Source organism: Coturnix japonica, chromosome 24 (assembly GCF_001577835.2).
Source record: "Coturnix japonica isolate 7356 chromosome 24, Coturnix japonica 2.1, whole genome shotgun sequence".
NCBI lineage: Eukaryota > Metazoa > Chordata > Aves > Galliformes > Phasianidae > Coturnix > Coturnix japonica.
In genome coordinates, this window is record NC_029539.1 from 4,210,921 (window position 1) to 4,282,743 (window position 71,823).

Genomic DNA, 71,823 nt, shown 5'->3' on the forward strand with positions numbered 1-71,823 from the left:
TCAGAGTCTCTAACTGATGGAAGAAGTTTCAGTGGGACTCATGAAATGATGACAGCTGACGCCAAGCAGACCCACCAGCTCAAGCATCCTTGGGAGGGCTCAGTGGGGGCTGCAGGTATTTGGGGCTCCTTTTCCCCTTTCCACAGGACCAAGAACTACAGCCTGCAGCTGTTAAGACTCCATCCCCAATGATCTGCACGATGTAATCAACAGTGCTCATCAAAATAGCTTCTAATAAAGAGTGAGGGTGGGAAGACCTTTAAATCTCCCCTCAGTCACTCTCACTGTGAGTGATGCTCATCATTTATCCCCAGCCAGGACCGGCTGATAATGCTCAGCAACGTGCTCGCATGTATCAGAGAGAGATGATGTGGAAACAATACCTTAAGGTGCAGTTGCCCTTCCATTTTTACGGCTCCTTATGAGGCTGGGGCCATCAAATGCCAGACACAGAGACCTTCATGCAGCAAGAAGCAGAGCCGGCTGGAGCTGAGGCTGCAGCTTTATGGCATCCCAATACCAAAACAGTTGAGGATATTTTGTTTGAGTGGGGAGCGCTGGGGATGTGGTAGGCACATGGGGACCTTCACTGGAACAAGTTGTATACATGGAGTGCCACATGTGGCCAGAGCCTGGAAAACAGATGTTCCCATTATTCTTTAAGGATACCGTTAGCAGTAGAGGGGTTTTAACAGTAACAAACACTTCAATTAAAAGGTATATATTAAAAGCAGCAATCCAACCAGTAATAACCATTCAACTACTCCTTAGAAAGTCAGCGAGTCCCATTAATCATAAATAAGGCAGTTGAACATTATGAAGAAAAATACACAACCATTAATAGCCAGACACCAATACAGCATCCCATTGGGGAACATTATTTACGAGGCTATATTGTTATCAATCCTGCTGGGAAAAATTCTGTTGCACGAAATGAGATACAGGAAGACTGCAGTTTATGTGGGATGGAGTAGGGGTTCGTCAGTCAGAGCCAGCAGTGAACGTCGATGGTGATGTAGGTTGGCTGAGGATGCGGCTCTAATATTGACTCTGCGAGGCAACTGAGTAGGGTTGTTCTGCCAGATCCTGGGGTGCTTCATTTGTGCAAATTCTCAATGATTTTAATGAGATTTTGCATGAGTAATAATTCATCAGCCTTGAGTAGAGGCCAGGGAGGAATTAAGTGTGGGCATTTGCAAGGTTGCTGAGCTGGAGAGGGGGTGATATCGTGAAAGGCCATGTGCTCAAGAGCACAGAAGAGCAGAACCAGCCCGGAGCAGTGGAACAGGGAGGACTGGAGGCAAGAGTGAAAAATGGAGCCTAAATAAACATTTGTCATTTGATTTCTAATTACACAATTACGTAAATGTATGATATTAGTAGTCAAGAGCCTGGAGTTTTCCATAAAGAGTCCCTAAAGTAAATAAACGTTTTCGAGCAATTACATCCACAGGATGAGATTCTTAAAAACGAAATGTTAAGAAGAGGGCAGAAAGCAAGAAGGAAACTTGGGGGAGGCCACAAGAGAGAAGAGCTGGGTGCCAGGGCATGGTCCTGATGGTGGGGAGCTCAATGTCTGCAGGGTAATTAGTGCAGATCAGCGGTAGGAAAGGACAACGCCATCTAATTACAAGAGAGATCAGCTTGAAGGTGCCACGCAAGGGCGTCAGTCGCAATGGAAGTGAGGAATATAAAGAAATAAATGCCCGTGTAAAAACAAGCGAAAACAACAGCCAAGAACAAAACCCAGGCCTCACATTAACATTTGATAATTAAATATTTATCAGAGCTGAGGAAGTAAAATCCATTTACTGTTTTGGGTGAGCGGCAATCTTTCTTTTAAAAACCCTTTTGCCATTAGTTCCTTCCTTCCTCGGGGATGGGGCCACTGAAATAGTCTTCAAGTCTGTCTCGAACAAATTGCAGAACATTTTCCTGTCTGATTGGTATGTGCGTGCACAAGTGTTTCAAGGAACTTTCTTTCTTTAGCTCAGATCTTCACGCTGAGTGTCCTTAATGACTGGTTGCTATGGGTTCTGCAGGCTGAAGGAATCACTTCGTTAATGCTTACCATTAACCCAGGGATTATCATAAGGATGATTCCTGGCTTGTATAAGAAATAGTGTTGCCAGCAGGAGCAGGGAAGTGATCATCCCTCTGTACTCAGCTCTGGTGAGGCTGCACCTCGAATGCTGTGTTCAGCTTTGCTTCCCTCGCTGCAATAGAGACATGGAGGCTCCAGCACCTGTGTAGAGAAGGGAATGACATCCATCACATTGGGCATTGCACAGGAGCAGAGGCAATGCTGGGTGGGATGAGGGCTGCCCAGGGGTCCGTACCTCTGCAGCAATAGGGAACAAGGACGTGGGATGGCAATGCAAGGCAATGCCTGGCAAATGGCACAGCGGTGCTGGGAGAGCTGCTGCTTCCTCAATGTTGTCTAAAAGCCAGGACATGGAGCGTTGTTATGAAATTTCACATCTGAGATAATTGCATTAAGGTAATTGCCACTACAGCATTATTTTCCGTTCCTGGGAGAGAATGAGAGGAGGGTTGAGAGTATTGTGTCTGCGTTAGCAGATTAATAATTACAGCCCTTTGGAACATTGCTAGTTTGTATAGATTCACAGCTGCCGGCTCATTACGAGGCAAAGTTGAAGATACCCTATAGGAGCAATATACAGCTTTCTGCACAGTTTGTCTCTGCTGCTGCTTGGTTGTTTTCTCTATACTTCCATCAGCTTCCCAGCTTGTTAGAAACAGGAGACATTTACTACCTGAAGAAACCAAAAGTTGGAATAGCGCAGAATGGCAAAACACCATCAAGGTTTACCTGGAAAATATTCAGTCTGATACTGTCAGAGTGATGCCACCATTCAGAGGGGCTGCTTCTCATGCACAAAGTAACTAAACCTCCAATCCCTCCCATGAAGGATGAGATGTATGGGCACATTCCTGTGCTGCTGAAATGCAGCAGCTTCCACAGCCGCTGTTGAATTGCTGCAAAGAAATGGAGGAGAGGAAGCAGAAGACTCCCATAGCCCATAGGAGGAGATGAATAATTTAGGATGTAACCAGATTGGGTAAACTCATCATTGCAACAAAGATAACACAAGGACTCCGATCATCACACAGCACAAGGGAACATCAGCTTTATATCCCATCTAATGGAGTGCATCCTCAGCCACACGTAGGAGCAGCCTAGTGTGAATTCAAGGAAAACCTGGAAAAGGACATTGACTGTGTGCAGAAAGCTGCTGCTCTCTTTAGCTCTGCCGCCTGGAATTAGAGTGAATTGAAAAATAAAAGCATAAATTGTGAAAAGAAAATTAGATTGATGAATTGATTTCAATTTTCACTATCTGGGATGTAACACAGCAAAAGAATTCATTTGAAAGCTAAGAACTCTGTCTTCCCTAATGGCGTCTCTTTCACGTATTGATTAATGTCTATATAAAGCATACCATCTAATTTAGGGCACAGTAAAACAATATTCTATTTCTTCTGCATAGCACCTTAAGGGATTTAACTTAAGAGTGTTATCGTACAGCAAGAAGCTGTCACTGCTCTGTATGGCAGAGGTGGGGAGTACAGACCTGAATGTGGGTCTGCACACACACCTGCTTCTCCCTTTGGGGAAGAAAATGGGGCTGATTAGAGCATCTCCAAGGCTGGTGAGCCCCGCCAGCATCGCAGAGAGACATGGGGTCAGCTCTGAGCTCACTAAAGCCATGTCAGAGCCACAATGTGCCCACATGGTCCCGCGGCTTGACCTCCATGCATTGGAAATTACATTCCAGTCTCTGTACAACACCCAGCGGAGTATCAGTACCGAACACCTACAACCACTCAGCAAAGGAAATAGGATGACAGCTACATCTGTAATACCCAGCAGAGGAGAGGAGGCCACTTTCTCTCTCTCTCTTTCCTTTCTTTTTCTTTTTACATATGCAATTATAGTGCTGAGCATTATTTGGATTTGCCTCTACAGCTGCTGCTGTCCTGCAGTGTGCTCCAGCCAAATTACATTTCAGAAATGACATTTCTACTCACAGCAGCACAGCCTGGCTCCCCTCAGAACGGGAGGGAAGGGGACATAATGACTTCAGCATTCCTTTTTCCAGCAAGACAACCAACTTACAGGCAAAGGGCTGCGTGCACTGCCTTGCAGCTCTATAGCAGAGCGAGCTGAGGCAGATCCATCGCAGCTGGAGGGCTGCGAAGTCACCACTTAAATAGTAGTAGTTAATCTGGCTGTTTAATCTATTAATTCCCATTTATACTTCACTATCTCATTACCTATCCATCAAGGCTAATTATACCACGCTCATTATCCTAGCATCTGATGCCCTCCAACCATTTTTATACTGTCACAAGAATGCTTACAAACTTTTTATTGGTGTGGCACGCGTTCCTCGCTGAGCAGTACATGCAGCAGCAGCTTTCCATAGGACTGTACAAACATGGAATGGATTGGGTTGGAAGGGAGATCAAAGGCTGCCTGGTGCCACTCCATGCAGTGCACAGGGACACCCACAGCTCCAGCAGTGCTCAGAGCCCCGTCCAGCCTGACCTTGGCTGTGTGCAGGGATGGGGCACCACCACCTCTCTGGGCAACCTGTGCCAGTGCCTCACCACCCTTATTTCCCCCAGCCAAACCCTTGCCTGGCTTTTACCTAAGCAAAGAGCGCTCTGAAGGATCACTGGGGTGCAAAGTGTTGTCAAAGATGATTTTATACATCCTTGTCTTTAGAAGAGCTGTGCGGTATCAAGACACGTGTAGTGAGGTCTTTGCCAAGCTTACCATTAAATTACCTTTTCCTGCTGCCGCGCTAATTGCAAACCCTTGGCAGGAAGAAGGCTGCTATCGTTTTTCCAGTCATGTATACAAGAGAAGCTCCAAACAAATCCCGACTCCTGTCCTGCATTCCTGGTACTTTATTTCACTTTTCTACCGCGGTTCTCTCGAGATTTATGCTTCACAGTAGGGAGGATCCTGCAGCATTCATTTGTACCTGTTTCTCATCTGCTTAAGTGGTGAGGGTTTGTCATTGCGAGGAAGCTTCATTGATTTATGGCAAGATTGGCAATCACATTGCTGGTGTAGCATCACTGGCCGTGGTCTTATCCTTGAAAGGAGCAGACAGCAGGCTCAAACTGGAGCATCCAACTGAAAGGAAGGGGTAGAAGAGAATCAGGGTGTAGAACGCGATCCTGGGGTCATATTTTGCCCAACCCAATGCTCTCTCCTCACCCTGCTGCCCTTGGTAGAGCACTGGGACTCATCCTGCTCCATAGCCACGTTTGGTTCCCAGCAGAAGTTGGGATGCAGAGACCAACTGCGGTGCTGCAGAACAGAAGGACTTGGGGATAAGTATGTGTTTGTTTATTTTTACAGCTCATTTCAATCTTCAGGTGCACTGGCACCATTAAAAGAAGAAAGGAGCAGCATGTAAATTGCTCACAGTATTGTAGCGTAATGAAGTATTATGTTTCCCTTGTTGCTGCATTTCACTGTAAAGAATCAGGAAAGAGAATTGGCCTGACACAATCTCCCACTCTGCTCCTGATATCGGGGAAATGAGGGCAGAACCACATACCTCATTCTTTTCCAGGCTAAAGAAACTGGTAGCTTTGCACTGGGGGCATCTGGACAGGCAAAGCCCCAGGCAGAAGGGGAAGGCTGGTGCAGGATAAGTGGGGATGAAGCACATAGGGAAGCAAAGCAGAGGCTCCTTGGTGTTCCCCATTTGCACACACAGCCCCAGCTCTCCCTACAGGATGCCTCACAGCCCCCAGCTGCACTGGGGCCAGCTATAATCTGCCTTAGAAATGCTGCTCACTGCACGACGAGCAAGAGCCCTGTTGCCAAGAGGACTGCAGCCGGTTTTTCCGTGCCGATCAGGCTGTCAGCAGCTTGCTCCTTTGTTCTCTGTCTGGTAGCACGAGCAAAATAGTTAAAAAGACATGAAGAATAAAGCCCTCTAATTTAGCTTTCCTTTCAACTTGCAGGAAGCCTTGTGGTAAAACCATCCCCCGCTGCAATCCCTCCGCACGCTCACCCCAGGGCCGCGTTCACCTCCTGCCCCATTTCCAACACTGAGCTCATCCTGCACCAGCTCTGCCACGAAGGTCATGAGCACATCTATCCCACATGGAAAGCTGGCCCTAACCCACACAGACCTCTGCAGAACAGAACATGCATGTAGCAGCACAACTGCTTCAAGCTCAGAGAGAAAAGCATAAGATACTTCCAGAACTGGGGGGTCCCACTACTGCTCCCATCCCTGCAGCATGCACAGAAATGGATTAGAGAAATAAGAGCAGAACACTGCCCTCAGCTCTCAGAGAGCCTGAAAAGGGGGAAGAAGAGTAATCAGAGGTTCTCTCCCGCAAGAATTTAAGTGGCAACTTGATCCTCTTTCTGTCAAACTTACTGAGAAGACTCCTCTCCGGTTCGACAGGAGATAGATAAAACGTATTATTGTTATCATTACATATGAACACCAGCCAATCTGGCAAAATTCATCTGCGTTCAGCCCCGTCTGTGCGTATGGAATGAATCAGGTTGGCAGCCACAGCCCTGGGCTTCCAGCAATCCCCACTTTGATAATATAAACAGAAAATTGGAAAGGAAATGTCATCGCGGCGAGTTCATTCTTGAATCACGTTTGATGAAATACTCTTTATAAAACCCTGAAACAGCCTAAAGCTGTGAAGAATAGAAAAAAAACAACCCCACACACGTAACTTTGCTCCTAGGAAAAAAACAATTAGCGGTACAATTAGTTCTCTAAGAGGCAGCAAGAAATAATTGAACTATTTCTTTCATGGGAAGGGACGGTGATGACAGCTCTCAATTCTGGTATCGACAGCAGAGGAAGCAGCCCATGAAAGTGGTCGTTTACAGGGAATTTTGGTCTTGGCTGTGAGAAAGTCTTTGGGTTCCAAAGCCTGTGGGCCCACATGTGTGATGCTGCCTGCATGCAGACACTGAGCTGAACGGCAGCCCATGTGCATGGGACTGCCCAGCTCAGAGCCCACAGGCTGCAGATTGAGGCTGCCTCCAGCACTGCCTTATTGCAGGGGTGTGCTCACAGCCTCCAAGAAAAGCTATTAGAAATTGTGCTGGCTGAGGTTTTTTCCAGAGAAGGGGAGCTATAGATTTGTCTCTGCCATTGAGAAATGGACTGGTACTAGCAACACAATTTTAACTTATGAATTTCTGATCAATAACCTGTTTTCATTGATTCTCTCACTTGCTGTAATGAACTGATTAAGAGAAACACAGCTGCAAAACCAAGTGCAAATCGGCCCGGCTCTATCCAGAGGGCAGAAAGGCAGCATGGATCCCTTGGGGAGTGGTGCACAAGAGTGCTGGGGTGGTGTGAGCTCCCAGGGCACCCCAAGGAGCCCTGTGGCCACAGAGCAGGTTTCCCATGGCTTTCAAGGGGATTCTTGCATCTCCCCACCACCAAGCATACATTTCTTCTTGGCACAAGGTCCCTATCCCATGGCCAAACACAAGCTGCTGTTTTCAGACTTTACAAAGAAATTCAACTGATGAAGGAGAAAAGCAAATGTTTTCAAAACCCATTAAGACACCGCATTTGTACTGGCAGCTTGGGACTTTCCCATTCTGTTCGAGCCAGTCCATTTATATCTGCTCTTTCAACTTACTATTTCCTCTTGGTTTTTTTTTCTTACCGTTAGCTTCCATTGTTCCCTACCATTTCCAACATGTAAGAGTGAAGAAGAAAAAAATAATACATATTTTCCTCCCTTAACTACTTTCATCTGAAATTAGAGCTCACATTGGCTGACCCTGCTGTGGCTGAATCTCAGCATTTTCTGTATTGAGCCCTTCCTGTAAAATTTATTAGATGGTGCAGTGCAACCCTCATAAAAATACAATAAATGGCCCTGTTTGCATTATGTGCCATAATGACTCTAACCCAGTGGCATTCTTAGAAAGACCTCTTTAGAAATAAAGGGGCAGGGGAAAAAAAAGTCTAACAGAAATCTTTTGGGTAATTAGATTGCCGGAGTGCAGAAACCTTTAAAATCATTTTAAATCAGAGGAAACCCAGACTTTAAATCAGAGGTTAACAGCACTTGGTATAGCTGCAAAACTTGACAGTATTGCGACTTTGCAAGTTCTTCCTTGTGCTGTGTGTGCTTAGAATCACCACTGGATGACCTTTATGCCTTTACCTTGGTAATATGGCTCCTGAGAAGACTCTGCCCTCTCCTCACCCCATCACTGTGACCTGGGGTATGCTAAGGATCATTTGGAGTTGGAAAGGACCCTTATAGGTTGCTTAGTCCTGCTGGCATGCCATGTGCTTGAAATGGAGGGATGCTCTGTAGGTGAGAGCAAGGTTCACAAATACTCTTGGTAGCATACAGAGTGCTAAGGTGTTGGGCATGGGGCTGGGCACACGAGTGGGTGCTGGCTATGGGGCTACCCCACAGAGGAAGGGCAGCACTGGTATCAAGCTGTCCACCTGTTCCAGGGGAGGTGTGTGCAGTTATTCAGCTGCTACAGAATTTATCCGCCTCATTTCTCATGGCTGAGCTGGAGTTTGCCCAGCGCCTTCTGAAATTTAGCTCCAAGAAAGGACAGTATATTTCCTCACGCCTGTATTACGTATGCTATAAAATGCTTGTCACGCTGATTTAAAAAGAGATGTTGCATTACTTAGAAAATATTTAGCCCCATATGAAACCAGTCATTCGAAATCAATGATGTACTTTAATATATTCTGTCGGATACAGACCAGCTCCCAATCAATTAAACCCTTTCTCAGAGCAGATTCTGACACTCTGTTCATTTTTGCATCCTTAACACCACAAACTGCACTTCAGACCTTGCACTGCAGATGCACTGCAGGCACAGGGGCATGCGACACGGACAGAGCTGGAGGGGGCTGGCAGGCATTGAGAGCTGCTGGTTAGAAGTGGCACAATGAGGGAGGGAAAGGGGAAAGGAAAAAGCCTCCTTGATCACGGGGGAATTAATTACTGCACGATGACCAGGAGAGCTCTCTAAACATTCCGAGCTTATCTATCCCTCCCTCAGGCCCTGTGCCTTCCCCCTGTGCTTTCTAGAGGTGCTGCCCCGACCTCAGCAGCACGGTTGGAGGGCTGTAAGCTACCAACGTAACCACAGCGCACATTCCTGCAGCTGGTGATTATTACCAGCGTGTTTTTCAAAGCGTGGTGTTTCAGAGCACAAAGCCCATTTTCAGACATGGTTTTCCCCATCCTTAATCCCCGAGGAAACCCAACCCTGTGGGTAAACACTCTCAGGCTCTGAGGTTCTGCATTGGGGTGCTGCGCTGAGACAAATTAATTTCATAGCTCCACTAAAGCAGCGTGAAGGTTTTGCCTATGGGTTACTCCATAGTGCTCCAAGTGAGTTATTAACGAGGATACCTACTCCTCAGGGAGAGGGTTAAGTAGGAGAAACACTAAGGCAAAGTGATGGGCAGGGAATGAACAGATGTGCCACCCATGGGGGCACTGCAGCAGCCATGCCCTGTGCCTTCTTGCCAGCACCCATCACTGCATCACCCTCTTGCTGCTCCATCAACCCCTACGCATCACCAGCCCTGCACCCCAGAGACCTTCACTCCCCCCTGTTCACTGCTGGCTTTCTGGTGACAGCCTGAGTAATGCAATAATGCTCAGGAGCACATCTTCCACGCACAATAAAGGGCTTTCAGCTTTGCTAAACACTTCGCTTTTGCTCCAGTGTTTACCTGACCTGGCAGCCATTTATTGCTCTTTCAACTGCTCGCTTCTAAACATTATGGCTTAATTATATTTTAGGGAAGCAGCACTTCAGAAATATGGAGCTTGCTGTTTCGCTCAGGATGTGCATTTACTCGGCCCTCATTTCTTTACTGGATAAAGCAATTTTATCTGTACTCGACTTCATGGAGTTAAGTTATAAAGCGAAGACATAAAGCAAAGGAGAGGTAGAGCAGGACTGGAATAAAGAAGAGGAGAAGGCCCTGACCTGGAGTTGCCTGTAGTGCCCAACTTCCAAGCATGGTGTAGCTCTCAGCCTCCCAGGCCACCAAGGAGAGGAGTACAGGGTGACACATGGGACAGGACGTTTCTCCATTCTCTGCTTTTGTGCTTGGTATGAAATGGGTTTGGACAAACACAGATCCTATAAGCCAGCGACCGCCTGAGAACAGCCAAATCCAAATATAGTTGGGTAACTCGATTTCTCCCCTCGTTCCCCAGGGCAGGGCTCCTGTCCTGTAATTTACTCGGATAGTACGTGGAAATGAAAACAAAGAGAGCATGAAAACAAAAAGCTCGCTGCTCCGCACAGCCAGTAATCGAAAACTCCTGACACTAAACAGAAATGAAAATGTTAATGGCAAACACCCAAAGCAAATGTATTCCATATGCAAAGGATAGCCATAGGCTGACAAATACAAATGTTGCCTTAGCTACAGAGGGAGGAAATAAAGAAATGCTACGGCAGAGAAGAAAGTAGATTTGCTTCCTGCTGAGTGCAGCACAGCTCCCTGCAACCTGTGGCTCCCTTTGGCCTGCAAGAGAGATCTCTGCAGCGCTGGGATGCAGGGCTGTGCCATGTGCACTGGGGAACCTGTCCCTCCTGGCTGTCCCAAAAGCACACAGCATCCATGGGCATAAGGGACATGCACATCTCCCTAACCAGCCTCTCACTAATGCCCGCCAGAAAGCATGAGAGAAAACACAGATTGAAGCAACACCCATTGGGCAGCCAGCACTGCCAGGAGCTGCTGCATTGCTACGGAAGGCATGCCATACATTTCTCCCGCAGAGGTTCTTGAGACAGAATATCAGGCTGCTATTAATGGCTTAAAAATAATACACAGAGGTATAGCAAGAATACGGAATGTCTCATCTGCAAGCCCCAGGGAAATTAGGCTAATACCTGGCAAATGTTGGACAGTAAGGGGATCACTCTGTTCCCAAAGCCCCAGTAGCTGCTGCTGGGATGCTTTATAGTACTTTGTCTTTTACAACTGGAGATCTTTATGGCTCTGGTGTTTTTAATAGCAATAGCAATTCCTTCTTGCATACAGCCTTGCTGTCATGGACAAGGAGACCTGGTGATTAGGGTTCTAACCTGAAGCCTCAAAAACAGGCCTTGGTTCAAGCCTTGCTCCTCCATAGCTCCCCTCTGAGATCACATCTGTATCTCCTGGCCAGGCACCAGTTCAATGAGGAGCAATAGCACTGCCAGCAAGTCCCACCTGACCTTTGCTCTCACCCCAGTCCTGAGATGCAAGCGATGCTCAACCAAACTCCTGAAGGTTTCCCCCCCATCTTTTTACAGACCCGCTGTGTGCCTCCAGAAGTGGGCAAATTTCACACTTCCTGGGTTTCACCGCAAGCATTTATTACAGCTCCATCTGCGAGTCTTAATTAGAGGATTTACTGACAGAAACTTCATTAATGCAGCAGTGGGGTTTGCTGGCAGTGTCCCACGCCCTCCTAGAGCTACTGAAGGGCTGCAGACAGCATGCCTGGGGTGACATCGCTCCTGCCCATGGCAGCAAGGAGCAGACGGCAGCAGCAGCTCCCACTCCTGTCCCAATGGAAGCTAAAGGGTTGGGTGAGCACTTGCCTATCTGGGGCATTTTGGAGAGCTGGGATATGGGACACACTGCTCGACACACCCCATTTCAAACAGCATCCCTTAAATCAGACACCCATCTGCACACCACCAAAGCCAGAGCTCCTCTCCTGCAGGACATGCCCCCCAAAAGCACACAGCAAAAGCACAAAGCAGGGTTACTGCTGGATCTCTTTCCTCCTATTTCATTTCCTTCTTTCTTTCCAACCAAAACAACGACGACAAAAAAAAAACAACAACCCAGAAATAAAAGTTAAATGTGAAGTCGAAACAATAAGGCACGGGAAATAGCAGAAATAACTTAATTAAGTTTTTAAAGATTTCCATGCTTGAATAAATTAGCCTTCCTGCAAATGTCACAACAGTCAGAAAAAAACTGCGTAATCAATGGAGCACAGTGTTACTTTGCTCTTTGTTTAAATGAAAGCTCTGGTGGCGTGTTGCTTCTGCCACTTCTTTGCATCTCTCTCTTCCTCCCCGCTCCCACCTTCTCTCTGCTCACATGCTGAGCTGCTCCAGGGGAAAAGCACCAGAAAGTTAAACATCAGCTTTTCTCCCCTATTGCCAACGATTGGGAGAGGTTTCATTTGCTTTCCTACCCACGACTTCACGTTCCCCTCCAGCTTGCGAGGCAAGCAGCTTTGCAAGGAAAGCGCGATAAACCATTGCCGTGTGGCTGTTGACATGAACAAAAAGGAGGGGCCACCGCTGCTTTTTCTGTCAATTAGGCGAAAAAATAGAAAGGCACAGTCAGCGTGAGTTCTGTGTGCTGCTGGCAGGGCTCAGGGTATGTGGAAACTTCCCTGTCCTGCTCCAGCTCATGGGGTGGCTGAAGGAGAGCAGAAAAGCGAGGAAAGGCCGTGGATTAGCGCTGCCTGGGTGAGAGCAGCAGCTCAGCAACCATGTCCACCACCTGCCCCGCCATCCCGGCTTTGGAAGGAGAGCATTAAGGGATTGGTGCTGCCTGCGTGCGCAGGAGAGCTTCCTGCAAGGCACACGAAGCCGTGCTTCTGTTCAAGCTCAGCTACAAACACTGTGTCCAATTTCAGGCTTCACACGTCAGGGGAGGTGTGAGCCAGCTGGAGAAGGTTCAGGGAATAGCAACAAGAGCAATCAGAGATTTTAAAACACTGATACACGATGAAAGGTGAGAAAAAATTTGGTTTGCTTATTCTGTAGAAGATGAGGGGAGACATGAAAACTTCAAACATTTAAAGGAAAGCTCTGAAAAGGAAGAGAATAAACAGTTTTTCATGTTTGCTACGAGGATGACAAGATAAACATAAACTGCAGCAAGGAGCATTCATGTTAGACATCAGAAACACACTTCTAATGGCACAGCTAGTAAAAGCTTTGAAAAGAGCAAGCACCCAGTTCACGCCTCCAGTGGCGTGGTTAGTTAAGTCTTGGGATGGATGGCCTGAGGACAGCGTGGAAAATTCCCTTTCTGGGGAACAGATTGGAGGAGCATCTGTCAGAAGGAGTTTAGGTGGGTTGGTCATGCCCTGCAGCCCAGGGGCAGATCGGATGACCCCTCGGGAAGAGCATCCAACCCTGTATTTTTGTGATGTCATTTTGGTTGCAGCTCCATCCTGAATGCAGTCAGCGTGCAGTGATGGGAGATGCATTAGCCTGGGGCACTCGGGAATGGGTTGAAAACTTGGTGTTAAAACGAGTGATTCCACTCTTGTTTCCTCCAGAATTGCTGAGAGGAGACGCATCTTCTTGCTTACAATTACTCTCATATGAGAAATAGACTCAGGGCATCCGAATATTTTGCACAGGACACCATATGGGCATTAAATAATAGATGCCCTCCGTTCCTTGAGCTGGGTCAGATCTGAACCCTGATGCTACATAGTGACAGATGCAGCACCTTCTCCCTCCCTTACTCCTTCAGGCACCAGAACAGCGGCGGGTACATGGAACATGTCTGGTTTGACACATCCTGCATCCCTCTTAACTTCTTATCCCTCCTTGGGGTCCAATTTCCAGGAAGCAGAAGGAGGAGGAGTTCCTCCAGCCCTGACTGGGCAGAGCTCAGGCTGGCTGCAGCAATGCATGTTGCCCATCTGCTTGCAATTCACCCCCAGCAACTCTAATGCTGAGTTACAAAGCAGTTCTTCACTCCTCTGGGACGCGAGTCCCACTGTCTGCAAGCTGTAGCATGACACATGCTTTCTAATAAACTGAATCAGACACATAAAGCATTGGAAATTCATCTTTCTTCTAAGTCCGTTATGATGGTCCTCAAGGAATCAGTGGCCAGCGCTGAAATCTCGAGAGGACAAAAGCAACTGCTAGATTAAAGTGAAGAGGAAGGGTTTTTCTTCTTTGAATCAGCAGCCAATTAAATTTTCAACACAACAAAAGCAAAAAGCAAACTGTTCAACTAATGGATCTTGCTGGCTGATCCCATTACTCCAACACCACGCTCCACTCCCAGCGCTGGTGCCGTGTGGTTGCCGGGGCTCCGACGGGTGAACACTACAAAACCCAAGACAATGAAGGAGCATCAGAGAGGCCTGAGAAAGTCAGGGGAATTGAGCTCAAAGTCAGCCCCAGAGCAGCACACGCGCTTGATTATTAATACTCACTCATTGAGCCCTGAATCCTCCTTTAAGTGGAGCCTGAACTTACAGCCTTTGTGTGCTTATCACTCACAGATTTCTTTAAAGTTGCTAATTCAGCATGGTTTACAGACAGCAAGCCTGTAATTCTAGCAGAGCACTGGAGAAATCTGCCAGTGGGAGAGCGGCTCAGAAAAGCACAAATCCTGTTCTGCAACATCCCATGGGCACAGGGCTCAGTCCGCTTAATTCTGACTAGGTACAGCCAAGAAGAAAGGATGAACCTGTTGGGTTTTACCAGTGGTTGCCTGAATAATTAGGGGTAGTTGACATGCTGGGGGACAGCCTTGATCAAAGTTCTGCCTATTTTTGTGCCAAAAACTCAAATAGTGTTTAATTCGACTGGAAACATTCACCAACTTGGGTGTAGAAATCTTTGTTTAAATTGCAGCAACTCACCCTTGTTCCCATTTGCCAATTTCTGATCAACAAACTCATTTTAAGTTGAAAGAAATATTCTGTCTTTGGCTGATAACACTCAATGGCACCAGGGACCCCTCAATCCTCATGGCTACCCCAAGGAGCTGCAGATCATGAAATAGAAGAGCAGCAGTGCAGCTTGGCTCCATGGGATGCAGTTACATGAACCCAAAGACCTGATGTGGGTATAAATGAGCATCCCTGATCAATGCAGTTCACTAGCAGTCCTACGGACCAAGGAGGTTTTAATTGATGGCTCTTTATTCTTTGCTGAGCTTAAAGCTTTGCAATGACAGAACATTTCTTTCCGACTCTGCCCTTCGCCCCCTTCAAGGCTACTGAAATATATATAACAGTAAAAGATGCATCTTCAGACTCCTCACATATTGTTTACCAGAAAGACAAAAGCCTGGAAAGTTACATGTGTTAATTGAAGATAAATCTTTCCTCTCCTTGCAAAATTTGGGACAATTGTTACTAATGACCTCTTTGGATCCATGCCCAGGATGCAGAGATATCATCTCTCCATCCCAGTAATGAGGTTGCAACTGATCCTGAACAAATGGCAAAGTTATTTAATAATTATTTTGTAAGGTCTGTTCTTGACCTTTCAGCTCGTCAGGATAAGTATTGCCAATTCATCACCAGCGCCATGTGAAGGGGGTTGATTATCTGAGATGTTTTTCCTGGCAGGAACTTGTTTTTCCCCATTTTCCAAGTGTTTCAAGGGATTCATCTTCTGTGGCTACAAATACAATCGCTGCCCACATGTGCTGGACTCATGCCTGCAAATGTGGGTATTTTTCTAGCCTGTCCAGACAACTGAGCAGCCTCAGCACCCACCCAGTTGCCACTGCAGGATGCACGCACTGAACCAGTCCCAGATTGGAACTGAATGGTCTTCAAGGCCCCTTCCAACTCAAGCCATTCTATGATTCAATGATCACTCCCAGCTCTCCTTTCTGTTCCCCATCCTGCCATAAGCCCTGTCCCAGCACCCACTTGTAACCTCCTACCCACTTCTCCCCCAAGCAAGCCAAGCCTCTGGCTTCCCCTTTCCCAGGGAAAGCAACCCAAAGCCTCTTACAAAACTGACTTCTAAGCGCCCCTCAGCTGTCCTGTTTGTATAACCATTCACAGACAGCCTTGCCTTTCATTTCCTTAATCTTAAATTGCATCAAAAAGGCAGAGATTAGAGGTAAAACCTCAATAAAAGACTGAACAAAAGCCTTTGCCCACATTGGATTCTCATACCTAGCTTTGCCTTATTTTTTTCCTCCTCTTGTCTGACAGGCTGAGTATCTGAACCTTAAAAAACTGGAAAAAAAAATCACCCTGAGATTAAAACACTATTTAGAAAAGGCCGTTCCAGTTTGAAATCACCTGTGGTTCATACATTAAACATCAAATGTACATTAACTCTGAATTATGGTCATGAAAAGCAAATCCTTTAATACCATTTTCTGTGTTCCACAGGCTGAAGCTTAGCATTAATAGTCCTGGGTTTTTATGCAACCCAGTCAATGGAGTACGACTTCCCTGCCTTTCATTATTCCTCTGCATTTGGAGATGTTCAAATGTTCCCGCTCTGGGAGGAAATACACACATGCAGAAAGAACAAACAGCGATGTTGGCTGGGCACCTGTTTGCCACTGCCAGATCTCCCAAACACTTCCAAATGGCGGTGGCAGCTGTCAGTGTTTTGCTGGTTGTTTGAGTGCATCACTCAGTGCCAATGGTGCCACCTTCTTTGCCTATGAGCAAGCAGAAGGGCTCCAGGAGGAGGACAGAGAGACCGGGGAGCCATGCACCCTATAGGTACCAACCAGCTGGAAATCCCCACGCTGGGGTTTGCCCACCTGATGCAGATTTCATCATCAAAGACAGACCTCTCCAGTGCTGATGGGGACTTCCCCAGGTTCCACCACGCTCTGACTCAGCCCTTCTATGGGGCACGGCACACAGGGCATCATTGCCCATCTCCATGGTGCTCCAAAAGATGGCTCCCAATGGACTCAATTTGATTCATTAGACACAGCCCAGGATATTGAAAAACATTCAACCCTTGTACCAATGCAAGAGCATAAATCCCCAGCAGATTCCCAGGGCATACTGCAGAAGTAAGTCCCTCGCCTGTCCCTGGGAGGAAGAGCAGAGTGAGGCAATGTCTCCAATTTTATGGGGCAAGGACTGGGGAGCAATTCAATTTTGACAGCATAGCAGCTCAATATTACGTTTGCAACATATCTCCTCAACATAGAATTGGGTTTACGCTTAACAGCTTGAGAGAATTGCCTGATAGGCAACACAGCAATAAATAATAAATCCCCCAACTGCACTTCTGTCCTAAAATAACACAACAATTAAAGAAAAGAGTAGCAGTAGTGACAACAAACAGAAGTAAATCAAAGCATCGACACAGGTTGCTCAGCCAGACATCCTCCTGGGTGACATTGCTTTAAAGTAAGAAAATGGTGTCTCGAAAAGTACCTGGGAAAGGAGAGGCTGAACCCCGACACGAGTGAACAGAATTACCTCCAGACACCGAGGAGCTGCCTCCTGCTTTTATTTCAGACCGTTATTGGAAGTTGCCAGAACTTGTCCCGTTTTTCTCTTCTTATTATTCTTATTATTATTAATGTGTAAATAAAGTGCCCCAGGAGTGTTACCAGCGCACAGAGTCTAATCCTGGGAGATTAATTTAGGAGAGCGGAATAGGGTGAACCAAACTGGCGGCTGCTGTGAATTGCTGTTGGTTACAGGCAGGCGCTCCCGCCGCAGCAAAACAAACAGGGCTGCAAGCGCTCGCTCCCAGGCAGGGGGACGGGGAGATAATAAACACCGAGCTCTGCATTTATGTTCAGCCTTTCTTCCCAAAGGATCCGTGAACGTTTTGCAAGCCAGACGCCAGCTCTGCTTATCCTCCTAAGAGACACAGCCAGTGTGGTGTTCCTAGTGCCTTCCTAGCATAGAATGATGGAGTATCTCATGTTGGAAGGGATACACAAGGATCACAGAGCCCAAATCCTGGCTCTACACAGGGTTGAATGTGGAGAAAAGGGGATAGGCAAAGCATGTCTATTATTTTTCTCCAGCATAAACAACCATCAAGAAGAATTATAGCTCATTTCTGTTTCAGATCTGGTGGAAACAAGCAACAGAAAGACCTCTCTCAGCCACATCCAAGCAGCTGGGATGAGTGAGGTTGTCTCAGCCCTTGGGTCTGAACTCTGGCTCCTCATGGGGAAGATGCATGTGGGTAGCAAGGGGGGTACTGTGGGATGAGAGAGCTCTCAAGGAGTTGACGCATCACTTCAGGATCCTGCACAGGAACGTGGCCGTGGATGCTGGGCTTAAAAATTTGGGGAGGGGGAGAATGGAAAAGAATGAGTTCATGAAAGCAATGGAGAAATCTCAGGTCTCTCCTCTTCCACATGCCAGAGGTTCCATTTCACCCTCATCCTCCCCAGCACTGCTCCACAGCTCACTTCCTCTGCTACCACAGCAGGACCTTAACCTGATTTATTTTTTATCTTCTGAACATTTACTTCCTCGTGTATAAATATTGAGTTGTGTGGAGGCTGAAGCAAATGCTCCATACAGAGGAGCAATGACAGCAGCAGCACGCTGACAGGGTTATTTTTAAATACAAGCTTTAAAAATTACAGGGCTCCCAAGATCTTTTATTTCTTAGTCTAATTCCTTTTTTCATTTGTAAAAGACATAACAAACATGTTGCTTCTGACTTTGTTGATTATTTTCCCGGCTCTGCCTGTGGTTCAGTGAAGGAAAGGAATTATTGCTTATAAATAGGAGAAATCTTTAGACAATCCATTAAGAAAGCAGCCCCTCAGCTACCAGAATTCATGGTAAAGTATTACCTTAATAAAACGCTCTGGGAGACCAGCGTGGCAATAGGAACAGCTGCTTTTGGGATGACCACTTCAAAAATAATGGCAGTCTTGATCATCAATATTGCATTCCTACAATAAATCCTTGACTTTCTAGAACTGCCTCTGTCTGTCATTATTTTAAGGCACTGTCTCCCTTTCCTTTCAAAGTGAGCAGCATCAGGGTCAGGTTGCTGGTAGAGGAAGCCCCGGGGCACTGTTATGCCTGAGGGCAGAGCAGCCACCACATAGGGCCAGGCAAGTGATGGGGAGAGCTTCCCTTTAGCTCACTCCCAAGAAGACACTGCGAGATGCTCAGGGCTGCTTTGGGAAGAAGTATGGTGTCCCAAAAAGAGAGGTGACAGCCCACAGCCCCATGTCACAACTGCAGGGCCAGGAGGACTCACAGAGGTTGTGTGTTAGGAGAAATCTCTTCTCCAAATGGGCTGTCAGGCACTGGCAAGGGCTGCCCAGGGAGGTGGTGAGGTCACCATCCCTGCAGGGGTTCAAGAAACACGGAGATGTGGCATTAGGGGACACAGTGGGGATGGACTCGGGGATCTGAGAAGCCTTTTCCAACCTTAATGGTTCTATTCTCTGATCCAAGGAACGGCTGCACCCTAACAATCTCAGACATCTATTACCAACCACATTTGCTCCTCAGAGCGCTGCACTCCGAGAGTTTCTTTCGAGCCTGTTGCTTACCAAGATACCAAATGCTTTGTAATTGCTGTTCATAAAGGCAGCGGACAGTACTGCCAAGGAAAATAACTCCTAGCTGTAAATCTTAATAATAAAAATCAGCGGACCTTTGCTTTTCTATTTGGACACAATGCCCTAGAGAAAGCCACGTACTGTATGCCTTCCCCAGCGCTCTCGTCCTTTTCTTCCCTCTCTGCTCCAAAAATCAAATGCAGTTTTAGAGAGAAGAACATTGCAAGGATGCCACAGGGACATGGGGGCCCACTGCTGTCAGGGATTTATGGACCTGTGTGTTACAGTGGCATACAGAGAACTAGAACCCAGAGCAATGGGGCACCTTCCCCTTCACCATCCCTCCCTCCTGCAAATTTTGAGGATGAAATGCAGCAGGAAGATGTTTTTCTTCCTCTTCCCATCTCCAAGGGAGTGGTGGATCAATCCTTTCTGAAAATTACTGCTTCTGAAGCACTCCCATTTGGCCATCCAAAAACCAGAGACTCTCAAAATCACTGTTTTCTTTACAAATTACAGGACAGGAGCTTTTACTGGCATCTCACAAGTTTGCATCTCTCCTAAGGCAGCAACGACCAAACATATTAACCACCAGATGCACGTGCCTCTATGAAATGGAGAGAAATCCCCCATAAAAAGCAGCTAGAGTGTACTTCCTATCTTTTATCATTTCTATTTAGTTTTATTTAAACCCAAATATCTCTTCATTAGGATTTGGGAGAAAAAATACCAAGAAAACCCATAAATATAGATATGGATGGATAGATAGACAGATACACACACCCTTTCCAAAACACTCTTTCCAAACCAAGGTTTTTCTCACTTTTTATGAGCAGAAAGATGAATTTCCTGATCAATACCACAGGCTGCTTTGGTGAGCACAGAGGCCCTTTGTAGGGGAGCACAATTCCAAAGCACCTCAACACAGAACGTGTAATTTACTACATATCACTCATTGGAAAAGTGGGGTTTTTTTCTTTTTTAATCCAAATGCATTCTGTTCTCTTAACACACTTTTCAAGCAACAGAAAAAAAAACCACTTCAGTGCCTTGGCAAGTTTGGAAAGACAGAAAGCTGTCTAACATGAGCTGACAAAAGGGAAAGCAAACGTCCCTGCTCAAACAAGTTCTCCTGTCTGCAGTGACAGCTTGCCAGGCATGTGAGATAGCTCTTTTGATAATATTTAATATGGCTTCGATATAATGATGTCACATTATTCGCAATGACACTGGATCACTTCTGGAAGAAAAAAAAAAACAAACCCACATGCTGTGCCTATCACTCGGAGCTGGAATGAATTACGGCAGCTGACAATGACCATCTCGCCTCCCCGCCTGCGCTCTGCCTGGAGTCCCCCATAAGATTAGCAGGGTATGAGGCTGTAATGATACAAGCAGTCAATAATTCAAGGGTTATTGATTGAAACCAGCCCTATTCTTTTTTTAATTTATATGTTATCCAGTTGTTGTTTTTTTTTTTTTCCTTTCAATCTCTTTTTTTCTCTCCTTCATCCAAGGGCTCCAGGGCTTTCTCTCTCAACTAAAGCACCTGCTGGACAGGACCGCCTCGTATTCAGCTTATTACTTTTCTCCCACTCTTGAAATTACTAAAGTAATTCATAGGGTGCGTGTCAAGTGAGGCACCAACAGTGCCCTGGTGGGACACAACTGGGGACAACCTGGCCTCAGCCCCATAGCAGCACTGGGGGGACCACTGTGCCCCATTCCTTCCACTCTCCACTGGAATTCAATTACCCCCATCCATTTCACCTTGAAGGCAACAAGCATGCTCCCCAGTAACAAGCAGTTTAGGCTCTCAATAGCCACAACAAGGCGACATTAACCTTCATTCAGCAAACCTCTCCTCATACGTTACATTTCATAAGATCTAAATGACCCGTGATTCTTCCCTTTATATTTTACTGTCTCCCAGACGCTGCTTTCACGTTTTTAACCCTCTGTTTTAAATAGCGAGGCACGGGAATGCGCCACCTCTCCAGCTCCGTGATGCTGAATTTTTGTTGTGTCACACCGCTCTCTTCCTAATGAGCTGTTAATGATATGACCATTACCTATGCAAATTAGAAGAACAGATTCAGAAGGTGGTTTTTTTTTTTCACGTGGAGAAAGAGAGAGATGCTGCTCCCTTAGCACAGGGGATGATAAATCACACCGGTGTTTTTAACTGCAGCCCTTATGGGACCCAACACACGGCAGACCTCCTGCAAAACGGCACTGGACATCCAGGCAGGGCAGAGCCACTTCTGCCTCTGTTTTAATTAGGGGAACAAACACAGCCTGATGTCTAAATACTCTCAGTTCCGAGCTCTTCTCGGTGCCCCTTCCCATACAAAGCGTGCTGAGGCTTTGGCAAAGGCTGGAGGAGCTCTCCAGAGCACTTATCCTTCCTTGTCTTTTTGTGGTGTTTAATTAAATATCCCTTTGTTTGAAGGCAGCCGCTGGTGGCTATGAGCTCTCTTCCGCTTTATCAGCGAGCACAATGAGATAACTGTCCAGAATCTCGCCTGACCTTTCCTCAGCTCACCAAAAAAAATACTATTCAGAGGTTTCATTCTTCTATTCTTTCACATTATCTCTCGCTTTTCTACTCTGTGCTGCGCGCTAAGGTTTCTGATAGTGACTTATGAGTTGCTATCAAAAATATTAAGAAAGGAACCTAAAATATCCCTGGCAGTTTAACAGCCTTGAAAACAGAATGGGCTGTCTCTCGTTGGCCATCGTGAGCAGTTGCCAAGAGCACGGAAGGTCAGACTTTAATGAACTGGCGAGAATTAAACAGAAGAAATGAAACCAAAAGGCGCCCCAGTGGCTTGAACCGACTTTAAAGCAACTGACCTTCGGAAAGAAGGAAACAATCTCAGTTCTTGAATGTTTGAGGGTTGTTTTGCTGTTCCCTTTTCAGCAGTAGGGTGCTGCTTGGAGAGGTGGACGTGCTCCCAGAGCAGAGTTGGGGGTTGGGACTCATCCCCATGGTGCTGTTTGCAAACCCTTCAGATCTGCTCTGCACTGAGTTGGGAGCTGGGCAGGAGGGCAGAGGGGGGGAATTTGTACATTAAGTCCTAAAATAGAATTTCTAGGCATTGTCTGGAGTTGTACCTGGGACAAAAGGGTCATAGAAAGGCTCCTGCACACAGAGGTATCCTGGGGCTTTTCTTTTCCCATCAACTTCTTACAGGCTAAACAAATAAATGAAGAGGTAAGAAAAAATAATAAGGCTGGGTTCTTGCTGTATAATTGTTTCAGGCAGTTATTTATTAATGAGGAGAAGCAACATGTCAACAGACAGCAGGTCTATCTGGAGAACTCATGCTAGCGAAGGTGCAGGTTACAGCGAGCAGGGCTGCTGTCAGTCTGCATTTGGTTATCTCTGTGATTGCCCATTAATTACCACTGGGTGGGCAGCAGGGCCTGGGCCAGCACCACACTCTTGCTGCCCACATGCCATGCAGGATGCTGGGCAGGGCTCCGGCACTCATATATGTGCCTTGATAACCTTGAGTTATCACACACACGAGGATGACCAATGCAACATATGCATGGGTATGGATGTGGGTAGGAAGCAGCACAGTTGGGTTGGCTTTGGCTCCTGCCTGGCTGCAAAGCCCCCACTCTGAGCCCACATTTCCTATACTCACACCTCCTGTTCCTGCAGCCACCTCCATACTCTGAGAAGCTGCACCAATGGCCCCACTGTTGTATGATGGTCTCCCCACTTCCTGCCATCATTCAGTGATGATAAGGGCAGACAAGCAAAGTTGGTAAAATATAAACTTTCATTGAAAATATTCCTCAGCATGACGCATATCAGCAGCAGCACAGTGAATAAATCCATTTTAATGGAATTATCCATTTCAGTTCCCAACTTAATTGAGCTTTGCCCTGCAACTTAGCACAAGGGTGCCTCTCTTAATTAACCCCATGCAGGCTGCAGAGTGTTTTACCATCACTTACACACGTACCCAAAGGTTAGTTTGAGAGCCAATATCTGTGCAACGTGATTTATCATGGCTTGAGAGCTCAGTTGTCACGGGGAGAAATGTCCCCATTTTTAGTCAGCAGGGCTGGATATGAAATTGTACCATTGCAGAGTGAGGAGGAGCTGCAGAACTCATCAGTTTTTGTTTATGGGATGTAGCTGTCAAGATGAAGGAACAGTGAGTAGAGACCCAGAGTGGGAGCACAGGCTGACAGCGCACAACAATATCTGCACATGAGTTTGCTCAAAGCCCAGCCAGCAAAGGGATGTTGGCAGAACTCTGAGGGCAGACAAGTTTTGGTCAGTGCATGGCTCTGTCTTGTTGTCCCCAAACCCAACAAAAGCACTGAGATGTAACAACACAGAAGACAGAGCCATGCAAGGAGATGGCTCTGGAGCACAGTAAGCCATAAGACAGATAAGAGCTTTCCAGGACAAGAGCCAAGAGCCACCACTAGAGCCACAAAGGCCATATGCAAACTGGGCATGAGACAGAAAAGTTGCTCAAGCTATGTCTCCTCATCAAAGATAGCATCTCGCACTCTCGGGGACATGCTAAACCCACGTAAGCCTGTCCAGCTACTTAATAAGTCATTGAGGATGCACAGTTTAATTAACTTACCCAAAATTCCTCCTTTCTCTTTCCCTTTTTTGCTATTAATATTTTTCTCTATCTGATAATGCAGCATAGTTAATTCTTTCTGGCTTTATAATGAATGATGCCGTGATGAAAAAAGGTTAGCAGTGCTTCAGGCAGATTTTAATTATCCAGCTGAGCAGGTAAAAGCACTTTATTCCTTGCCTTCCCCCCCCTGCACGCAACACCTTTGCTTGGCAATTAACGAGGGAGCATGGTGCCACACTCTGCACCTTTTTGTTTTTCAGCAAGCAATGCTTATGGCCACCTCCTGCTGCATTCCTGCACAGTGAAAGAGGAGGAAAGGGTGCTGCTGAAGTCTGCTGAAGATAAGATGGGTGTAGGACACTACATGGCTGCTCAGAGCCTTGTTCTATAGCACAGAAGATGAAGAGGGCCACTAAGACGATAAGAAGACTGGAGCACCTCTCCTATGAAGAAAGGTTGAGGGAACTGGGCTTGTTTAGCTTAGAAAAGAGAAGACCCTGGAAAGGGAGAACGGTTTTAAACTGAGACAGGGGAGGTTTGGGTTGGATCTTAGGAGGAAGTTTTTCACCCAGAGGGTGGTGACGCACTGGAACAGGTTGCCCAAGGAGGCTGTGGATGCCCCATCCCTGCAGCCATTCAAGGCCAGGCTGGATGTGGCTCTGGGCAGCCTGGTCTGATGGTTGGTGACCCTGCACATAGCAGGGGGTTGGAACTGGGTGAGCACTATGGACTTTTGCAACCCACACCATTCTATGATCCTACAATAAGAGGAGCCTCCAGACCCCCATCACAGCCAAGAACCACTCACTGCATCAGAAAACGCTCCAAGGCCGGAGCTCATGGGCTCCAGAGCAGCCCTGCAAGCTTTGCCGATAAACTGAATATTTACAAGGCCATATATACACAACAGCACCTCCGTAAATCAGGAGAAACTCCTAGCACAACTTTTTTTTCTTTTTCTTTTGTATAAATCAATCACTATTTTTACAAAATAAATTAGGTGCCCGGTACACTCATCGATCACGGGTGGGTAAATCAGCACAGCCAGGAGCCGGGGAGCGCTCCCAGGAAGCTGGCAGGAGACGGATGAGGAATCAAAGCAAGCAGAAAGGATTTGTTTCTAATTTAGTTCCTCTCTAGTTTCAAAAAACACACATACTGGCTGTGACATTGGCTGCACCGACGGCCGGATGGGAAGTTCATAAAGCACAACCCCAGGCTCATGCAGCTCCCAGAACACAGCCACGATGGGTCGAAGCAGAACCCATAATCTCCTGCAACGACCCATGAAAACGGCCATGTCACACAGCTTCCCACTGAGCGTGCCTTTCTCTTGGCTGCAGCAGGGCTAATGCTTTCCATCAGGAGCGCGACCCGAGGGAGCCGTGCTGCCCACCCGACTGCAGCACAAGAAGGGGAAACCAAAGCACAAGCACAGGATCCGCTGAGCTCCACAGCACCAGCACAGCTCCAAGCAGCACCCAGCAGCCCCACAGCCCTGTTTGTTTCCCCCTGCCTTGAGTCCTGAATGGAAATGTCACGAGGACAGTCACCATGGTGACATTTCAGCAGCTCCGTATAGAGCTATGCGGGAAATGAATTTTAAAAATCCCTATTAAAAATGAAATGACAAAAACTATTTTCTGGTTGAAATTTGTTCTGAGAGGGTTCTTTTTTCTTTTTTTCTTTTTTTCTTTTTCTTTTCTTTTGTTCCAAGCAAAGAAAGTTTGAAGTGTTTTGTTTTTAAGAGTTTCTTTTCTTTGGGTTATTCTTTAATGGAAGCACAGTCTCTGCTGCAGAAGTGACTTTTAGTGCACCCATGGCTTGCAGAAATGCAACTCTGTTGAACTCATATTGAAACCATGTTCTCCCATGAGAATCATTGCACATTTGGCTGCAATCTGAGGTCACTGGATGCTACAGAAATGCTTCTGGCAGAGAAGAGTAAACATCAGGGTATTTTCATATCATCAACTTAAAGACAGCAGGGAAAAGCATGAATGCACCATACCATCAAGATAGTCAACTTGCAGCTTTGTATCAAATCTACCAACATTAGAAAGCATTGATTAGCACCAAGAGACTCCAACGATGGGTAGAAATCTATCAGCACAAACAGCATTATTTCTTTCAGAGGTTGCATACCTGGAAAGATGAACCATTTTGGGCCAACTAGAATGGAGCAGCACACACACACACACTTGGAATCAGTTTGGTGGTGTCACGCTGTCCCTCTTTACAGGCATCACATAGTGCAGGGCTGTGCGCAAGGCTCCAGGAGGGGCGTGATGCTGTCCAGCTGTGCTTCCAGCTTTTAAAGCTGCTCTGTATGAGAGGCTTTCATTAACAACAGCCTGTTCGGACTCATGCATTTTTATGGCCACTTTTGTGTGCGTGTGTAAAAATATTAGAGCAGCCTTTGTTCTCTGCTTTTAAACTGAGGAGCCTTCAGGAATGCACTAAATAACAGCTCCTGCCCCATTGCAGCAGCGAAGCGAACATTTAGAAGCTATTTCTTATCTGCCAGAATGAAAACAACAAAAATCTCAAGGAAGAACAAGTGGGTTTGTTTCACTGCACCTTCTCAGGCACCCAGAGAAGTAATGAGTGCCCAGTCACTGGACTGGGCATGGCCAATGTTCCAAGGATTATTCCAGATGAGGGCTTCTTCCCTAAGTCAGCACAGAGCCTGGCAAGGCCAAGAGATGGGAGTGATGATTGGAGTCCCTTGTTTCTCTGACTGGCTTGCATATCACAAAAGAATGCTAATGTTCACGTCTTTATGAAAGCGCTGGAGTTCATCAGCTTTGCAAAGAAGGGAAATTAAATCAAGATTTAATTGGGATATGCATGTTTTATTCATGGTACTATCCACAGGAGAAGCCAGACAGTTGAAGGTAAAGAAGAGGGGGAAAAAAGTCTTTTGAGAAGTTGTTTCTCTCTGATTAAATAGAAATAGTTCCCCACTTCAAAGGGAGTGCTCCTTTAATGTATTTTAAATGCTCAAATGCGCTGTTCCAATGGCTCTGCATCAGGCCACTGTGCTGCACTTCAGCCAGGGAAGGGTTCCTGCAAAAGCTTTTGTGGACACAGGAATCCAATGATGTGAGCAGGCTCCTTTCCTCCTCCAGTCTGTCTGCCCCATGACTCCAATGCTGCATGGCACCCAATGTCTTCCCGCATTGCTGCATCCTTTCAGCACTGCCATGACCAGTGCAGGGATCTCAGCCCAGGCTGCACTGCACAAGGAATGGGGATGATCAGCAGGTTCACAGGCTCCAAAGGACATACACGGAAGAAAAACCCAGCTTGATTCTTCAGATCCATCTTTGCCCATTCAGCAGCCAGGAAACAAAACACTTCTTCCTTTTTCTGTGGCTGCACCCCAAAGTAGGGAGAATGAATTGCATTCTTACTACTTTACTTCTGAGCAAGAGCCTTCTGTTATTTTATAACCTCCATATTTTGTGACTATTTTCAGGGCTCCAGTTGCAGGCAGCTGTAACTCTCAAAGGGGTTTTTTTCCAGCTGCCTTTTCAGCCAAGCCAGGGAAGTTTTGCAATCAGGAAAGCAGCTCATTGTCCTGCTCCTGGCAAAGGCCACCACACTGTAATACTGCAAATGTCTGCACGGAGCCAGAACTGGTGGAGAAGGTGAGATGAGACTTACAGCACATCTTATCAGCCACGGAAGTGTGGATGTTTAAGCAGGTGCTTAAACAGAGCCCGGCAGTGGATGATCTTAAGCATGAATAGAAGTGCTTTCCCAACAACCACCGCTCCCAGCATGGTGCTAGGTTACTGTGCTTGCAGTATGTCAATGGGCTCTCAACACAGTAAGGGAAAGTGATGGAGTGGCTGCTAACAGCCACCCTTCTGCCTGCCACGGGGTTTGTCTGGTCATAAAGACCTCTTTCAGGGCCTTCACTGAGACAGGAGAGAAAAGCATCCTTTCCCTGGGATGCTGTGAGAGGATGCAGGAGTGCAGCAACAAGCATTGCTGAGGGGAATGGAGCAGGGTGCAAGAGCTGGGACATGCTAAAAAACAGATGAGGAAACGCAACATTGAAAAGCCACAAAAGCAAGGCTTTCAGGACACAAGAAAGGTCTGCTTTGCTTTTTCTTTCTGATTGAAAAGTAAACGTGAGGCACTGCGAGATAGCAGCTTGTAAGGGAGGAGGGGGATCCGCTCAGCAACGTTGGCGTCGCTCCTGGTGGGAATTTCTCTGTAAAGGAGCAATTGTTTGGTGACTGCGCCTGACAAAAGTACAATTGGAGAAGTGGAGGAGAAAAGAAGAAAATCTTCTCTGTAACTTGTGCCCTTCAGAAGCAGCTCCTGTCGCATTCTGCGCCTGGCGGAGCCACCGCTGCCTGGGGAGTCTCAGGTCTTTGTTAAGAAAAGGACACGGAGAGAAACACGAGTTCTCCCGAAGGCTCATTATTCAAACTGCTCTAGACCCGACGCACAAGTGCCGGTGACTTTGGAAGATGAACAATCTTATCTCTTGGGTGAAAAGGACCATTTGTTGTTTACTGTCCAGGAGAGAAAAATCACAATAGACACGAGAGGAAACTTGGAGAATAACGGAGCAAAAACTTGCCAAGTGAGCTGCAATGCTGGAGGGCAAGAAGTAATGCTGCCAAGCAGGGCAGGGCTGGAACCCAGGCTCAGCACAAGAGGGGATGCTTCCCTATCAAACACAGCATGGGCAGCTCCCAGAAACACATCCGAGCACCCCATGGGCATCCCATGTGAGTGCCCAGCAAGGAAGAAGCAGGAGATCCTGTAGTAAGCATCTCTCAAAGAAAAGCCAGCCCAAACGTGCCTAACTGAGAGCTGAATGGTTCAAGTATCTGTCTGCTTTCTCACCAGTTTTGCTCAGCCTGAAGATGGGCACCACTGCAATCTGCAAGATGATGGATACTTCTCCCCTAGTGCCCACACTGCTGCTAGTGAGAGGTATCCAGCCCTCAGCACAGCCTGGCAGAGGCATGTGGGTTAATATGGAAATCAGCTCCTACCTTCCTCCCTGCCTGTCCCCAAACTGCAGGCTCTGCTGCAGCCACGTCCTGGGGTGAGCCAGGCCTCCTGAGCTCTGCTCTGCTCCAAGCCTTTGTGCTCGGATCAAGTCAAAGCAAGAATGCTCTCTTATTCTTGTTCCATTTGAAACTGTACACATATGAATGTGCACGCATAGCTAAAATATAGTGTGTGCAGAGTGAAACATATAATTTATTCTGGCAACTCTATAAACACTCCCTCCAAGCAAATGGCTTCTGTTACTGAATGATGCACTCTGGACCCTCAGGAAGAACCTGTGGTTACAGTGGGAGGTGGGATAGAGGGGTGGAAAGAGCGGAGGCAGCTATATGGGCAAAGCACTGTGCAGGGAGTGCCAAAGGGACAGCAGTCGCCCCGGGGTGCTGGCAGATCTGCAGGGCAGCAATTGCCTTCAATATTTGGTTATTTTGGAGCTGCTACATCAAATCCCTGCTCAGCCAGGGCACTGGATGGGTCATCTCTAGAGGACAGCAATGTTGGCCTGCATAGAGCTGGGTAGCGCTGTGACTCATCTTGGGCACAAACAGAATCACCATTCCTTCCCTCCCCCTCCCGACTCCTGAATGGCATCTCTTAATGATAAAAGTCCCCGTGGTTTATAATTACCAGTTTGACAAGTTCACGAGTTCCCTGTTAATTATTATAATTAGCTTTCACTCGGCGAGAATGCAGGAGTTTAACAACAATATTAACAATGGGAGGACTATTATCAAGAATTAACTACAAAGAGCCGACGAGGAGGAGTTCCTCCTGCCTGCCAGCGAGACCTATTAGCGCCGAGCCCTGCTTCTATCCTCAGCCTTGCTTAACTCAGCATTGCCTCCGAACTTGCTCGGAGAGTTAACAGCGATGCTTTTGTCCGTGGTATTGGTAATAGAAGGGAAACAAGCTCCCCCTGTGCTGCTCAGAATAGGATCAAGATTCAAGCCAGCAGATACAAGGAAATTACAAGCTAAAGGCTGCCAGGGACCGCAGGCGTGCTCCAGAAGCAGCCTGATGCTCCACTGGTCCCTTCCATGTTCCACACGTGGCACTGCAGAGCCAAGAAGAGGGTGGGGGGATCCCAGGGCTGCCCCCAGCTCAGTGCTGGGCTTTGAGCCCTTGCTGCATCCACAGGAGCAGGGGGATGCACAGTGTGTGGACAGGTATAGGCAGTGCTTCTGCAAGCAAGCATCACTCAAGTGTACTCAGCGCAGCATCCCCTGTGAGCATCCCTTCGCTGCCCCAAAGCCAGGAGGGTACGGAGGCATTAAGCCCCCAAGACCTAATGGGAACAGCTCCAAGCAACAGCCCAGCTGACTTCAAGATGCTTCTGACTATGATCCATGCAAAACCCAAGCAATAACTGGAATGGTGATGGACATTGATTCACCAGCATTGTCCCCACCTCCCCTGCTTTGAGCTATGCGAGAACTGGGCCCTACAAGCATTTGCAATACATGCACTACACTGTGTGCTCCAGAGCCACCAAGCCAAGCACATCTAAAAGCCAGTGGAAGCCTTTCCTCTGCCAAGTATGCAGCAACAGGCAACGGGCTGAACAAGTAGCAGACAAAGGTCAGTGTTTGGCACCTTCACTTTGCTAGAGACGACGGCACCGACTTCTCAAACACAGCCATACCCAGAACAGACCAACACAGTACGACTCCTTTTTTCCCTCCTCCTTTCCAAGTTCAAACGCATACAAAGTGCTTATCTGAAGCATAGGAGAACTCGAGAGGCAAGCTGTGCAAATAATTAGTTATCCCAAGCTCTTTCACACCTGAAACAGAAGGTTGGAGGCATTTTATTCCACATTTAATCACACCTTCACAGGGCAGCAGCAATAAAGGAGGGGCTGTGGGGATCAGTTTTGCCCCTATCGCTCTCCCCTTGCAAACAAGTCACTGGTTAGTGGGAGATACTGGGTTAAATGCTCTCCCTGAGCCTTCTGGGAAGCTCCTTTGAACACTTACAACATCAGAGCACAGGACCTGATTTGTCAGACAAGCCTGACTTTATTATTTTTTTAAAAGGGGGATATTATCTCTTGCCTCCAAAGGAAAGAGGAAGAGGGAAAAGCCACTGATACAGAAAGGGGGTAGAGATGGATACTGAACCTCATTATTAAACAAAATAAATAAAATATACCGGCAGAAAATGTGTCTTGGCTTTATTACTATATTCTGTCCTCTGAATATTTCATTCCCAACTAATGCACAAGCCAAATGGAAAAATTCAAGCAAAACTGCAGTACTTAGAATACACTTAATTATTGATTCGGCCAAGAGGGGGAAAAAATAGAAAGAAAGGAGAGGGGAAAGAAAGGCACAGAGCTGCTGTTGTGAACCCAGTCAGCTCTCAGGGGAGGGCAGAGCACACGCATGCGGATACAGGCAGATATTCTTGCAGAAGTTTTAGCTTAGAATTTTTGAAGGCCTTTTTCTTTGCAGCCAGCTCAACAGGTGGCACACCTCACAAAAGGCCAGAGCCCATCTCCTTCACAGGGAGCATCGCTCTGCATAGAGCCACTTCCCCTTTCTCTCCACAGCCCCCTCAGCAGCCAGAAACCAGATAACACAATTCAATAAGAACCACAGCTCCTGCCAGCATCCTTCCCCAGGAATTCCCACCTCAAACAACCCTTGCTGACCACCCCAGCTCTCCTGCACGCAACAAGATATGAGATTAGAAATGACTCACCCAAGCTGCCTCCATCCTTGCCAGCATTCCCATCGCCATTGCAGCCCTCACATGCAGCAGGACCAAGCAGCTCAGCTGCTGGGTAACATCATTTATACCATTCCCATCATGATAAGGAGCAAACAGAACACACCTGTGTTAGGGGCACCGGCAGGGAAACAGCTTTGGACAGCAGAGGAGAGGAACAGAAAATAGGAAATCAATGGTGGGTTAAGGCCAGAGAGAGCAATTAGGCTTGGGAGCAGTGCCACTCGCTGTGGAAGGAGTGTTTTTAAGTGTGTATGAACCAGACCGGTGTGCTTACACGTGGCTGAAAGCCCACCAGACAAGGCAGCTGAGCAGCAATGCCATTCATGGGGAGAAAAACTTAAGTCGTGGTGTGTGTGTGAGCAGACTGGAGGGGACCTGGTTTTCCTCCCCTGCTGTGATAAGTCCAAAGCAGCAGTTTCAAAGTTGTGGGAATTACATAGAAGGAAGGGAAAGGACGGCGGCAGCTGGAGATGAACACAGAGAGGAGCAAATAAAACCAAAAATAGGCTGAAATCCCACATCTAAAGCAAACTAACACACTTGCTGTTCCTTCCAGTGGGCGTTTTTTGAGGAAGAAATAATTTCGGTCATTGCTTTTTGTCTTTGTATTTGGACACAGGTGAAAACACATTCTTGAAAGCACTGCTAAAACTCATTTCTTGCTCACAACAAAACATCTCCCCACAAACATCAGAACCCAATTTCCTACAAGTCTGTCATTGCCTGTATCTTCAAGACTGGAAAACTGCTCGTCTTCCCATATTCCAGCCCTTTCCATTAAGTCACTTTCTCCTGGGTGACATGATCCTGAGCAAAAATGCAGTCTCACAAGGGGACAGGGTGATGAGATGGGATATGCCAGATGGGACAACCATTCCCCAGTGCCACTCGACTGGGAGCTGAGGTCTGTGTCTCCCACACATCATTATAAACTCTTCTTTTAATTGCATCCACTGCCTGTCTATGCATCTAGGTGCCCAACTTTCAACCTATGCTTTCCTCCCTCACTCCTATAGGCACTGACCTGTCTCTGTGCCTGCTGCCAAACACAAAGCAGTGAGTCTATAAAGGGAAAATAAAAGCCGGCACAGAAAGGCTTGCATTTGAAGGCTTTCACAGAAGAAAGGCAGCAGCAGAGGCAGCTCTGTGTTTTCCTCTACCCAGATCTAAATATTTATAAGTGACTTTTGAGAAGGCCTGACCTTCCCAACCCCTCCTGATGAGCTGCTGGCCCTGGGGGCTGGGGGCCAGATGGGGGGGGAGCCCACCCCGGGCGTGCTGAGCAGGGACAGCATGTCTGCAATGCCAACCACGGCTTCAATTAGAAATTTCACTGAAATTTCAAATTATGGCTGTTTTTCTAAGCGATAGAATTATGCCGTGTTAGAGAGAAAGTGACAGGTAATTTGGGACACTGAGGATTTCTTGGACTCGATAGTTAATAGGGAGTTTAGCACCAATTCCTCTGTAATTTGCACTTCTGAGAAACCGTGTTATTATAAAGTCAGAAATCTCAAGCACTTTCAACTCTGGATCTGCCAGACTGAGGATGACCAGGAATTGAGACGGCCCGAGCCCACAGGTCACCCATTTCAATATCTGAAGCGGGGTGCCTTCCCAAAACGGCCGCTCCAATCAAGGAGCTGAAAATTGGAGGTGACATTCAGAAGTCTCTGAAAATTATAACCCTGACTTCCTCCTTGAAAAGCTTATCTGAATCCGAGCTTATCCTTTGATGAGGTTACAGAAAAAGCATTCTGCTCTGAGTACTTGAAAGATAACAGGCAATATATGTGAGCCAGTACGCTTCTCCCTGGGGGGAAAACATTATCGAACATGCCGAGCATGGGACACTAATTAAATGGTCTGAATTATGCTGGACATTAAGGTCCTGGGTGGCTTGAATTAACCCCTTCCTGTCCTTGAGCCCATGGACCACTCATGCATCCCTATGAGGAGTGGTGGGGGAGCTGCCCCAAGGAACCTCCAAGACCTTCCATTAACTAAACTAAATAAATTGCCTCTAAAAACCAACCCCCCTCTCTAATTCTGAGACACCAAGCTGAGGCCCTGGCTGACCCTGTCTGTTGGTAAAGACTTGATAGTTCTCAAATTCAAGCCAATGCTCGGATTTCTTGTACTGATGCTCAACCAGTAGCTATGACCAAGCATCCTCATGGACTTTATTAAGGAAAGAAAAGCAGGAGAAGAAACAAGTGCTGTTACATCAGAGAAAAGTAGTGCCTTGTAGTGCAGATTCAGTAGTGCCTATCGGGCTTGTAAAAGGGCTGTGAAAATGTATGCAATGAAGGAAAACAGCATTGCCTTCTTCATAAAGCAAAGAAGCAAGCATAGCTGGGAGAGGGCAGGGGGAAGGAAAAGCAATGCACTGAAACTATGGTGCTGTGATAAGAGCAGCACCGATCATGGGAGCCCAAATGTGTCCCCCGGTAGCAGCAGCACATGGCTCTCATGGAAGGCACACGTCCCACATAGTGCCCATGGGTGGGCACTAAATAACAGCAAACCACACAACACAGATCCATGCACTAACCTGGGCAGGGATGGTGCAAGGGAATGCTATCCCAGTGGTTCAGCTTTTTAATAGCAGTAAATTACGCTCTATGTGAAGCCTACTTGTAAACTCCCAATGCATTCAGGGTGCAGCGCATCACCAAGAGCTCTGCAGCACGGGGCAGCACATAATGCACATTTGTGTCACTCGTCTTCCTCAAGCAAAAGCCCCCAACCTTTGCATTTGTGGCAGTCAGAATTACAGTATTACTTTGCTTTACTTTCAACTTTAAATAACTTATGACATTTCAATACCAAACATAAGATGGAAACAAGGTTTGAAACGCGTAAATTATCGGTTCCTAAATGGAAAAGCAAGTTGAGATGGAAGTTTTCATTACAAGCTGCTGAATGGGTCAATCTCTGTGCAAACATTCGGTATGATTAGCAGACAAGTGCAGTCCTGGAGTGCAGAGGGCTTGTTTCCAAATAAAGGAAACTATGCCCCCAAAGCTATCAGCCACATTGGAGCTTTGTGTGCCAGAGTGGTCATTTCACAGGCGCTTCTGAGAAGACAGAATTGAAAGGCTCTAAAACTGCAGAGAAAAAAAACACAAAGGGAAAATTGCCTGAAATTAGAAACTTTTAAGTCATATTTTCATTTTCTACCAATCAAACAGTGATGGGGGGAGGTGAGAAAAGGAACTCTATAGGATTCCGAGCTCTGTGATGCAGGGATGCTGGCATCTCACATCACAACGGGCTCAGATGGGCTCCAACGTGGGATGGGGACCACTGTGCTGTGGGTCAGCCATGGAGGTACAGTTTGCATTACATCGTATTTAAGAATACAAGGGAACCACAAGCAGCTGTTTCTCTCCCCTGGTAGGAACGCTTCTCTCCAATGTAGGACAGCTCACCTAGAGGGAGGGATGCGCCAGCATAGCCTCTTTTCTGATGAGTTTGTCGCTGAAAAAGCAGACAAAAGGAAGAAAAACATTTTAATGGCTTAATTCCTTTTAAAATTAGCTCTTCCTTAATGCTGCCCCTCCCTTCAAAATGCTGATAATTGTTTCCTGGTTCCTTGCCATATTCCAAACCATCGCTGTTAGCACTTCAGGCACCGCTGTGGAAGATTAACTGGGAAGCCTTCTGAGTGCCTTACATCAAAGGGACTGAAAAACTGTAAATTTACCAGAATGTATTATGCAGGTGGGGGGGAAAAAAATGGAAATTCTGTTAAAAAGGAGAACTCTTTTCACCTGGTTCTGGGGCAGGGCTTAAGGCAGCTAATGCATCTCTGGGGAAAAGCTCTAGTCTGCTGCCATGCAAACAGCTGCAAGACTGGGAAGTGGGAGCAGCAACAGGTGGGAGAGGTCCCCAGGTTCAGTGTGAATGGGGAAGCAGGGAGTGTGGAACCTCAGGTAGCCAGTCCAGTGAAGAAGAGGCTCAGGGGGGACTTTATCAATGCCTGTAGGTTGGAGGGAGGCTCCTGGAGCAAGCTCAGCCCCTCACACCTCTATAGGAGACCTGTGCTTGGCTCTCAGTGCAACAGCAATGTCCAAAGGCAGCTCCAGGTGAACACCCATGGGAGGGTCTCCTGCACCACTGTATACCAACACTTGCACAGCAAGATGGAGGGAAGCAGAGGAGGGATGCAGGTGAAAAACAAAGAGGAAAAGATGAAGGCAGTATGATCAAAGGTCAGGAAATCTTTTGGTGAATTGCCCAGGACAAGCTGCCACCTCCAATAAACATCTCCCTGCTTACCCCAGGCCTGGCCACAGTACTGCATGGGCTCAGTGCAGTCCTAGGCTGCCAACTGGGAGGGCTGCAGTGGCCAAAGCAGCAAAGCTGAGCAGCACTGGGAGGAAATGCTTCAAAGGGCCCTCGCCTCAAAAATGTTGAACATTATTTCCATGGGTCCTTAAACAGAATAATTCATTAGTCAGCTAAGAGCAATCAATAGCACACTCCGACAATTTATACACTGACTCTGTTTACCCAGTAGACCCTCTTTGATAATATTATTTATGATTCTAAATAACTCCATCGGTGTTCAATAGAGCTGGGAGGCACCTAAGGGACCGGGGCACAATCAAATTATGAAGACATATGGTTTACTCAGCGCTGGAAATGTTCAACTGCATTTCATTGCTGTTAGTCCTGCTGCAGTACCTTCCCCAATCACTTCTACAACCTTCCTAATATCGTTTGCTGTAAGGGAACACTTCTTCAGGGAGAGGGCTCTCACAGCTGACTGAGAGATGTGGCTGTAAAGGGAATTTTATTGTGGCTATTCCTGCATCCCCGGTGCTGAAGGACGTGTTGGCAATCTGAGCTTGCCCCACACACACTGCATTGGTGCTCGGTGCATGTAGCAGCCCTGATAAACCCCCAAACCAGCCAAGTGCTGAGTCATTATTATCGACAGAACATCGCTTAAGTACTCTGCTGAACATCCTCTGGGCTTTGAGGGTGTATAAAGCTAACACTGGTGCTATAGTGCTCTATAAACTCTAGTCCTCCCCACAGAGAGGCAATAATTAATCAGACGATGCATGATACGCAACAAATTAAAAAGATAAAACTTCCCAACTAAAATTACGGGGCCAGAGAGACGCGGGTGATGCGTTGCAGTTCCCTGCCATCCCATTTCCATCCCTCTGTCCATGCGTTGTTACTTACAAGGGCCAAATCCTGCAGCCCACATGCTCTGCTGCAGCACAGCACTCCAGCACCTCTATGCTGTGCACAGGAGCTGCTGACATCAGCACACCCACGGGTTTTGCAGGACCCAAAGGGGCAGATGAAAGCCAGCATCTCTGCTTCTGAACACAGGAACTCCTCTTGACAACGATCCTGCTCGTTCACAACTAACAAATAGCCCGGGCTATAAAATAAAGCGAGAGCAGTTACCGCTGTGGAAATATAATCTCTGAGAAAATCCCACTAGGGTAATAATTAAAACAGATACTGAAGACTCTGACAACCCTGGATTTATTTTTGGTTTTAAGCTATTTCTGCAATGCAATTTCCTTTTGAAAAATCAGCATCTCCTTCCCATAGCAGATGCAGATATTTCAGTATCTGGGTTTTTTTCTCCTTCCCCCCCCCATCTTTCCCCCTCCCCCCATGAAGTACAATGGAAAACTAAGCAGTGACATTTCCCATGGAATGGAATGGGAAGACATTTGTGTCTTGGAAATGTCAGGTTTGTTCACCTCTACTTTCCCATGCAGACTTGCACTTTTGATGATACCCCTTTTCTATAGTGAGAAAACGTTTAGGTGGAATATTTCCAGCCAGCCCCTGTAATTACCCAGGATGTATGGCACGCAGCAACCCTCTCCCTACTGCTTCTAAAACGGTAACAACGGGAACATCTCTTTGTATTTGCCAGCTGAGGATGATTAAGAAAGAAGCCAGTAGGGGGCCAATATATATATATATTCTTATTTAAAACATTTAGATATAACCTAAAATCCCATGCTCAGGTGCACAGCTTGGCTCTTCTGCCATTTCCCATCACAGCTCCCATCCCCACAAGCTGCAGTCACCTCTGGAAACCTGCTCTAACCCCCACCCTGCAGGGTGATGCCTCATTAACAGCCATTAATCACAGCTGCAAAGTCCTCTTTGAGGAGTGGGAAGGTTATATCCATGGGACAGTTTCAGGCTGCATCCAGCACCCTGCATTGTAGCCTTAAAGGTGATGTTATGCTCTTTCTATTTAGTTATCCTCACTTCCTTTCCCTCTTGACATTTATGAATTTTGGATGTTTTTCCTCCTTGGGTCTCTGAAGGGCATTTTGGAGGTCCGTGTCACGGCATATGGGAACATTGTACCCACTGAAATCACACCCAGCTCACCTCACCATGAGATCCCCTTCATGCTGTGTCCACACGTCCCATTGCATCCCGGGGATTTGGCTTCAGCTTCTGTCAGATCACTGCTCAGCCCCACTGCAATGCTTTGGGGTGCACAGGGCTGCTGCTGCCTCTGCAGTTGCCAGAGAGAGACACACAGAAATGACTGGAAATGGTGGGGGGAAAAAAAAGACTAGATTCCAAGAGATCAGGAGGATGCTCTTAAAGTAGGTGGCAACTTACACATGAAACCATCACTGACTGCCCTGACCAAAGGCCAATTTAGCAGTGAGGTTGCACAGGGGCATCACCAGAGGCAGACAAACCTTGCTGTAGTAAGAGGGGCCATGGGGCACAGCAAGGGCATGGATGGCATCAGTCCCAGCCCATCTCCTCCCATTGCAGCTCACACTGGTCCCACTCTGCACTCTACCCAGAGGTCCACCTTAGCTACATGCAGGGCCAGATCCTTCTCATTCCTCCCACTTAATACCCCCCAACTCCTTAAATGGCACTAACTGAGTGGTGGATAAACATTAGTTTCACAGCTCACAAGGCAGAACTGCCTGCCACTGCCAGTCTAGACGTAATGAGTTCCTCCTGGGGCCCCTGGGAGCATTTAGAGTGGGCTCTTCTTTACCCAAGCTGCCAGTCAAGCCGGTACCAGGGGGGGAAGGAGCACCGTTAATCTCTTTCCCACCATCTCATCCATAGCTGAAATCCCTTCGAGCATGTAACAGTTTTATTTTAATGTGCCATCCTGGTGACGTGGGCAGCAGCAGTGTGGGCAGGATGCGTGGCTGCCTGCATGTCCCTGCACAGCCCCAGCCATTGGCTCTGCTTGGGGAGAGCCACAACGAGGGAGAAGCGTTCCTGTGTTGTACTCTGCATCCAGGCTGCTGTTGTCACCTCTGTGGATATTCTTTAATTAACAGCAGATTGCTGTTCTGTGGAGAGAGACTAATTTAGCACCCGAAGAGAAGCAAAGAAAGTTTGCTGGCAGCACGATGCCAGTGGCCAGAGACATCTCCGACCACGCCATGCTTTCACTGGGGCCCTGAATCACTTGTCAGGAGCTGTTCCCAGGTGGCCACAGTGAATCAGCTAATGAAGATGATGCCATGGATCTTGCAGGCGCTCCAATGGCCCATCCACAGCTGCTGCCACATCCCTAACTCCTCGTGTCCTCCTCTGGAAGGTGAGACTGTATCATATCATTGATATGATATTGACTGGTTGGAGGGGATCTAAAGGATCACACAGTGCCACCCCCACCAGCTCAGGCTGCCCAGGGCCCCATCCCACCTGGCCTTGAGTGCCTGCAGGGATGGGGCACCCACAGATCCCTGGGCAGCAGTGCCAGCACCTCACCACCCTCAGATGAAAGGAATGCTTCCTCACATCCAACCAGCATCACCCCTCTTGCAGTTGAAAGCCATTCTCTCTTGTTCTGTTACTATCAGACCATGTATTTAGTCTTCCTCCTGCTTATAAGCTCCCTTCAAGCACTGGAATGCCACAACACACTCCCTGCAGCCTTCTCCAAACAAAACAAGCCCAACCCCATTCAGCCTGTCTTCACAGGAGAGGTGCTCCAGCCTTCCTATCATCTCTGTGGCCCACCTTTCCTTTCTTGCTCCCACTACAGGAGCAACCTGCAGTGACCTGAGATCACATCAGAGAGGCAATGCCATCATCTGTCACCACTTAATGCCATGAGGATGTGTGTAGGAGGAGCAGGATTTACAGACATGTTACCTTAAGGTGAGGTGACCTGGGGCAGATCCTGAGCTGTAGAGGTGCTGCATTAGCAGCAATGTCTTGCTTAACACCAGCACCTCACTGACAGGACATGCAGCCATCAGCGCCAGCATATCACAACACACAGCAATAGCATGAGCAGGGTGCTTACATCCCAGACAAGAAACACCAGCTGAGAGGTGATAGGAGCCACATGAAGGAGTTATCTCTTGCCTCTCTTCAGCTCATCCCAGAGCCGACTCAGCGTACAAGATGGAGAACGATAGAGACCCTTTCCAGAAGCCTGATGGACGGACTGCCAAGCTCTGATGTTTCCAGGCTCTGTTGTCAGCCCAGGGTGGCTGCTCCCACATCCTCACTTGCAGAGCAGAAGCGATGCTCTAATCCGCAGAGACGGGCAGGGTGCCAGAGTGGACTTTTCCATCCCTAATCTCCAAGACGATGGACACCTGTGTCTCTCTTCTCTGCCTGGCTGTATTTAGCAGCTGTAATTATATCCTTTCAATCTCTGTATAAATAACTGGAATTCCGGGTAAAGTGTTGGTTTGCTTGATTTACATCCCCAGTAAGTCAATAAGGTTGCAACAAGGATAAATCAAGGCAGAACTGCATACTCAGAAGATCTGAGAGGAAGAGCGAGAAACTTCTGCTCCCTTCTCTCTCTCCCATTACTCATGCTTGTTTATAAAGTGGCTGGGATAGTTTTGGCATTAAATAAACATTAAGTGATTGCTAGAATATTTCATCATTGTCCTAAGTGCCCACAGAGGGTTGCGGGAAGGAGGCTCTTGCTTTTCCAGACTACTTCAGCTTTCAGGGCTGTGAAGGAGGCTGAGGTTGTTGGCTGAGCATCCCCCTCCCCATTTTCACCCCCTGCCATGGGTTCTCTGCAAGAACAGAGGGAGGTAGGGAGCCCCAGTTCACAAGATCCCCAACGCTGCTCCTCAAAGCCCAGCTAGGAATTCCTCCTTGCAGTGACCTTGCTTTATCTTTACAAAACAGCAGCTTGTCAGAAGTCAGAATGCTTTGCAAACCCCAGAACGCTGCTGTTGCTTCATCACCTCCTTCTTCTTCCTCTACCCAAGCACTGCTCCCTGTGGGTACATGCCTTCCTGCCCCCTCCTGCTCACAGCCCAGGCACCATTAGCAAACACACTCACCCCCATTAGCAAACACCCCCAGACCCCCACTGCACATTCATCAATACACATCACTCAATATTTCAGCTCTTTGGTGGGGGGAAATGTAAAATCCAAGCCCCACCTCACCACTGAGCCACAGCATTGTCTCATGCTGGACCAAAACCTGCTGCATATAGAGAGCAGCAGTGAGGCTTCACACCGGTGTATCCGATGGAAGGAGCTGGCCAAGAAGGGGCAGAGGAAAGCCACGGCATTAACTGCAGTGCCTGCATCATTGGACAGCAGGCTGCATGGCAGGGTGTGCGATGCTAGATGGACGAGTCTGTCCTGGATGTTTTTCAAGTGGAGATTAACCACTGAGTAGGTTCTTTTTATTTAAGATGCCATATGTCTCTTCCCTCTAAATATCTCTTCCATCAGACACCGCTGTGATTCCCAGTCTGCCTTCCAACCCTGCCTTTCAGACACGATTCCAAGCACTTCATAAAATCACATTAAATCAGAGACAGAAAATACTTTCAGGCCTCCTTCTGTCCATTCTCCTGCTCTATGCCGTGCCCACACATACGCTCAGCTGCTTTGTCTGCTCTGGCTCTCCACAAATACATCTTTCAGAATTCCACGTGTGTGATTTCCCTGTTAAAGCTTCCAGAGCTGCGCTGTGAACCCTTTGGGTTTGGGGTGGGCTCCTGCTTGGTGACTTATCTGATTACACTGTGAATTCGCTTCTCCATCTGTGAAAGGCGGATAGCAATGCTAGCCCTTTCTCCTGCTGTGAGTTCCAATATATCAAGGACTTTGAGGCACTTAATACTATGTAAATGGGAGACATATCAGCTGTGCCTCAGACAAATGAATTTCACTTAGATTGATGGGTGTGAAGCACTTCCAAAATTAGGCCTATTCTTCTTAAATCAAACAGTTTCCCCAAGCCAGTTCAGCTCCATTGATGTAGAGGAAGTCATCAAGTTGCGATTCATCACCGGGTTCGATAAAACACCCTCAATAAGCTGACCCACCACATGCTGCTCTTCTTCAGTATGAGTTAAAGTTTGCTCAAACACACGACGGATACCACCTGATCTCTTGGTATCACAAGGCTGAAAACCCTGGCCACATTCCTATCCAGACTCAAAGCACATTAAGTGTCTTGTATGGAGCTGGGAACAACACCTGCTGGTCATCGGGGCTGCAAGGCAACACTCAGTGATTGGAGTGCCTGCTCAGATGCTGAGCCCTATTTATGACATTAAGTGCTCCATAACAGTATAGATAGCATCATAAACCTCATTTCATTCATTTAACAAACAGCAAATCCATTTTGCACGTGGAAATACCACCACACTTTCAAAGAGACAAATAACGTCACGGTAAACCATACTGAGCTGTTAACTACAGCTTTATGTTCACATATACAAGGCAACACTCAGCCTTAATGTTGGGATGGGGAAGATTTCACCCCTATGAACACACACTACAGCCTGAGGAGGGAGCACGTGCCTGATCCCATCCTGTGGGGCCCAAACAAAGCCCATCTCCCCAGGGCTGCAGCTTCACTCCTCCAAAAACCAAGCAGTTCATCCAACTGAAGGCTCCCGTATGTTGTTTATACGCAGAGGAGGTTCAGCTCTCTCCAACTTTCTTTTTTTTTTTTTAAACTGCAGATAATCAGCAAAGCTGGGCAAATAATTCAACGCGTATAATTTATTCTATGAATTTTGATTCTTTGCCCACAAGCTGCTTGTGCTTCTCACAAAGGTCCTGTGAAATTATTCAGAGGAAGAGCTGCCCTGGCCTACAGCTCTCTCTGACCCCCCAGCATTGCAGTGCTGGCTGTTGGTTTATGCCAGAGAGGTGCCTCCATTACCTGCCATCTCTGCTTATGGTCTGGGACAAAACCAACCTCAGAGGGCATCAAAGCCTTAATAGAAGCCATACCTGGATGCCCAGGACAGCATTTCCAGGCATCATGCTGCGTTAAGTACAACAACTGGTTAGCTGAGTAATCATGGAAACGTGGTCACGTCATCCATATGTTTGTACTAAAATGCCCCACACTGTCATTAAATGAGACTAAACACACACAAAAGCAGCAGTAAGCACAGCTGTGCTGCTTTTACCCATTGGCAGCACAAGGAAATGATGCTGCAGCCTAGCACGTAGTTGCAGTGCCAGTTAGCAAGCTTTCCTGAACTTATGTTGAGGCTGCGAATTAAATGGCATCTGTTGGAGCTGGTTCCCTATGCAGGTCTCCTTGTGCCACCTCACCGTGCCTCTCCCCCATGCATCCAAGCACAGCTCCTGGCAGGGATTGAGCCTAACAGTGCCAAGGCTACAACTGCAAGGAAAGGGCTAAAGAGCATCCAGCAATACAAAGAACTGCATAATCCCCAGCTTTGGGAAAAACCAGCTTCAAAGTTTGCTGAAAATGACTTGCTATGGGGGCAGACCAGTGCGTTCCTGCCCAGCTAACACATTAGTTACATTACAGGTTTGCAGCCATTATTACACAATATTGCCTTCATGTGTGACAGCTGATACAACTTCCCATTAACAACCCTCCCAAGGTGGGAGTGATGTGGTTATACTACCACAGCAGTGCCTGGTTGCAGACCATCCTAGAGTTATAGCTCTGATGCCTTGATGGTCACCATTCCCAGCTGATGGCATTCCAACTGCATTCACACCAAGGATACCCTCCATCCCTTCACTTCCACACCCAAACACTATCATCTCATTGCGTGCAGGAAGAGCTATGACCCTGGAAGTTAAACAAGCCTGCCAAGACCAACATTGACTTCCTCTCCCCATCAACATTCAGGTATCTGGTAAACCTAATACAAGAAATTTAGCTTTGCTTCTTTTATTTATTTGCAAGCTGAACACTGAAACATTGAGGTTGAAAAACATCATGGCTGTTAAGAGATGTCTAGTGACCAAGACAGCCTCAAAATGTGTTTTAGGCTGACTTGGCATGCTGGCTTTTAGGAGCTAAGTAGACAAGTGAACTAATCCCAGGTCTTAACGAATAATGTTCTAATCCAACTTTCATTTCCAAATGCACCCATACATTTGAGAATGAGTCATAAGGTGTTTGCTGTGTGGTGGAGAAACAGACAAGCTGGGAAGGGTATTTTTATGTGTTTGTGAATCATTGTATATGATATTTTCCTCCACTGTGCTTCTCTACCCTAACAGTTTTCTGCAATGAAATCCATTCAGCTGTACTGGAAATGTAGGCACTTTATAGAAAATCTTTAATAGTGCTAGCACAAATGGATGGCTCTTATTTCCTCCCTGCAAAGTGGCGATTTGCAAAACCACTGCCAGCAAATATTTACCCCCCCCCCCTCAACCTCCCCCCTCACTCCAGGCCATTAAACAAAGCCTAATGGAAATGCCTTCTGGCAGATGCAGCCAGGACAAACGTGCCTGTGGGCAGCAGTGCCATGAGCAAGGGCACATGGGGGGCACACAGCAGCCACAGTGGGCTCAGGAAGCAAGCACTGTGCATCCCTATAGACAGATGCATAAGCAAACAGAGACACAGAAGACATCAGATGACATGAGGCACTGGCACAGGTTGCCCAGAGAGGCAGTGGTGCCCCATCCCTGCACACAGCCAAGGTCAGGCTGGACGGGGCTGTGAGCACTGCTGGAGCTGTGGGTGTCCCTGTGCACTGCACGGAGTGGCACCATGCGGCCTTTCAGGGTCCCTTCCAACTCAAACCATTCTGAGTCTACATGCACAACCCTGCAGAGATCAATACAGAAGCTCATACACACACAAACATGGACACACGAGCACGTGGCCACACCAGTGCCAGCATCCCTATAAACATGCACACAGAGGGACAGCAAAACACATAGATCATTTCCAACACTTTCTGTCCTGGCTGCAATGCCTGTTTATTTTCTGGTGTGCTCATCTTGCTAGTATTTTTAACATTTAATTAGTTGAGCCAGCTGCTTTCGCTTTACAAAGGGCTGCTTAGTTTTGCCTTGCTCTAAATGTGTTCCCTTTGTTAGCAGGATCAATGCACGCTCTGGCCGTGCTGCATAAACTGGGCCCCAGACCCCAGCACTGCTCTCTGCTACATTGAGCTCTGGGTGCAGGAAGCAGCGGTAGCTGCAGGCTTTACATGGCAGCAGCCAAGGCAGCCTGGACTCCAGCCTGGGCTTGGAGGACAACAAAGCACAGCACCACTATACATTTCCTCTTCATCCCTCTCTGAATGGGAGCTGAGAGTGACCTTACGCTCTGCAGACTATTGTCCCTTGGAAACGGGATGAAAACCAGAGGATGTGCCATAGAAGAAAGATTTCTGCCTGGCCGCAGTGGGGCAGGGATCCTGCTCCCCTTGGCAAGGGGATTCTCAGCAGCTGGAGCATAATCACTGCCTGTGTGGATGAAAGACTTTGCTTTTTTATCAACAGAGCTCAAAATCCCCCCCTAGGAATGGGCCACAGGAGAGCTCTCTGCTTACACGTCCCCACCAGGCAGCTACAAAGGCTCTGTGAGCAGCCAGAGCATGCTGGCTCATCCCTCCCCAGGCAGAGCATTGCAGCTGGGTGAGGGCACTGCCAGCCCCCCAGGTCCAGCCAGGACACCAAGGGTTCGGGTCCCTAATTAATGATGGACATAAGGCAGCTGTAAGCATCCCTGGAGGCAGATCCACCTGCATGCATTCATGGCTACAGTGCAGCCCCACAGGACTACAGAGCTACGTAGGTGGTTACCCATCATCTATACACAACTCAGTGCATTCTGTTCCATCCCCAACTCCCCCTCTCCCCACTTTTCCCCCTTATGCTCCTTGCAGATGGGCTGAGGACAAACAGCGGTGGCATTGCCATGATCCCATCCCCTGGCAGCTCTGCCCTGCATTGCCGCTAATTCATTGCTGGCAGAGATTAGGAGAGAAGCACTGTCCCCATTAAGGTCGCTGAAAGAGAGTCCATTGATTTCAGGGGAGCTGGGATTTCAGCCTGATTATCTCTATCGCTCATGAAAATACTTCTAAGGAGTTTGCCTTTGGAAAAGGGCAGATTGCCTCAAATGTCAGGAGTTAGCAAAGCATTGCTCCTTCCCCAGACAGACTTCCCTCCCCAGCTTCAAATGGCACAAGAGGACCCCTGTGCTATTCTATTCAGACTACAAGAGATCTTGAGCCTTGAAAGAAGAGAGGAGTTTACCTCCAAATATACACATGAACTTCTATCTTCAATAGTCCTAATATTTTTTTTTCCTCCGAGGAAATAAATGTTTAATTGCTCTTATTCTTCCATATCACCTTTGAATAGGATTTGCTTTTTCATTGGAAGTCCAAGATGGAACACTTAAAAGTTTCCAATTTTCAGGCCCATACAAACCTCTCGCTTACGACACCAACAAACAAAGCCCAAACATGTTTAATGAAACAGTTTGGGGTTTAGAAATGAATGCTTTTGTTTTGCTCAAAAAGCCATTCATAGCTCCAGACTTCTTTTTCCACCCCCTCCCCCAGACCCTTTTAATCCAGCTCTAAAAACCTTCTCTTTGAGAGAGGTGTAATAGATGCCTGCTCACCCGGCTGGATTTGCCTTCCTCCTCATTAGAGCTACCAGCACCAAGCCCTGTGCTTGGAGGGAAATGAATCTGCTCTGGCTGCTGGAGATAGCAGAGGGAGTGCATGCTTATCGCAGGTTAGCCCTCCGATAAAAGAACAAAAGTAGAGCTCAGCAAACGATATCTAGCAAACAATAAGGCGCGCTTTCCTCCTGCTATTTTCCTTTTCCAGTTGTCAGTAAGCAAAACTAGATCATTTTCCCTGGTGTGTTTGGCCCCCATTGGTGGCACAGCTGACCCTGGGTGGGGATTTCAGCAGTGGGTACCACAGCACTCCTGGGCGCACCTCCAGCTGTGGTCAAAACCCTTTTCCCTTTCTGAGCTTCAAATTCATTTCTAGCAGGCACTGACATCAGAACTGCTGCCCATGCAGTTGTTCCTGCCAACAAACTCATTAGCAGAGATATTCATTGAGAGAGCACAAAGGAGGAATGAACTCAGGCTCTGCTGGCTGCTGCTCCCCAGCCAGAGGGCAGTTAAATGCACACACTCCTACTGCACATCAACCCACATGCACCTCCATAGGCTCCTTGCACCCTTTCCAAATGTACTTCTTTTAGTTGGGGCACACAAAGCTGTAATTTCACAGTGTTGTAGCCCAGGCTGGAGAGCCTCTGACCATAGGGATCCAATAGCACTGCTCACCTGGGACAGCATCCAGCACAAAGGTGCATCTGAACTACACCTGCAGGTGGACACTTGCTCTCACAGAGCCCAAGGAGTAGGAGCAAAGCACATAACATGCACTGTACGTGTTGCTCAGCTTGGTGACTGCTGATACCAGAGCAGCACAGCTCTGCACCACCAAGCCACAAGCTTCTGAAGCAGCCTGACCACACTGCCAAGAAGCTCAGTACCCCCTGGCAAGTACCAACCCTCTGTAAAGAGCAGCACATCCCCCCCTTGTGCCCCCAACCCTGCTCCCCTTCCCTACCTGGCAGCTCTGCTTGCTCCTGGGGGCACTCAGCAACAACTGCAGCAAGAACAAACCAAGAGGAGAAAGCCCCTCAAGCTCCTATTTATCACCAGGATGGCCCCTCTGCTCACAACTCACACATCACCCACAGCTGCTCCCAATTTCTTTGTGCTGCCTGTGCACCCACCTGTGTGCAGGGCTCTGCTCCTTGTCCAGCCTGGCCCTGCAGCTCTTCCCTAAAAGAAGAACAGAAGAGCATTAAAATCTTGTGGGAACACAGAGAAGAGGGTTCAGGAGGTCTGACTTATGAGGAGACGTAAAGGGATGTCATCTAGGACTGTAAAAGAGGAAAGGGGCAGAGGGGAAATGAGAAGGATGTGAGAAAGCTGTACAAGTAATAGTAATAATAAAAATAATGCTCTTTATAAATTGCTCACTCAAGGGCCTGGAGGGGCCCAAGCAGACAATTAAAACACAATAATAATAAACAATAATAATTAAAATCTCATAAAGCTCATCATAGAGGGGAAAAAAAGCCAAATACTCTGAAGCTCGTGAAATCCTGCAGAGGATGTAAAATAAAGGTAAAGGGGAAAACTTCTCTGAGGTTGACCAAAATATATCACAGTCAGTAATGGGTTTGTGCCAAAGAGAGGAGAGAGATGGGAGCCCTGGGCAGGGCTGGGTGTGTGGTTCAAGGACCAGGAGACCCCTGCAGGCACTGGTGTTCCCTCCCCAGATCCACTTTAAATAGTGATTTTCAGGGAGCTATTGTGAATCATTTGCTTTCGGGTAGCATCTAATCTGCAAGCTTTACACCAAATATTGGATCACATTCCAGCAAACAGTGGGCATCAAATCGAAACTCAGCAGGATGCCTTTAAATGATGTTGTATGGGTGCGTTCTGTCATGTTGTCCCAAACTTCAGCTGGCAGGGGGATAGCACATCCTGATTAGGAGCTGAGAGACAAGTGTGAGCTCTCACTCTCTTTCTCCATGCAGTTGCATGCGGACGTGCGCTCAGATCCTCACTGTATATTCTACAGAGACAGAAGTCGGAGATCAGGGTAGTCTAAAATGCAGCATGACTGCAGCACACACAAGCAGGAGCGCAGCAGAATGCCTCTGACAAGTTACACCAATTATACACCCGTTATTTGTCACATCTGTTCACTCATCAGTTTGCATTTCAGGCATGAGACTGCATCTAAAGATAAGACAGCAACAGGAAAGTGGGGCAGACTGATGGTGCAGAAGGGCGATGTTTGCAAGTCCTTGCCCAGCACCGCTCTGCCCACCCTGGGATGATGCACCATAAATATGCATGCAGCGTGGCAATGGGGTATCACTGCGTTTTGACATGTATTATATGTTGGAATAACTCAGAGGGATTTCTGCACAGTATAATAATGAGCACGCCTGGTAATAGCCAGCTCCAGGAGAGGAGACAAAGCTGGAGTTACTGCACCTGCAGTTTAATAGTTGGAGAATTGTGATCTTAGAAAAGCAGTTTGCCCTAACGACATGATCCGTACAGCGAAAGCCTCTCGTCTCGTTTAAGCCGGCTGTGGGGGATGTTTGCAGCCACAAGACTCTCAGAAAGGATGCGTTTTCTGACAGCAAGAAGGTCACCCAGACCGAGAGCAGAGCTGCGTGCTTCTGCTGCATTGAAATTTCTCTGCCCTCAATTCACCATCGTGATATCAGCCGAGCATTAGGGACAGGGAGGCCAGCCAAGAAAATGCTTTTCTGATGGGTTTGGGATCTGGGAGCCTTGGGGGGGGGCAGCAGCAAGAACTTCCTCATCCAGCGCATCGGGGACGTGCTGCTCGCAGGGGGGGGGGGGGGCTGCAATGGGGAAGGGACAGCTGCCCACCAGGTCTGGATTGGTCTCAGAACAGGAGGACGCTCCCTTGGTTCCTGGCTCCCCTGCATCCCAAGTGTGACAACACTGCCAGAGTCCCAGCAAAGCCAGGCTGGAACCCCACACATCCCTCACCAGGTCAGAGACTATGAATTTGTTGCCTTACAGCTCTCCCAAGGTGGCTTTGAATCAAGGGTGGCTGGCATTGGGTTTAATCACATTAAGGCATGGCGGGTCCACTGCTCTGTTTGAGGACATCTCACCCCAGCAGCATCCTGCCCTTCAGAGGGAGGTGACGCTGCCTATGTCCATTGTCACTGCACAGCACTGCATGGCAGGGGGACCCTTCCTGACCTTCACAACCATTAGCTGGTCACCTATGGTGTGAGGGCTGATTAGCCCTGACTTCCATGTGCGGTTACAAACGTTATTATTGATCATAACATTACGCAGCTCCTCTAAATCCAGCTACATTTAACCCAGTGACCTCTGATGACCATAATTCTGCAAGCTGCTGACATGCCAGGTGAAGACACAGAGCTGAGAGGTGCATTTGAAAGAACAGAAGGGAAGGACGTCATTCTCAGGGACCTGGATAGGCTCAAAAAGTGAGAGAAACTGATGAGGTTTAAGAAGGCCAGGTGCAACGTGCTGCCCAGACAAGAGCATAGACTGGAGAACTCCTTGAGAGTTGGGCACCAACCTGAGCCATTCTATGGTTCTATGACAGGGGCACATCTCCATACTCTGCACACACCTGACATCAGCTGCATGCTGATTCTCCCTCTGCCTGGTGATGCAGGGAGCATTCACCCTTCATCCTCCTCCTCCGTGAGCCCTCAGACGATGCCCTCAATGCAGCAGTGCTCCTTGCTGGGCGAGCAACAAGCACAAACACAGCCAAGGATGTTTCCAGATGAACCCGGTTCCTTCGCTGCTCTGCAGGTAAACAAACAGATTGTTGTCGAGGGTTTTTAATTTCCTCCGCCACGGAGCTGCCGTGTGCCTTTTACACACAGGCAGAGCCTTTAAAGACTTTGGGAAGCAATTCCAACATTTTCTATAGGCGCGGGGAGATAATTGAATGCTTTCAAAGGCCGCTGTATGGCAGAGGGAAAGTTCAATTTTTGCAGCGCGGCGCATCCCGCATTGACCGACTTCTCCCCTTCTTTTATTCCTTCCTCGCAGCTGAATTCTTCACTCCGTTCTTCTGTGCCTTTCTCTCTGATGAAGTGCTTGGGGTTGAGAAGCAAAAACCAACCGAAAGGAAAGCGAGACCCTTGCCATGAGATAAATAAATAAATAGACACAAGCAGAGACTTCTGCTCCTCTGAGAGGGAGGAGAGGCGTCTGCTCCGCTCACGGCACCGATAGGCAGAAAGTCTCTGCCGAGCTATTTTTAGTCCTAACATTGCAGAACAAGACGCAGCTCCAGGCAATTTTCTTTTTCTCTCTCTCTCTTATTTTTTTCTTGTTCCTCCTCTCTCTTTTTTTTTCCTTCTTCTTTCAGATTTATTCATTCAGAGACAGAACGAACGTGATGCTGTGAGATGTGTGGGGGGGTCTCAGTGTGTCCTCAGTGCTCCCTTGCAGGTTTAGAGCTGGCATCCAAGCATGGAGAGGACTCATTCCATATCCCTGCACCAATCTTTGTGCCACTCTTTGCCCATTGGTGTCTGCCTCCTGTCCTGACTATACTGGTACTGCTCTATCACCCTGTGCCCACCGTGCTCAGAGCTCCCAAATGAAGCTGTCCCTCTCTTCCTGCATCGTGGTGGTGGGGTTTTTTTTGTGCAGCAAAATAAACATGTCCTTGTTAATGCACATCCCTTTGGAGGAAGCAGCAGGTGGAAGTGTGCGGGTGAAGGTTACCAGCAGACTGGAATTTAAAAGCAGCCAATGCCAAAGCACAATCCCTCCCTCTCCATGCTCCCTGCAGCTTGCAAGGGGCAGTGGGGATGCAGCAGATTTGCAGGGGAATTCAGTTCTTATGTTCACTCCTGGCGCCGGTTCCATGCCAGCTAATTGCATCCCGCTTATCACTGCTCCAAAGAAAAGACTGATTTAAGGCTTGCCTCTATTGGAAGTGGCATTGCTTATGCACAGCTGCATGCATACTTCACAGCTTTGTGCCGTCCTGCGAAATGTCAGACAGACTTCTGCATGGAATGAGCCTAACCCCAAAAAAACTGTATTGTATTTAAATATTCCTTAAGTCATTTTAATGTATTTAAGTCTTAATTCATCTTCTCAAAGTTCCTTTTCACTACATTAGTGTGACGTATTTGACAGAAAGATGAATGACATTATTAAGGAGTCTCTCTGGCACATTTTAGTAATAAAATCTTTCTTTCCCCTCTGCTTCTCTCTTTTTCTAGACATATAGGCCTTTTGCTTCCTTAATCTTCCAAGGCTGCTCCTGGGTTTGCTAGGAGATGCTCAAAGGCAGCTTCAGAACCTTCCCAGTGCAGTGCCCCAGTCCCATTAGGGCCGGGCAGCCTCATGCACCCACAGCATGGCACTGTGCTGAGGTCCGAGCTGAGCCTTGTGCTCCCCCTGACAGCTCCGAGCAGACACCCTCTGAATTTATGCACTGCTTCCCCGTTCCTTTTTGATTTATCATTTTCAGAGAGCCAGAGAAGTCACGCGCATTAATCATCCTGACTTCCAAACCATCTCCCCTAAATCATTTCTCATGCTGGGAGCCATTTGCCGGAGAGCCCCCTCTCTGCTGTGCAGTGTCCTAAAGCCCCCTGTGAGCTTGTCCCCATGTGCAGAAGCTGAGGGAGAGATGAAGCTGGGGGGAAGGAGTGTCCAAACAGTGGGATGAAGCTGGTGGGAGTGCCTGAACACTGGGATTGCTCCCACGTCCCCAAGCTCCCAGCTCAGGGCTCTGTGTGCCCAACCCCATCTGAACCAAATGTGGCTTAAAAATAGAGAAATTGCTAAGAGAAACTCCAGGCTTCGTGCATGCTTCATATGAAATATTGAAGAGATGGCTCAGAACGGAGTTGTCAGCGGTTGGGGAGATGGAGGAGTGAGGAGATGGCTCTGCTCGGCTGCATGGAGGAGGATGGCACTGAGAGATGTGCTCGGGGTCAAGGCTGGGTGAGGAAGAAGGGGAATCCCTTTGTTGATGTGCTCTCCTGAAGGGGAATCCCTCAGCTCCTGAGAACCCTGAGAATGGGGGGAGTGGGGAAGGTATGGGCAAAGGACATGCCGTGTTTGCTGTCCTAAATCAATGCGGGTGATTGCACACAGCATTTACCCATCCCTCTCCCATCTCTGCAGAACTCAGCCTCCAGTATCTCCCTCATAGCCCACACCTTTTTTTGACCATAAAGGGGGTATTTTGTAGAGGCTTGGAGTAGAGAAGAGCAGGTGGTGGAGATGACAGCCCCACAGCGCCTGTGAGGACCCTGACATTGTGGTTTCCATGTCTCAGGGCAATGTCTGTGCATCCTACTGGTGCTGGGAGCAGTGAGCTCAGGAGGGCAGCTTGCTCTGCAGGAGAGTATTGCTTGCAACAAAGGAAAGATCTGCTGCTCTCTGGCTGTTTAGACTCTCCAAAGCTTCAGTGATCTACCTAGATTAGGCCTCAACAAGCTGAATTTCTGCTCCAGGTATTGCAGCTGCTCCTTGCTGAATAAAACATGCCATTTGCTCTGCTGTGCCCAGACGATGAGCTCCACGAATTCTCTTATTTCTCTTTCCATTTGTACACACACGTCTTGTTTGGTTTTTTTTACTTCCTTTTAGCAAACCTCTGAAAAGAGGGGCAGTGCCTGTTGCTTCCCTTGGGTTCCTGCACTTAGGGAAGGGTTTTGCTGCTTTAATAAGCATCCCTCTGTTTGCCCAGCAGGTGCATCGGATGGATGCTAGTGCTGCACCCACACCTGAGCTCCCCAAATGGGGCAGGAGCACAGCACAGGGGGACTGCATCCTGCAGCCCTCTTTGCACACTCAGATTGATGCTTGAAGTGAGTGCACAGCAAAGCAAGGCCAGGCCCAGGGGCTGAATTTCAGCCTCAATTTATGCTTGAGCTGAGGTGCGGAAAACAACTTGACTGGGATATTTGTATGGCGCCAGCCACAGACAGCGTTTGAAACGCTATTCATTTCCATGGCTGTTGTTCCCATTTAGAAATGATCTCCCTGATAGCTGGAGGAATTTTCTGCCTGTTACATTTGGTCCAAGCTGTCCACTCAGAGTCTCTTTAGTTGCTATTTTCATTTACTTACAGAGAACGCAGGCTTTGCACTGAAGTAATAGGGGGAAAAAATGGCAATCAAGTAATTAAGAGATCAGACATTGAACTCTTTGTATTGGATAAGTAGTTTTGCACGAGTTCACACCAGTTACCTGCAGTTCCTCATTCCAATTTAGTAGTTCCTGTGTTCTTTGCCTACTTTTGCATTTGCTCAGCTATTGGTAACCATGCCCACTGTGGAGTGGTGTGAGCAGGATCCGGCCCCCCACAGCCCAGCACTGCAGCTGGGAAGGGCTCCATGCAAGCACATTTCCAGCTGTTTTTGCATGCACACGCACCCCTGAGCCACACCACCCCTGTCCTCCCAGCTTGCCAGCCAGCTCCGAGCCCCCTCTGCAGCAGTACAGCAAGCCAGTCTTTTTATAAACATTTAGAGATCTAAGTTTGGCATCTGCTCCCGTAATGATATAGCAGATCATTACAATTTGTGACATTCCACTATAAACAGAAAGCTGTAAAACCCTGTAATTTAGGGAGCTGGATCAGGTACTCGTGTGTTTTGCATAATCCAGAAGGATAGTGGGTTTCAGGCTGGGTTTTCCTTTTCCTTTTTTTTTCTCACTTGCTTTCTTTTCCTTCCCTCTAGTTGACATGGTTACAGTATCCTGAGGATGGGGTAAAAGGACACGACACATGATGGTGATCCTGTAGGTCCTTTCCAACCTTGTGATTCTATGATTCTATGCATTTGGGCTGACTCAAAAATCCAATGGAAAACTGAATGCACACCGCTTAGAGACCATCCAGCTGCTTTATCTTCCCAGTATTTCTCTTCCTCTCTTCTTTCCAAAGAGCCATTTGTATGAAAGCATCCTTTTCCTCCCCGAAGCTCTTCACCCACCACTGCTCTTTCCTATCCAAGCCCTTCCTTCCCCGCCTGCAACATCAGAGCCGCTGCTGCTGCGACCCAGTGCTGCAGCAGAGCAGAGCCTGGCATCGGGTGGGGAAACAACCTGTGGCAGGAGCAAGTGCTGACACAGAATAGATAGATGGAGGCAAAAATTGTTCCTAAATTGAATGTTTTTCACAGTTCTTCCAAGCGGTGTCTGCAGTACTTTAAGATTATTCTCTCCCGGGGGGCCTCATAAAAGCTGTAAATACTCGGAATAGCTTTCAAGGCTGGCCTTACGACAGTGCCGTTCTCAGGAAAATATATGCTAATATGCATCACCATCATTATCTGGGAGACCTCGGAGCCGCCGCTTTTGTGTCGACGAAGAAAAGATTTCTGATTGCCGGTGTTTTGCTAAAAGTTAAATACACGCAGCCTTCCAAGAGCACGGGGAGAATTCTTAAGCAGGAATCTCTATATGGCAGCTCCCGCGTGCCACAGCCCGGATCTGGGATTTACTGCAAAGCTGTGGGTCACACTTTCTCTGCTTCTGGTACGGAAGCTCTAGGACTGTGTGGGCACAGGTGGGCTTTCATAGCTTTCTCCTTTGTATAGGGAAATTGGGCAGCATGCCACAGGAATCACAGAACCAGAGGATGGTTTGAGCTGGATGGGACCCTTAAAGGGCATCTGATGCCATCCCTGCAGTGCACAGGGACACCCACAGCTCCAGCAGTGCTCAGAGCCCCGTCCAGCCTGAGCTTGGCTGTGTGAAGGGACAACACCTCTATGCAACCTGTGCCAATGGCTGTGGAGAGCAGGTTGTGCAGCATGTGCACACGTGGACTTCCTCACTCCGTCTCCTGGAGAGTTCTGTACCTTGTCATCGGCACTGACATGCAACAAAATGGAAACAAGGCTATTTAAAGGCTCCCATACAGTATGGTGCTTCAAGAAAACCACACTTAAGTGTAAATGTCAATGGGACTGTGTCTGTAATGCTGAGCTACTTTACTTAATTGAGGCTGAAGGCACTGAAAGGGAAACAAAACTCAGGGAGCCGTGCAAATGGAAGCAGCAAAGCACCAGCAGATTTACCGTGCCTGCTCCAGTACGGATCATTGCAGGCAGCCCAGTGCAGGGATGTCACCCATGTGTCATCCTTAAATCAGTGCTTCTGAGCAGAGGATACTGAAGCCGAGGCAGAGCTCAACTTCAGCTGCTTGTGAGGAGTCTGCTGGCACCAGTGTGTGCAGGGCTGTGTTGGTGCCATGGGGCAGAGGGCAGCTCACCATTGCCCGGAGCTCAGGGCAGGTTGTGGCCCCCATCCAGTGCCCACATGGGCAATGCTGGGTGCAGAGGGCTGCAGGGCATCCTTAGGGCGAGAGAAGGGGATGGGCGCAGGGAGGTACCGGGAGCCCCAGCTGGAACCGTCCGTCCTTCTCAGACGGGTTTGCAGCTCCCCTTGGTGGAGGCAGGCGGGGGGACAGGGGAGAGCCGGAGCGACGGGGAGGTGCTGGGGAAAGTAAAGTCTTCGCTGTCGTCAAACACTCCTCCAGAAGTGCTTTCGGCAGCTCACAAGCTTTCAGGTTTTAGGATTACCGGTATCAGTCTCGAGTGTGGGACGTTGTTTACAGCTGCCTCGGTACAGCAGCTCTGCAGTAATCGCATTCTTTGATCCCAGGAGGGAAATGGAGAAGCTGGGCTCGTGCAGAGCAGTGTCCCCAGGAGCTGTCAGGGTAGGACCTCTCCAGCATCTCTGCCAGGCAGACCTGCCCTCAACGGGCACCCACCAGCGCCAAATAGATCTTTAAAGTCCTCTCTCTCCATCTTCCAGAATGTCCTTTGCCTTCAAACTGTGTTTATCATGCATGATTGATATTTGACATTACGATGTACGGGGAACACGCACAGCATCACTCTGCTGGGACGCAGCACCGCTCCCACAAACACATCCATCAGCGCTGCGTGCCACCCAGCACAGGGACAACAGAGGGGCTGTCCCGGAGGGGGGGGGCAGAAATAAAGACCCCAACCCCACGAGGGACCTCTCACACATCTGCAGGCTTCAGGAGAAGAGAGGGCTGGAGTTCAGTGCTGCTTTTAAGATGGAGCTGTGGCAGCAAGCCTTGCCGAGCACAGTGGGATCGCTGCGATCAGACAGGCTGAAGGATGCTGTCTGCAGTCCTCTGCCCTGTGGGCTGCGAGTGCCCTTGAAAGATGGCTGAGAAATCCTTGAAGAAAGCAAGGGAAGCCAGGGCTCCGGTGGGCTTGGCTTTCATTGCTGTGACCAGGGGAGGAAGGGAAGCTGCACAGTGAGCGGCACGCTGCCGGCTTCAGCAACGCCAAAGTCTTTAGCAGATGGAGATAACAGGGGAAGTATCGATCCCAATTTCCCTTTGCTGTCATTTGAGAGGCGGCTGCTGGAGGATCGCATTATCTTCCTGATACGTGCCAGTGTGCGTGTACATCAAGAAGAGATGGCATGTGATTCATTAAGCAATTACACTCGTGTTGAACTACAAGCACAATGAACTCGGCTAAATAGTTGGAGGGCCTTATTCTCCTCCCCAAACAAGATCCCTCACATTCTGATAGTGTAAAAGGCTCCCATTAAGGTTCAGCTTCCCAGTGCTGCTTGTGGATAATGCCCCAGGCATGAAGACAACACAGCTGCCCTGGCTGAAAATGCCCTGTGTTAGGGCAGGGCTGGATGCAGTCCCAGCGGGGTTGAGCTCAGCTCTGCAGAGACCTCAGGAGCCGGCCAGAATTAACAGGTCCACATTGATTTTTGTTTAACTTCTCATTTATTACAGTGCTCTGGATAGAGATTAACTTTCGGCGCTTAGTATTTATTATTGTTTCAGCTGCTTTCAAATGGAAACTGAAAGCACTTTGATGAATGAATCAAGAGCTTTGCCCTGGTCCGCTGTACCTGCTGTGAAAGTGCGATGGATGCTCATCCTCAGTTAACAATTAGGGAACACAGAATGTAGATGCTCATGAGTTTGGCTGGGGCACAGAAATCCCTGCAGAGCCCTTGCAGTTGCCCCAGGGGCCTGACTCGATGCTTCCCTCCCTGCACGCCAGCCCAGAAGCAGCTCCCACTGCTGCAGCACCTTCGCCTGCATTCCCAAAGGCATCAGCTTTGAGGAGGGGATGCAATCCAAGAAGCGGTTGGCAATCCCAAAGGCTTTCCTTGAACCAGCACAGAAAGCAAGTGGTAGTCAGACAGAGCTGGTACTCCTCGCTGCCAGTTCGTGCTCCCAAAGCAAACCATTAATATGCATTTCTCTGACGAGCTGTAAGTCACTTGTGGTGAAGGGCTGCATCTAATTGATTTGAGATGCATCAGCCGAGCCTCACGACCAGCTCTGCTAGGCCTGTGTGTAATAAGTGCAACACACTGGAAAGAGAGGAATTACTCTTGACACTGGGATTATATCTCTGCCAAAGGCATCAATATTCTATTAAAGATATGTGATAACATAACACTAATTACCAATTGAGGGGCCATTAAAGGCAGCCTACAAACAGTGGTTCGATCTCACCTTTCAGATTAAAAACACCACAATGATTTCCTGTTCCTTGTACTTTATTTCTGTGTTTTTCTGCCCATGCATAATTCAGGAATGCAAATTACCAGAAGATACCTCAAAAAGTTCTGTCCTCACCTGCCATCCAGGGGAGATGGCTTCCCAAGCCTGGATGGAGCCAGGAAGGAGATATGTCATGTCTACAAGCCAAAAACAGGACAGAGAAGAAGTCCTCTTCCAGTTGGGTTTGGCTGCCTGCCCCAGGGGCAATGTAAAGAATGGCCGTGACTTAGCAATAGAGAAAGGCACGAGCCATGTGAGATGAAATCTGGTCTTGCAAAGTCTTCAAGCAGACCACAGCACCTACAGATGCCAAACCCCAACAAATTCAGCTCTTCAAAGGCCTCAGGTCTTACAGATGTTCTTCTGGTTGTAAAGATACATATTTTTTCCCCTAAGCCTAGCACAACAATCATAAAGATAAGGAAACCTCATCTTATGGGGGCAAAACTGATTCTCTCATCAAGTGATTTAGTGCTTGTCAGCCCTGCCTATAGCAGAGGGGTGGAACTGGAGGTCCCTCCCAACCTAAGCCATTCTGTGGTTCTGTGTATCTAAGCCTTGGTCCCCAACACAGCAGAACACTGTGCAAGGTTTGAGCCTAAAAGACACAACTGGGCTCCTCTGATGTTTCTGTGAACACCAATGTGTGTCAGTGGGCAAAGCCCAGCCTGGAATTTAGTTATTGGCAAGAATAGTATAAAAATTATCGTTAAAGAGGGAATAACTTCCCTGTAGAGAAACAGAGGAATTAGAAACTGTCTTGTACTCCTAGCTGGTGCTAACAGCATAATTTAGCTCTGAGCAATCCTTCTGGGGGCCAACGTTGAGGAACAAAACATTGAGGAGCACACATTAAATAAATGTCTAATAAAGGACTAAGTGCATCACTGCGGGAGGCTGAGGAAGGTCATGCAGGAGCCAGCAATGAGGAGCTGCACTTCTTCCTGCAGCCTCACTGCTCAGGATCCCCCCAGCACACGCTCTCCTCCATGCAACAGCCACTGCAAGCCATGCATTATTTTAATGAGACACAATAATATTCTATCAGTTCTACAAGCTATAGATTGAAGCCGCAGAGAGAAATAGTCTGAACCTCTGTATGATCAATCTTTTCAAAACACATTCATTTAATCCCTTATAAACGAAAGGAAGATGTGTTTAAAATGTCATCCTTGGGGTCTAGTAGCCAGGTCCCTATAAATCAGACAACCTGGGTAAACTGTGTTATTTAGGAGCTATTTGACAGCACACAGGCTGAAAACATTCTTTAAACCATGCATGCAAGGTTTACATTATCCCAGGCGTTAAAGCGATGAGGATTTCTTTGTTTTATCTGCCTGTGAGTGAGTGCCCCCCGCACGGCGGCTGCACTCCGAGGTGCACACACAGAAGATGGATGGGTGGAGGTTAAGCAAGGACACACACAACTGACGGCAAAGCAAACGCGCCGCCAAACCTGGGGACTAATAAGCTGATGGAAGCTGACAAGGAGGGACAACCGCGTGCGAAACATCAGGCAATAATTTACTCTGCTGGGGGAATTCAGCCCTTATTCCAACACGGATGCTTCTGCAACCATGTGTCTGAGCCTGCAGCCCCCAATGCTGCAGCAGTCCTGGGCTGCCTGCACAGGAGCAACGCCTGGGGACACGCAGGTGCCCATATTTACCACAGGTCTGTTTCTTTTCATCAGCATCTACTTTAAAAAGTCTGGAATAATCTGCAAAATTCTCTGTGACATCTTCAGAAAGGACCAACTTTTCACCCAGCAGAGGAGCAGGTGGGAAATGGAGCGGTTGGCTTTGCTTGGGCATCAGGCATTGATTATTGGGCTTCGTTTCGTTCTTTCCATATCACTGAGTGAGATACTTCACCTCCTGAATCACGTTCAGCTTAACCATCATGTCGGCTTAACCATCTTCATCCTTGCCAGAGGTAGGTCAGAAGGCAGCACCCAACTCTCAGAAGCACTTAAGGAGCATCCTGCAGCCATTCCCCAGCTCCAAACTCTGTAGGACTTCCTTCTGGGGAACAACATTGCGTTTTTGGATGAACACCCACATGCCCATTTAACAGAAAGGATGTTTGACAGATATGACAATGGACAGGGATTGGTTGGGTTCTTTATTGGTTCTGAAGGTGCTTATATTTAAAACAATTTGTTAGGCTCTCTGTGATTTACTGCCGAGCTGGAAAATGGGGCTGAGTATTGATTCTTTGCCTTTTCTATTGCAAATGGGTGTAATGTTTTATAGTATGTCAGAATAATAGCAGTGGGCACTTTATCAATGTCAAATGTTAAAAATGATCAGCTATTGTGATGTAGGAGATTAAATATGAAAGCTTGATGGGTATATAAAAGCAAAATGGCAATAATAAAGGGATTTTTATGTTCAACTCGTTGCTCTCCTGAATCTACCTGGGGAGCTATTAGAGCCAATTGTGCTGATCAGTGACATATCACGATGGGTTAAAGGACTGGAAAGAGCTGGGTTTCATTCCCTGGGGGGGTGCTTTTTTGTTGTGCAGCTAATCTGGGGGCTGGAGGCCAGCATTGCCTTTCCCCACTAGGATATAGCTGGCTCCCAGCCCTTCTTGCCACACAGCAGCACAGCTGGGCAGCCAGAGGGCACACAGCCCCAACCACACAAGGAACCCACACACTTCTGTTTGTTTCCACACTTCTGTGACCCAGACAAGCCAGCTAATTGCAGTCAGTTAATGCACCCATCCAATTGGCAAAGTTGCTGTAAGGAACACAACAGGACAGCGTTAGGTTTCAGCTGGATTTTGCACAGCTCCCATTCAAAATGATGGTGAAAATGCAACCTACACCCACTCATCTCCTTTAACTGACAAACTGAATACCTTTCCACGAGGATGTCACCAGGCCTTAAATATTTACTACCTAAAGCAGAAGAGTTTTTCAAACATCTCTTTGCTGCACCTAAAGGCTGAGCTGCTGAAAGCAGCCTCAATGCTACACAGAGCTGAGGAACAACAGCAGCAGAAAGGCTCCTAGTGCTGCTTCAAGAGCAGAGGAGAGCTTCCAGCAGCACAAGTGTGGGATGGGAACATGAAGGGGAGCCCAAACCCAGTGAGCCCTGCAGCATCACCTGCACTCAATCCAGTTGAATCACACCGTGATGGAATTGCTCAAGGAATGACTTCTTCCACCAGCCATTATTAAAAGTTGCACAATTACTTTGTTACAAAGGAAATGGGTTTTAAAAAGCAAAGAAATAATAATAACAATTAAAAAATAAAATACAGTCAAGTAATTCTGGAAGCCTGGATTCCAATTAATATATATTTTTTTTCAAGTTGTTGTAAGCAAGAGGAAAAAATGCACAGGCAGGACAAATGTTCTCCTAATTACCCAAACACTTTATTAACCAGCGCTAATTAAAGCATTTCTTGGAGTCTGACAAATGTCTGGAATTGCTCAATTTAGAAGTTAGTTTTGACTCCAGTAATATATGCCGCATTAGAAAGTTATGGGGGGGAAAAGTATCTTTCAACTCATGTTTTTTTATTAGAGCTGACAGCAATAATTAGTTATTTGCTACTAATGGGGCAGCCCCTGGAGGGGAATTTGTGAGATGGATGGACTGGTCTCATTCCAGCAGTAATTGCTCTGAGCCTCGGTCAGAAGCAATGAGCAGATTGTCCCAAGCACTGCCCCTCCACTTCACAGCCACCCTTTGGTTCCCTTACAAGGAAAGCGAGAGGGATGAACCGCTCTATATCTTAGGAGAAATAATTCCTTAATAATTTCTTAAACCAGCTGAGGAAGCACTGCAGCACTGATCACACCAGCAAAAAAGGGCCCTGCTCCAACAGACCGAAGTCACGCACCGGCACACAGTTGCTAAAACCAAAGTTCAGCAGTAATGGGAGCAATGCGGTGTCTCAGCAAATGAAGCTGAAACTCTGTAATTGCGGCCTCAGATTTCCTCAGAGCCATTGTTTTGCTGGAAGTCAGTATTTTGTGCAGCTCGGTCCTAGCAGGCAGTCATTGCCCAATTAACAACAAGCTCCTCACTCCGAGTAGAAGTAATCCACATTACAAACACCATTTGTTTTGTCCCAGAGAATAACTGATCATCTTTTTAAAGGGGCAGCGCAAAAACATCAGGTCTGAAATTAAAGCTTTGCCCAGCAAAGGGAAACCTGGATTCAGCGCTCAGCATTTATGATGGGTTTTTATACCATTGCATCTTTCAAATCCCCAACCGTGGGAGCCAACGGATTGCACAAGAACCTCAGTTCTTGTTAAAAGCAGATTTCTGGTTTTTCTCAGATGCAGAAAAAGCCCTGAATATAGGAAACTAATGAGCTGCCTGGATTCAGAAATCAGAATGCAAAGAAAGAGGATCCAGATTTTCTTTTCATCTCTTTTTTTTTTTTTTTGAGCTTGACACGTAATTTTGGATGCTTAGGTTGTCAATACCTTTTGTTTCTCATCTTCCCTATAAACTGCAAATGATCCAATTACAGAGTAAAAGGAAGAGAAAGGGGGGAAAGTGGGAGAAATAGAATAATCTATGGGGGAAAGAAAGCAGCTGAGATGAAAAGCTAATGAAATGACAAATGTAACACCACTCAGATGAATTAAAGGGGATTTAGTGTCAGACAGAGCAGGGAAGGCAAACGAGTGAGATCAACTCAAGGACTCAGTTCTCATCCTGTGGCTCCAGGATCTCTACTTGATCCACTCTTCCTCCCTCACTCCGGCTCCTGAGTTATGAAAGAGTAATAGGGGAGAGCTATTCTGAGCCCTGACTGAAACACATCACAGCCACTTTGTGTTACAAGGCTGCGTTTCTTTTGCGTTGAACAGATTTGCCATGTTGTAAAACAAACCTGAATTCAACCAGAAAGGATCTCTGGAGCTTAATGTTGAGAAGCTCTATTTTTCTTCTCTTTCTTTTTTGAAAGAGATGGAAAGGAAATGTGCCACGGGCTGAAAAAGGCACTTAAATCGCACTCGCAGAAGAGGTTAACGGGGAAGCCTTGACAGGTATGCTAATGCTCTGCTATTTAGTCTGTAGGAGCTGACATTAAAAGGCCTTGGTTAAAGACATGGCTCAGTGTTTGAGCAATTTAATGAGGTGTTTCACATATCCCGACCTTGTAGGAACTATCACAGCTTTCCAAATGTTTCTGGTTGTGTTGGCCATTTGGCCTGACATCTGGATGTGCTTCTAACCCAAGAGCTGTGAGAGCCAAGCAACTGTGCCCACACTTCCCTTTGCACAGGCAGATGGGCAGTGCAGGTACCACGGGCATCGTGAGCACTATGGGTATTGCAGGCAACCTTAGTAACCTAACCCTAACCTAAACAATACCAAAAAGCAACCCAATGGAATGAAATGCAATGTAACACAGTGCACTGCAATGGAACACATCGCAGCCTTAACCCCAAGCCAAAAAGCAAAACAACAGAATGCACCACATTCCAGTGCTCACGGGTACTATGGACATCATAAGCACCAAGAGCATTGCAGGTACCATGGATACTGTGCACACTGGGTATCATAGGCATTGAGAGCACCACGGATGCTGTAGGTATGGTGATTACTGCATCAAAGCAGACTCTCATCTCACTGAGGCAAGCAACACCACAAAACTCCTCACTATACGCCTGAGCTGCCAGCAGGCACCATTAACCAAAACTGCAGGAAAACGTTTGAGATGCGTCAAGCACGGAACGTCTCAATTTTGACCTTTAGATTTCTGAAGTCTCTTTCACCACTCCTTCCTAAGAACAGAAAGCTGATTTGACTTCAGAAACGGAAATTATTCAATAAAGTTAAAGCCTGATGGTGGGACTACACAAAATCAAGCACGATGCATAGCAGCAGGCCGGGCACATGGAGGCAACATGAAAGCTTGGCAGCCAATGGCACCACCACATCCACACTGTGCCCATCCCACCTCCATGTGCTGATAGAAGGGGCTCTGTTGTTGTACAATCCCAAGTTTCTCCACTTGCTTTCTTTGTTCCCATTCCTTTAGAAACAAATTTGCGCAGCACATTTAAACAACAGGCTCTTGGGACTCACACTGCTTTGGATAAATAGACATCCGAGTGACTTAGCATTTAATATTTTAAAGTCTTGGGGAACAGCACAGCAGGCAGCGCTTCGCTCAGCCCGAGCACAGTGCGTTATTTACAGGTCGTGGTGTGCTCAGGCAGGGGAGCCTCAGGGCCTGCATTTCTCTTTCTCTCCATGGGAGCTGCTGTGGATGCGCTCCTGGGAGGCTGCAGCAGCCAGGGCACGAGCTCCAATGGCACAGAGCACTAAGGCCATTTGTGGCTTATCTCATAGGCTCAGATATTCATGGCCATTCATTCCAACACAGTTTGACCTGTAGGTCAAGCATTGCGAGCAAAGCATAGGGTTAGCCTGGGGAACCACCTGCAAACCCCACTCCTTTTCCTCTGACCCTACAGGGTTCTCATTGCCACCCCAAGGATGTGCAACTCCCCCCACCAGCACCTTGCCAACACAGGGAAGTTAAACCTGCTAGCAGAAAAGCCACGTGATTTTAAAGCTTTTAAAGGAATATTGAAAAGAGCAAAAAGGGGGTTTTGAACTTCTTCCACCCCCCCCTTAAAACTCAAAAAAAAAGAAAAAAAGGGGGGGAAAAAAGAAAGAAAAAGAAAGCTTTTAAAATAAATAGCTGGCAATGCCTCTTGTTTGAGTAATTCTTTGCCAGCCATAAATGTGTCACTCTAAAGTGCTTTATTTAGAAATAAGAAAAAAAAAAAACCCAACACATTTTTCTTTCTGGAGCGCTGTGCATTACATCAAGTTAAAGGCTGGAAGCAGAACGCTCTGCATACCCCTCCCCGCTTCATACATTCATATATTCCCCTATAATCTGATCTAGGTTATAAAAATATTAAAGAAAGAAAAAAATAGAGAGACATCTGACATTTCCCTTTATGCCTGGTTTAACTTTTTTATGACTGCCTGGGTTCGCTTCATCGGAGAATTTCTCCCTTCAAACGAGTACCCTGGTTTATGTAAGAAATTCTCCTTTAGACAAACCTGGTAATGTTTCGTGTTAAAGCAAGAACGCTTTGTGTACTTAGGAAGTTTAAGGATCCTGCTGATGGGGACATAAATCTCAGTTTATTCATGCTGGTGTACCTGTGTCTAACTGACCCTATTCTGAGGGGCAAAAAAGGGAGAGATGTGGAGACTGGGGGAGGAAAGAGCTTTGTTTGGGTTCTGGGTCTGAACACTGAGACCTCTGCTATGGAGACAGACTGAGGGAGCTGGGATTGTTCAGCATGGGGAGGAGAAAGCTGTGGGGAGACCTCACTGCTGCCTGCCAGTACTTGAAGAGAGCTCACGAGCAGGAGGGGAAGCAACTGTGTACAGAGTCTGATAAGGACAGGACAAAGGGGAATGGCTTTAAACTACAAGAGGGGAGATTTATGTTAGATGCGTAGCACAGGCTGCCCAGAGAGCTGTGGGTGCCCCATCCCTGCAGACATTCAAGGCCAGGTGGGATGGGGCTCTGGGCAGCCTGAGCTTGTGGGGAGCAGCCCTGCCCACGGCCGGGGGTGGCACTGGGTGGGATTTGAGGTCCCCTCAAACCTGAGCCTTTCTATGACTTCAGTCCCTTGGGAACAAGGAGCCCTGGTATCACTCAGCACTGCAGCACAGGGGTACCCCTTTGGGCACCCTTTAATTGGGAGCAAAGGGGTATCAATACCCCACAGCCCATCCCCAGCACCCACCTCATCACTGATAGCAGCACAGGATCACATCATACCCAAAAGCAGGACACGTCCTACTGTTCAGTAACAAGGAAGGGAGGGGAATAAATAAATAAATAAGCCAGGGACTTAAAAGACCAAAATTATTTCTCAAATAGAATAGGGGATAAAAAAAATAAAAGCCTTAACATGCCTTATCACGGCAGAGAACAAGCGCTGTGCAAACGTGTGGGCCTGTGAGTGGCGTGCAGGTTGTTTTGAATAGACGTGTGACATTGTCAGGGAACCTTCCATTGTGCCTCTGAAAGGCACTCGCAACGTTGCATGAAAATCAGTCATTTGTGTCACCCTGAGACTGAGAAAAGATGCTGGGGAAGGGTTTGGTTGTTGGGCTTGGCTTTTTTTCCTATATATTTTAAAGGCAGTGTCCCCAGAATAAGACCTTCAAAGCCAGATAAAGCTCATTGCTGATAGGCATTGAGAAAAGGCAAGAAAGCAAGACTTCAGGGACACGCAACAACCCCAGCTCTTCAGATATACTGATACAGCCCTCCCTGCCCATCCTCACCACACACAGAGCACAACACAGATGTGGGTACCCCCAGCCCCACCATGACCCACACGGTCCCCAATCCTTTGCACATCCCATTCCCAGACTGTCACACAGCAGCACTTCCCAGCCCTGCCCCACAGTAATGCAGAGAGAGAACACAATCCTCCATCCCCACTGCTAATTCTGCATGTTGTTCATGGGAGCAGCAGCTGGGGAATTTTAGTTTGTTTCTATTTGACAAATGCACTTTTGTTTTCAGCCCAGAGTTTCCTTTCTTGGAACAAAAGAAACGTTCTGCCAGCTGTAATGAGCTGCCCCAGCTACTCACAGCAAGGGACTCTGATTGAGCCCTCTCTTAAATCCTTTCCACTTGCTCCAGGTGGGCACCCCATATTGCCATCCTGATTCCATATCCACACAGGGTATGGGGACGGCTCTGCTCCAGCACACAACAGGCTGGGGGGGGCAATGAGTGTCCCCCATATCCCACTGTGCCCCCACACATCCCACCCTGAAGCTCTGGGGTGAGCCTGTGAACACCCCAGCATCAATAGAACACCACCATGTCCACAGGATGCCACAGTGCTGCCCTGTGTCCCTGCAGGGTGGACTTAGGTTGGGGCAGGAGGGGGTTTGGGTGCTCAGCCCCTGCTTTCAGCCTGCATCCAAACACCTAATTACATTTTCAGAGCACTAGCAGCTCAACACAAATAGCTGCAGAAGCCAGGCAGAGGAAGGGCAGAGAGGGAAGCAGGAGGAAAGAGAAAAAACGACAACAACAAAAAAATTAATTAATTAATTAAACAAATAAACAGGGAGAGAAATAACAGGGGGAAAATAAAATAAAACAACCTGCAGCCCCGGCCACCCGAGCACTCATTAACAGCGGGAGAGAAAGGAAGGGAAGTGTCTCATTGTCTGGGGCTGTCATCCTTCATCCTGACGAGCACTTAGGGAGTCACGACCCCTTTCAGCATCTCCACACAGACCATCAGCCCCGAGTATCGGTCACCACCACGTCCCTGAATCATTACAGGGATACAGGGATGGGAAGGGCACAGCAAAGCCCCACACCACCAGGTTGGCATCAGCACATTGCAAACCCTTTTTCCCCCCCTACAATGCCTGCAGCTCAGTGTGCACTGGGAGGCCTCGCTGTCAGCGGGCACAAAGCAATTATTAGAACTTGGGTTAAGGCAAAATAATAAGGATCATAATAAAAGAGATCGTCATCTGCTTGGATTGGATCCAGGAGAAGCGGCATTACAGGAGAGGCCGACAGATGGGGAGACGGACAGGGCAGAGGCAAAGAATGAGCAGCAGAGCTGGAGAATCTGCAAACTTGTGGTTTCGGTGCTCTGCAGACAGAAGATTTCAGCTGAGGCTGCTCCCCAGCATCACAGCTTGTTACCTTTCTGCCTGAGCTCCCTTTGTGCTTTATTATAATTTTAAAGCACGGTTAGCACTGGTGAGAGATCCTGAATTGACAGCCCCGGAGTGATGCCTCCAGCGCGCTGCCCTCCCACTCGGGTTGCTGTTGTTATTTGTGTACTCGCCGCTCTGACAACGGGCTGATCACTGCGCGGATAATAGAAGCAACCCCTGGCTCGGCGGGTTCAGCTCCGAGGGGGAGAAGGACATCAGAATTCACCATCAGCTCCAGCCGCCGGGAGATAAAGGAGCAGGGAGCATTAGTGGCAACGTCTTTTGGGGACGAGGAGGGAACGTTTGGAGGATTTGCTTTTTAATCACTTCGTGTCAGCAGCACTTAAGTGCTCGGCCAAGGAGGGGATGCTCCCCAAGCCGAGGTGTCTGCATCACACAGCACAGCGGTGCTGATAGTCCACCTCCTTCCTCCCTGATAGACTCCTCTGCTCAACCTGTTGTGATTTAAATTAAAGACAGCTGGCCTCATGCTGAAATCAGTGTCACAAGGCTTTTAGCAGCAGCTTGCCTATCAGTTTACATTCCCTCCTCCAGTTATCCCAGGATGCTATAGCTCTCTTAGGTGGGGTTTATCATGACACAGAACAAGCACTGTCAGCGCTCGCTCTCAATGAAGCGACAGCTCCGAACGCCTCTGGATTTTCTCTGCAAACATTGCTTGTTGCTGGGAACTCTTGTTCTGCCGGACTGTTTGCTCCTCGTCAACACAGAGGAAATTTGGCTGGGTGCTTCAGAACCTCTAGAGCAAACACTCTGAAGTTATTTAAGCAAAAAAAGCAAACATCTGTTAGTGAAATGTGGAGGAAGTGGGGATGCTGCTTTCTCTCTTGCCTTGCACTGATTGGAACAGCAGGGGGCTGGCCAGGGCAGTGCCCCCAGGGCCACACTGAGGTACAAAGGAGACACTGATATCAGCTCCAGTTCCTGCTCAAAGCCAGTTCCTTGCTGGAGCAGGTTCTGCCCACCCTGCTGTGCCCCCAGCTCTTTCCATTTTCTCCTCTGTGGTGCCTAATAGCTGTTCTCATCTCCAGATCCCCTGTAAGCCTTCTCTCCTCCTCCCTCTCCGCAGACCCCAAGCTGTGGTGCTGCACTCGCCATCAGCTTCTATTGTTCTACCTAAAACTCACCTCCTGCCTCCACCCCTATACCTGAGAGAGAGAGAAACCCCTCCACACACAACTCATGGCACAGCCCAGAGGATCCATCCCACCTCTGCTCCCATCCAGGGCTCAGGGTGCTGCTGTGAGCTCACCCCAGGATCTTCCCTCTTGTTTTGGGGGAGCTGCTGCTGCTGGTTGGGCTCCCAATGCTTAATTATTACACACCATGGAAATGGATTCCATGTTCCATTTCTTTCTGGTTCCATGAAAGGACTCCAGTTACACCATAAGTCCGATTTAATCTTTACAGTGCATTCATTAAATCCCAGTTACTTACTGCATTATTTAATGGAACTGATGATGTAATTAAGCTACAAGCAGACATTAACAACCAGAACCGTCAGGGAGGTTTAGGACCCTTTACTGCCCTGTTTGCAGTGTTATACAGCTCCTCATTTCAGACCAATTACACCAGCAGGGTGGGAAAGCTACACACTGCCCATGTACTGAACACCAACACAAGCTCCATACAGGCTGTGCTCTGAGGCTGCCCCAGCCCACACCATACTCCAAGGAACACCTGCAGGGCAGCACTGATGCTTTCTTTGCTTTGCCCAATTCCACAAGATACGCTTCTGTTTGCTATACACAAAACCCTCAAGATGGGTTTACACCAAGATCCAAGTGCTGCACAACCTGCACATCCCCAGTGAGACACAGAGCCCTCCCATCCAGGTTTCATTCCATGGGAATAACTCATTCTTCCCATTGCTGGGGGAGGAGGGGGAGAAGTTTGGGTCCATTTGTAAATCACTCCATGATTCACAGAGGCAGGACACAGAACTTTTAAGGATGAAAGTGCATCAAAGCTAAAGCCACAAACACCTCCAAAGCACAACTATCTGATTTCACCAGCACTCAGGAAAGTTATTCCAGCACAGCATGGAGGCTTCAGATAGCAGATCTCCCAGCCCAGGTGCTCCTCAGAAGTTCTCTTTTCTCCCTGTTGCAATCAGGTCTGTTTTGGACCTTCTTATTTCTTAGCAGGAAGAGCAACATATGAAACAACCCCCATACCCTAGGGCTGAAATAATGCCAACACAGTGCCCCTGTACCACTGCTTTCCCAGCAGACACAGTGCAGATCCCAGGCAGGTAAATGCTATTGATACCTGCCCACCACTGGAAGACATTACAAGAAGAGAACCTCACCTCTGGTTCCAGATAGGGAGAAGATGGTGTTGGCCAACACCTGGGCACTGTAAGGGCAGTGGGAAGGCTGCAGCTCTTCCCTCCTGCTCCTGCCTTGTTCCTGGAGCAGCAGCTTGCTCTTGGTGCCATAAGCATAGAGCTGATGCTAAACCTCCCCAGGGCTTTGTGGGACGGAGGTGAAGCTTTAATAATCACTGCGATTGCGTTAGGAGATTGCTTCCTGGTGCCTTATCTGCCCAGAGATATCAGCAGCCAGGATCTTATCACGCTGTAATTACCAGGTCTAGATTTGCACTAATTGGCTCTCTGGAGTAAAGTTACCTCCAATCTGTGTATTATGGGTGCTCAGCAGGAAGCGATTTACAGCTGAGCAGGTTCTGTGTGATGATCTCACAAGGATTAGCTGTGGCTACAGCCTGGAGAGCAAAGAGTGGGCACAGAGGATGTGCTTCTGCCCTAGGCCCTTCTCCTGGTGCACAGAATGGGGGATTTGAGATGGGCAAAGCACTGCACCCACTGCTCTCCTTTGAGGTGCACAGTGCCATGCTCAACCAAAGCCCAGTGCCAGCAGACTGGGCACGTGCTATGCCTCACTCTGTCCAATTCAGAAAGTCTGTTCTGCCTTCCCAGCAGGCAAAAAAAGCCAAATAACTAGAAAAGGTCTCTGGGAAAAGGCAAAAGTGGCTCCAAGCCCCTGCAGGGTGCAGCAGCAGAGGATTAATGTTCTTGCACCAGCACCCACCTGGATGCTGCCTTTTCCCTGTCATTAATGCCTATCTGTCTCTTTGACTTCAAGTGATATTTAGAGCCTGGGACCCTCAGCAGCATGATTAAAAACAAACAACACCAAAACCAGGTATGTAATTGAGATGCTACTCCATCCCTTGGGGACTGCAGTGCACTGCCCTGATCAGAGGCGAATAAGGAGAGCAGTGGGTTGGGATGCCCTCAACTCTATGTTTGTTCACTCTCTGCCTTTTGGTGATGTTTGGTTTGCATAGTGTGATAATGTGATCTCTGAGATGGAAATGGATCCAAATAAGGGGATGGGTGTTCTGCATTGAGGGCAGTCCATGGGACTGGGATGCTGATGTGGTCACAAGTCAGAGCGGGTCTTGAGGAGCACTGGACCACACCAAAGCCTTCAAGGAAAGGTGTATTTGTGCCCTTGAACACTCTCAGCAGCATCAGGGGCTCCTTGCCCATCCCCAGCCACCGGCACCAGTGCCACATCTGCAACTGCATTGCTCTCCTAGCAGCTGGCATGGAAACCTCATCTCTATCAATCCAACTGCTTCCCTCTTATCTGTCCCCTGAGTCCTCAGAGAGTGACCAAATGCCATCTTTTCTTTTTTTCCTCTAAAATACTCCAAATTTGGGAGGCAGGTTTGTGAGGCTACAACACACCTGGTCCTTCCCTTACAGGTCGGGGCTCAGCGTGCTCTGCCAGGGATGCAGCTGTGTCCTCTTATCATGGACAAGGTCATCTTCTCAATGCTGCCTTCTAAAATAGCATAATAAAATTACTTCACATGAGCAAGACGTTCCTGCTAATCACAGCTTTGCTGGTTTAAGTGCTGCTACATGAAACGTTTTGCTGGCCCAGTTTCATCGCTCCGCTTCTCACCTCTGCTAATGCAGCAATGTCAGCAGAGGACTGCAGTGTGGATTCAGTTCCTACAAACTGATGCTCAGCAGCTG

The 71,823-nt window shown here is 47.8% G+C and overlaps 3 long non-coding RNA genes across 5 annotated transcripts in view; all 3 read right to left on the reverse strand.

Annotated features, from left to right (window-relative positions):
- LOC107324312 overlaps positions 1-5,167 on the reverse strand; it is an 8,534-nt gene extending 3,367 nt beyond the window's left edge. The window contains exons 1-3 of one of the 2 annotated variants that reach the window (XR_004309587.1): positions 4,816-5,167; positions 2,072-2,245; positions 384-632 (exon numbers count right to left, since the gene is read on the reverse strand). This is a non-coding gene — a long non-coding RNA (uncharacterized LOC107324312). Of the gene's footprint in view, positions 1-383; positions 633-2,071; positions 2,246-4,804 lie in introns of both variants that reach the window. The other variant, XR_004309586.1, reaches the window with a different exon arrangement.
- A 21,307-nt stretch (positions 5,168-26,474) lies between these two features.
- Positions 26,475-32,845, reverse strand: LOC116654379. Its single transcript, XR_004309599.1, has 2 exons — positions 31,667-32,845; positions 26,475-28,455 (listed from the first exon to the last, which is right to left on the reverse strand). It is a non-coding gene; the product is annotated as an uncharacterized LOC116654379 (long non-coding RNA).
- A 1,142-nt stretch (positions 32,846-33,987) lies between these two features.
- LOC107324087 lies at positions 33,988-47,581 on the reverse strand. 2 transcript variants are annotated; one of them, XR_001559402.2, is made up of 6 exons: positions 47,526-47,581; positions 38,084-38,213; positions 36,899-37,103; positions 35,981-36,136; positions 35,131-35,179; positions 33,988-34,806 (listed from the first exon to the last, which is right to left on the reverse strand). It is a non-coding gene; the product is annotated as an uncharacterized LOC107324087 (long non-coding RNA). The 2 variants fall into 2 exon arrangements; XR_004309591.1 differs by lacking the exons at positions 33,988-34,806; positions 35,131-35,179 and adding an exon at positions 35,188-35,831.
- Positions 47,582-71,823: the final 24,242 nt, after the last annotated feature.